The sequence below is a fragment of the Rhipicephalus microplus genome, chromosome 2 (assembly GCF_043290135.1).
Source record: "Rhipicephalus microplus isolate Deutch F79 chromosome 2, USDA_Rmic, whole genome shotgun sequence".
Lineage (NCBI taxonomy): Eukaryota > Metazoa > Arthropoda > Arachnida > Ixodida > Ixodidae > Rhipicephalus > Rhipicephalus microplus.
In genome coordinates, this window is record NC_134701.1 from 178,159,705 (window position 1) to 178,231,793 (window position 72,089).

General features: G+C 46.6%; 3 protein-coding genes across 3 annotated transcripts; 1 reads left to right on the forward strand and 2 right to left on the reverse strand.

Moving 5' to 3' along the window:
• Window positions 1–865: 865 nt before the first annotated feature.
• On the reverse strand, window positions 866–11,876 carry Tango11 (transport and golgi organization 11). The gene is made up of 4 exons (XM_037421749.2): window positions 11,756–11,876; window positions 7,312–7,536; window positions 2,563–2,812; window positions 866–1,592 (listed from the first exon to the last, which is right to left on the reverse strand). Exons 2-4 carry the CDS (start codon window positions 7,532–7,534, stop codon window positions 1,388–1,390), a joined length of 678 nt encoding a protein of 225 aa, XP_037277646.1. The 5' UTR covers window positions 7,535–7,536; window positions 11,756–11,876; the 3' UTR covers window positions 866–1,387.
• Window positions 11,877–14,409: 2,533 nt separating this feature from the next.
• On the reverse strand, window positions 14,410–16,348 carry LOC119170554 (uncharacterized). The gene is made up of 4 exons (XM_037421745.2): window positions 16,125–16,348; window positions 15,930–16,000; window positions 15,316–15,388; window positions 14,410–14,870 (listed from the first exon to the last, which is right to left on the reverse strand). The coding sequence occupies exons 1-4, from the start codon at window positions 16,263–16,265 to the stop codon at window positions 14,757–14,759; spliced, it is 399 nt and encodes a 132-aa protein (XP_037277642.2). The 5' UTR covers window positions 16,266–16,348; the 3' UTR covers window positions 14,410–14,756.
• Window positions 16,349–16,666: 318 nt separating this feature from the next.
• On the forward strand, window positions 16,667–22,693 carry LOC119170553 (calcineurin-binding protein cabin-1-like). Its single transcript, XM_037421744.2, has one exon. It carries the CDS (start codon window positions 16,816–16,818, stop codon window positions 22,273–22,275), a length of 5,460 nt encoding a protein of 1,819 aa, XP_037277641.2. The 5' UTR covers window positions 16,667–16,815; the 3' UTR covers window positions 22,276–22,693.
• The last annotated feature ends 49,396 nt before the right edge of the window (window positions 22,694–72,089 follow it).

A 72,089-nucleotide genomic window follows, 5' to 3' on the forward strand; every position in this document is an offset into this window, starting at 1 on the left:
GGTTCCACTGTATACAAGTCAGAAAAACTGGCTTGTGTACAGAAGAATGCATGGCTTTCAAAGAATCAAAATGATTAGCTCTGTAGATAGACAGCTGAACAAGTCTGCCGAGACAATGAATGTCAAAATGGGTTGGTCTCTCCTAGCTAATAGTAAACAGCATACTATGCTTGATGGAATGACTAACCATGCTACGAGGCATTTATTGCGCAAAAGAGAGTAAAGAAAAATGTATGAAAATAATCGTGTTCCACTAATGGTAACACTATTGTGGGTCACAGTGCTTGCAGAGTTATTTGACGAAAAGTCGTTAAACATGTTTTATATACAAGGACACAAGAATAGTGCAGTAGTGTGGCAAGAAAAAAGATATACAACTATTTGAACGTTTCGCTGGTATAGTGCTGGTCATGTACCATCATTACGCTTAGATGTGGGGAAGGATTCTACCGAAAACATGTACAATATTTGCCATACATATACTCATTTTTATTGACCGGCTCACCCTACCCAATTTCTTGAACTTATAAAGATGAAAATCAACAAAAAATACTCAGCACATGCGACAAAACTTATGACTAAATCAAAGATACTGCAGATTGCATTCTGAATGGTGTTGACTGGTAAATAGTGCGAACCAGAAAGCGCGGAAGGTATTAGCTATTAACAATTAAAAGCTTTTAACAGAATATAGATAACAGAGCAAACATAACTGTTGTAAAAGTTATTTCTTTCCCCACTTCGAATCATGTGTCATTTCAGTGCATTAGGCATGGGATCCAGAAAGTCTGAAGTGGGACAGCAGTGAAATAAACAGCAAGTAACAAAAATTGACTAAGTAACGTGCTACTTTTAGTCTCCAATGCCGCACTGCCATCTTTACTGCTTGAAACATGGTGTGCAACGAGAACAAAAATAATAGCATGTACCGGCAAAAAGAGCCTTCGTAGGACGGTGCTAACCAACAGAGCTAACACTAAAAGCAATATATTCGACAGATAGCTTTTAAAGTCCGTTTTTCCTTTGTAATGTCGCCGCAGAATTGTGAAATAAAAATTTCATTGCTCAATAAACGTTTCATCGAGAAAACACAGCAGGCTATCTACAGCAGCTGAAATCTTCACTCTCCAACCTCCTCCGGCAGAACAAGTCAGCAGAAGGTTGTGGCTGTCGGCTTTCAGTATCAAAGTTTCACGTGGAGGTTGGCGGAAGGCCACGACTCATTACTTGCACTGTGGAGCGAGAGTGTGCTTGAAACGGCTGTTCTCGCCCTCGAATTTCGGCACCTGCCTCATCTCGACTGAATTTCTTGCGTCTCACACTGCACAGACAGCGCTGTGTGCACTGCTCCGCGGCTGTCATTTCGTGCCCCCGCCGTGCGCGCCGATCACCAATGCCGGCCCAGCCACATCAGTCCCTTGAGAAGGAAGTAGAGCACGCCAACCGAGTAGAGGACAATCTCACGCTGCTGTCGCTGCTGATTTTCCTGCTCGATGATGATGAGGCGCCGACTCACATTGCGAATTTGCTTCCTCAATGTCAGTACCTCGTCTTCGATGCAGAGCGGACCAGGCGGAGTTGTTGGCACTGACCTGTGGACAAATATGATTTATTCAAGCCTTGCTTTTTCAGCAACATCTTTTTATGTAAACAAAAGCAGCTGCGTAATGAATAAACTGTCTTTTATAGAGCATGGCAAGCCAATCTTTTACAAACTGCACTGTGCAGCGAACAAAAGTTGTCATCATTGCAACAGCTGAACAGAGACCTTGGCAAGTTTGAGAAAGGCACCCTTGATTTCATTATTCACAAAGACCACAAAATAACGCTGGTCAGCAAAGCAACGCTGCTCGCGTGCTCGGGGTTGGACTTGTTTGGGTACGTCATGCGCTCGTCACCTCACGGTCGGATGCTGGAGAGGGTGGGGAAGAGATTTGGCTTGCGAAGGCTACGCAGAGGAGCGGCAAGGGTTTCGAGCTCGCCTCCTGTCATTCTCGTTTCGCGCCGCTTCAAAAAACCTGTTTTCTCCGCTCGTGATGAAGTGATTCGAAAAATTCTTGTGGCAAAATGTTCCTCATCGGACACCCAATAACTTCCACTGTCTATAGTTCAGTATGGGGAATGGTGAGTGGCTCTTTAAGTAGCTTTAAGGAGTGGGCGAGGTGATTGAAGCATGCATTGCATCCTTTGTTGGGCATAGCACCTTCCTGTGCACTGAAAATAATAACTGTTGGGGTTTAAGTCCCAAAACTCCGATATGATGATGAGGGATGCCTAAGTGCAGGAACCCGGAAATTTTAAACATCTGATATTCTTGAACAAGCCCTTAAATCGAAATACATGGACCTCTGGCATTTCGCCTCCATCCAAATGTGGCTGCCGTGTCTGGGATTTGATCCCGCAACCTATGGTTCAGCAGTGAAGCACCGTAACCACTACACCAGCGTGGCGGGTGGGTGCTCAACACGACTCTACTGCACGGTCTTGAAAACTCCACAATACGCAGTGATCGAATGAGGTATCAAAGGGGAATTTATAGCTAGTTGCATTGCGCTTGCCTACCCGCTGTTGTTGAAGAGACTGATGTCGCCGTTGTGCAGCTTGCTCAAGGTTGTTTTGCGACGCACCCTGAGCGAGGACTTGGCACTGTCCCCGGCCTCGTCTTCTGCATCAACGGCTGGGTAGGCGTGCGTGTCGAGCGTCAAGGTGCGTGGTGGAGTAGACAGGAGGATGGGCTCTGGCTGTGGATCCATCGATTTCTCGAGCCGCATCTCTGGCATTGGGTCCCTGCCCTCAATGTGCTGGTTGCCGCCTGTTGGGAGGAGTAATATAAAAAAGAATAAGTGGTTGATTACATTCTGTATCGTGCTTTCAATTATTATAACCTGTAAACTGTTTCTCCACAATCATAATACCCTGGAATAATCAGAATTTATTATTACTAAATGCTGGATAAAATTACAGGCATTCAGTTGTGGGGAAACACATGCCCCCATGGTTCCTTTCTTTTTTATAGCAGCGCGGCAGCCTAGTTGTGAGGACATGTCTGTCCTCTGAGATACTAGACGATGTAGCCTGCTTCGCAGGAACTGGTCACCCCGCGGCTGGCGCACGCTATTCCTTTTTCCCGGCTTGCTACATGAGTTACCCTCCCTGAGAGATGGAACCAACCCTAGTTGGGGAGGGGGAATCTGGGAGGTTGGTCAAACGAGGGCTCTCTTGCTCTGGCCACATAGACGGAGGACAACCCCCGGATAGCCCCTGTGAGTCAAGGACATCGACGATCAAAGGCGTAAGCATCTACCCTTTGTTATTGTCCTAGAGTGGACAGTCCCCCCACGCAACATTGTGTTATCACTAATGCAGCAATAAAGTGTTGTTTTGTTGACCTAGCTTGTTGCGTTATTCGCCCGAACCCGTGTAGCTGCGATGACTCGAGCTACAAAAAGGGGACGTTAATCGTGCACGGTATGACTGTGTGTGGCTAGAACATTAACTTAGGTTTTCGGGTAAGCCGTACACAGGGCAGGCCCCCATCACAGTATAAAGAACAAGGTCCCATATTCGAAGACTGTATTGGGACCTCCTGTACAAAGGCAATTATGTTAGCAAACACTTCATAGGAGCAGTAGCGAAAGGTATCCGTCAAAAATTCATAGCAACAGTAGAAAAATGAACTAGTGATTGCATGAAATACTAGTATAATTTTAACATATCAAATCACAGCAACAAAGTATAGAAAAAAGCACGCGATACATCAGTTTATTGGTCTTCATCGAAAATGCCCCCCCCCCCCCCAAAAAAAGCACACATGAAATGTAACAAACAGTAACTCTCAGAGTTAGTTTGCGTAAAGCAAGTACATCTTTCGCTGTTTTTAAAATTGCTGGAATGATATTGCAGTTTTGATGACTGCCATGTAGGTAGTAGGTTTTACACGCAAAAGCCACAATACAATTTTATAGTCCGGGCTGGTTGTCCTGCAGCAATGTGTCATGCTTGATTTTATACCAGTCTTATTTTCTGCTGCTCATGAACAGGTGGTTCTGTTGGCAACGTGGACGGACCACTGCTCTGACCACTGGCCAAATGCGAAAAATAAAAAAAGGCTGTAGTAGCAGAATGGACAGTGCTACTAGATACTGGCCTGGATAAATTTTGACTAGGCTGTTAAGCCTCCACACGTGGTCGACATTATTTTGGAAGTTCCTCACTACTGCATAGCTAGCAATAACACTTGAAGTAATCTGTTGTGAAGGTATTACAGGAACTGCATTACTTCAAAAGCTAGTTACATGCTACTGCATTTGTTGGAAAATGTTTACTAAAGACACTAAAGTCAAATAACTTTTATCAGAGTGAAAGCTCAATGTATGACAACATTTAAATCGGCAATATTATCAACAACAGTGCTCTACTTACCGAGAAATCGAGGTAAATGCACAAGAGCACATGCGCCGCAGTAGGACATTCTCAAAATGATTCCAATGACATCAGACAGACTGTTTACAATTGATCACTAGTAATCGATCTAGCAGCACTAAAGAAAGAACCTTCCGTGAATTAAAGAGACGCAATAAAATGCTGCTTGTTCATTTCTGTTTGATTCATGTAAAAAAGAACCGCCCGACGTTACTATGGAGAATGGCGCGAGCAATACAAAAACTAAATTTTCACGTAGTTACACCAGACAGGTGGTGCCATCTAGCGGGGCACAGTTCAACTAATAACGTCTGCAATCTCGGAGCCAATGGCGGGAAATTGGTCAATGGCCGTTGTTGCTACTGTGGCTCCCGCTGCTTTCGGTCTACTGCTACTAGCACAGTAAAGCCGAGCAACGTTGTAACGGCAACAGTGACGTGAGTCAGTCCGCTTCTTGAGGCGGGTAATTTGAAGTGGGCTAACCCGATCCAGACCACTAGAGCGTGATTTTATTTCAAAATAGGCCCTTCTCTGGCACAAAAGTAACACTACGAGGTTTCTCGACCGCTATTTCAACAATCAACGTCGACTCAATAGTTTCCTTTAGTGTCCATTCAACTCCTGTTTCATCAAAACAAAGAACTACAGTGCGAACAAGCGAGCTTCAGACACAAGTGCGGTCAATCACAATACATGTCATTCACAGTATACTGAATCTTACTGAAAACTAACAGACAATAATGCCAGAGAAAGTATAGGGGATGCTATTAGAAGTAATTTTAATGTAAATATAAAGAAAGAAAAGTGGACAAAAAGATAACTTGCCATTGGCAGAATCCGAACCTCTCACCTTCGAAAAACGCTTTCAATGCCCTACCACTGAGCTACAATGGCGGCCATCCCCCGTTCACTTTATAGGGTATGTGTAAGCATTTAAATGTGGAAGCGTCAGCCAGTGCCACTTATTGCCAATATGGTAAGTGTGGAACACTCTTTCCTTCCTGTTTGGCATCACATAGTACGCGATCTTGTTACGTGATGGCAGCTGACCAATACTCCCTCGCATGCCATCTCAAGGCATCAAGTCAGTAGCAAGTTATCTTTTTGTCCACTTTTATTTCTTCACATTTGCACGACAATTACTTTTTATAACATCCCCTATACATTTCCTGGCATTATTTTCTGCTAGATCTCATTAATATTGTTCCTAACAAAAAAACGAGCCTTTAAATTTACACTTTGCTTCATTCACAGCAAGGGTCTGGTACTGGCACACTTGGTGCCTCAAGGTGGCATGTGAGGGTGTATATGGTCAGCCGCCATCTTATAATAAGATCGCGTACTGTGCGACGCCAAACAGGCAAGAAAGTGTTCCACATTCACCATAATGGCAGCAGGTGACACTAAATGGCGCTTCTATGTTTAAATGCACATACATACCCTATAAAGTGGACGAGGGGATGACCGTCACCGTAGCTAGAGTGTACTAGAACAAGGGGAGTGCCCGGAACGGCCGCAGCCCCAATGCATTAAAAGTGAAGCCCAAACAGGGTCAATCCGCTTGTGCGTTGTGATCGGTAGTCTGCAATGTGTCGTCATTTTAAGGGCCGCGCACAGCCCCACCAAAGTGGTCGAGGGGTAGAATGCTCGCTTCACACTCAAAAGACCTAGGTTCGAATCGCAGCTGTGAACGATGGATTTTCTTTCTTCTTAATTTTACTTGCACGGGTGCATTTGTTTTTTTTTTTTTTAATTTGGCTTCAGTTGCTACATATTGCTACAAAAAATCAAGCGAAATATGACGGTGTGCTTTCATCGCAGGCGAGTGAAAGCACACTGTCTCTCTTATTCGCCGAAATCTCGGAAGCCATGCTTTAAAGTTTTCGTTAAATCTTGTGCGGTGGCGCTGCAAAAAAATGCGCTCGTTGTCATGTTTTTTTTCCTTACTTCATATTTCGCGTGATTTTTTGCAGCAATATGTGACAACTGAAGCCAGATTAAAAAAAAAAGCCACCCAATAAGCTGTGCAAGTAAAATTAAGAAAAAAGAAAATCCATCGTTTACAGCTGCGTTTCGAACCAGGGTCTTTTGAGTGGGAAGCGAGCATTCTACCCCTCGACCACTTCGGTGGAACTGCACACGGCTCTTAAAACGACGAAACATTGCAGACTACCGATCGCAGCGCCACAAGCGGAGTGACCCTGTTTGGGCTTCAATTTTCGGAGCTCGGTCTACGCACTCCCTTTATTCTAGTGCACTCTACCATGGCCTAGCTGTAGAGCATCGTACGGGTTATTTGAAGGTCACAGGTTTGGATTCTGCTGGTGGCAAGTTATCTTGTCATCCACTTTTTCTTTCTTCGCATTTACATTACAATTACTACTAATAATATCCCCTATACTTTCTCTCGTATTGTGTTAGTTCTCATTATTATTGCATATAACAAAGAAAACAGGTCTTTAAATTTACACTTTCTTTTACAGTATACCTGTCATTCAACCTTTGGATACAGAAGTGGACCAAGTCACTCCTTATAGGAGGGGGGGGGGGGGGGGGTCGGTCATTTGAAGTAAAAATCCGAAAGTGAGGGGGTTATCTTTTGGTAGTTACTATATTCACAGGAACCAATTATAAATACCGCTATTTGTCCCACTGATTTCTTCTCAACGATGACAGGGGTGGTCAATAGGCACTAAAGGGAGGGGTGCGGGGGTGCTGACGAAGGCTTTAAAGGGGGCGATTGCTCTTACCCTCTTCTTTGGATCAGCCACTGTTTGGATAACAGATCTAATGCTCTACCAATTTAGCTGAAGTGGCAGTCATCCTACTGTCCACTTTAAAAATTTATCATGCTTCTTTACATTGCCCATGCAAATTAATGCTACCCACCTCGCACAAGGATCCGGTCTGGCACGTGCATGGCCAGTGTTTGCTCGTTGATTTTGTCCCTGCCGAGCAGTGTATCAATGTCCTTCTCACTGTCGTCACGTTCAAAGACGCTAATACGATGTGGGACGCGCATCTTGTTACTGATTTCTGCAGTGAAGTCTGGATCGTAGAAGGCATCATATTCTCCCGAGAACCGATGGACTGGACTCGGGTTGTTTGACATGGCTGCAAAAGACAATGTTTTCATTTAACACGTACAAAACACATTGTAAATGATTGTGCTTGGTTGGCGCCAAGAGAAATAATCTAAAGTACCTAGAGGACAAACATGTTTTTCTTTGGTGCCTAAGCACGTAACCATCTGTACCACTTGCTTAGGGTAACAGCAAAACACGAATGGTAACAGTAACCAATTCCAACTTACTAAACACCATGCTGTACTACATAGTTGTAGCTTCAAGGACAACAAAATTTTGCTGCTGAGCTTGTAGTTACATAGAGTAGTTATGAACTGTATATATGGGACACTGTGCAAGTACCAGTGCACAAATATGCTAGAGCACAACTGAGGAACACACTCGGAGGGTACAGCTGAACATCTACATAATGAATTATTGGATGCAATGAAAACCTAAAAATTATTCAGTTACTTCAAAAAGTAGTGTATTGCTATAACAAAATACGAAGTGAAATCCAACCTAATACTGCTTACAGCAAAGGCAATAGTTTTGTCGCAGTAAAATATATTTTTTTTCTGGCAGCACAGTTGTATAACACCGAGTGAGAGGTAGTTTAGGCAGCCTCTTTTAAATGTACCCATCAATTTTTACGACAAACTTGGCTTGGCTGGTCCACACCAGCAAATAATATGTGCAAACTCTATGTGATTACGACAGCTGCACAACTGCTTCTTAGCAATGATGCAGATGGCCAATTTGCAACTGAACAATGTTCCATGTGCTACACCACGGTACAAAGGGTCACTGACAGACCACTGCTATCAAGTGATTTATCCCTGCCCCGGTGAAATTGTTGTAGTATTTCTTTTGCACTTATTCTAACAGGCTTGCTTATAATGAAGGCACTGAGGATAGTGCCAGACGTAGCTCTGTTGTAATAACATTAGACGACATACTGAACAAAAATTGAAAAAACTGATGAAAACATTGAAATTCTATTCGAATTATGTAACTTTTTTTTTGGGTGGATTTCCAGCACGATGTGGGGACGGGGGGGGGTCTGCATGCCAGTGCAAGCCGTGACATCGTTCACCACGACGTATTTGTTCCTGTCCCTCTCTTTCCTTTCTTCACCTCTTCTTTACATTTCACTCTTCCCCGTCCACGAAGGTGCAGAGATTTGACCCACAATTTAGGGAATTTACTCCAGCCGGGAGCATTGTTCGACGCTGGTGCCTTCTGCAGCGATTTCCAAAGCTGCAGAGGTAGTTGAGCGGGTTGAGGGACGTGGCTGATGGCTGGCGTTGTAGGAAAGCCTGTTTCAGATGCACGAAATTTTGACCAAACTCTATGTCGTCTAGTTCATGGCATGACCGCTAGACGCAGAAGTTTTTGAAAAACACATCGAATTCATTACTTTCATCTAGTTTTTGCCTGAAATGAAGGCTGTGTATCGATTTCAGCACCCGATCTAACTACTCCACATCCTACACACCACGTGTCAATTGTGCTATGAGTAATGGACAATAAACAATGACAAGCTGTTGACACTATTCTCACTGTTTCAATGCACAGTGAAATACTTGACATAAACAGTGTGGATTGACAACACTTGTTCAGTCACTGGCGATGCTAGAGAACCAAAAGGTGATAGTTTGGTGAGGAGATTACAAGAAGCACAGAAAACACGCTACAGCAATCGTTGAAGAAAAGGACGGACGACCTTTATCTTGCAGCAGCCGTAATTGTATCCACTGTAACCCATTTGATCCAGCTGTAATGTTGAACCAGTAAACAGAAACATTTTTTGGACAAAATATGACTACGAAACAAACGAGCACCCTAACGCACTCAATCAGATAAGCACATTGACAGTTTGCTGGCTAATGTAGGTATAGCATACTGTTAACAGATGTGGAAAACTAGAATTATCATCCCAAAGTTCTTTTAAGCCTCTGGATTTGAAACAGGGGGGGCTTTAGTGTTTTATTGTACCTTTTTCATGCTTACTTAGCTCTATGGAAGACCATTTGCCTAGATAAATGAGAAGAAAAACATGATTCAATGCCGGTTTATTGGACTGTAAAATAAAGTAACAAAAAATTGGATCATGAATTTGTCCAAGCAGTGTTTTCCTTGTTATGCAAACCTTCCAGAGATAATTTTACACAAATGTGACAGACAGCAGTCTAAACAAAGGAAACTTTTATTCTGCCTTCCGTATTGCTTAGCTAGGCAAGACAAAGAGGTATCGTGTATCAGACCATGATGCCAACCCGTGATGCTAAGACATTTATATGAGAAAAAAAGTTCGAACACTGTCCGGTTTGGTTTACTGCCACACAAAAAACACCAAATGCAGGCTCTACGCGGAACTCATAGCCAGAAGGGTCGGTGGAGTCAAGGATATGGTAAAGAGACACCGTGATAAGAGAACATGATAAACCAAAATCCTACATCATTTTGGGTACCATTAAGAAAAGAAGGCAAGAACATCCATCTACGGTGAAGTCAGTTGCACAAGCAAGCCTACAGTAGTCCATGTAATACAACCAACATAGTTAAGTTGCAACAATATGCACAAAAAATGATGCAAAGGCAATCACGTGTCTGTTGCATTGTACTAGACAGAGCTCAGGGGAACTACAATGAAGACACAACCATGACTCCCAACCATGCAAGCCCGGGCATTTGCAGGCATTGTTGTATGACCCCCTACCCCGTCAGCCTTATCACAAACGCGCAGCTGTTATCCCAGCTGTTCTCCTTTGTGAGTAGTCCACTGTTGCCGCTGAGCGCAGTGTTCCCCGCAGATGAATATTGTCTGGAGAGAAAATTTTTCGCTTACTATTATTCGTGAGAAATCTGTAAGGCTTTTTGTTGTGGCTACAAGGGGGCATGAAAAAAATTAATTTTTTTTACCTTTTGGGGTTTCGATTTCTGCATGAAGAAGGTGTCACGCCTGCTTAATATCGATTAACATTCAAAGTGCGCTGAACACCTCAAGTTTTGATCTGAAGAGAGTACAACTTCTTAAATACTCTTCCTCTGATCACCCTGCTATGAGGACGGGAGAAAGCTGAGGATAAATTTATCCATTAGCAATATTTAGGCACTTATCTAGGACAAATGAATGATTTCAGCAGGTTAATGACCCACGACAGAGCTTCTTACTAAATCTGCACGAGGCGTCTACCAGAGTACACAGTTTCCCGCAAGCAATTCTTCCAAACAAAAGCTTAAGAGATTAAAAACTGAAATGAACAATTCACTGCTTGCGCCATATTTTGCCGCTGACTTTTGTGCAATCGCGTTTTAATTGTATTTAGAAATAAGAACACACTGACATAATTACGGCTGTAGGACTATTGTAAGCTACGAAATGACGCAGGATGTGACATAAACAGAACATGCAGCTTTACATTCACACACAGAAAACGAACATTCTGTCCGGATGAGTGGTGTCGTATGCATGTGAGATCACTCGACCCTCTGGCTTGAACGTATGCATGCAAAGTACCTTGCTCTCTCGTTTATTACGCACAAGGTTGACGCTGGCGTTGGATCGCGTTTTCGTAACGGAACAACACGCGCCACAAGTGTTTCTGTTTCTTTTTAATGTTAAGCCAAGCGTTCGCCAGCACAAGGCGTGTGGCTTAGGCCTGAAAAGCTAGTGAAGCGACCTAGGCGAAGCGTTCGCACGCTGTTCGCAATTAAAGTATCAAAGGTCACGCCGTTCCTTGCTCTCAGCTGACGCGTAGCGACCGATAAGGATGCACGCTGTGGCTGAACAAACTGGAATACGCAAGCAAGTTCCGAATTAATCTGTCTTTAACCATGCAACAGCAGACGCGAAACGTCGACAGCGTCGAATGCCACAGGCTGATCCCTTTGTTACGACGAAACACCGGTAACTCGTTTGGCAAGTAGGCGGGTATCGAAATGAACTTGCAACACAGTTTGAACGTAACACGATTTCGAACGCGCTCGCATGCAGTGCCCACGTGAACGGACACGATCTGTGAAAAGGAACAGATAGACGACCTTTCGCGAAGGGCAAGTAACACACGCGTGATCAATGAAAATCTGGGGAACGGGGCTTTCAATTTCGAAAGGGCGAGAGACGCCCGCAAAACGGTCGGTCTTCACTGCGTCGCGGCTTCACGTAGTCGGCCTTAAGAAGAGCTCATCAACGTCATCAACGAAATTTTCACGGTATCAATAATCCTTCAGGCCACAATTTTAACGTAAAATGAGAGCTTCACCTTGTGTCCGGTCTGCTGGATTACATCCGAACGACAATCCCAACGGAAATTAAACAAGAAACAAAAAGTAACTTGAGTTGGCCTCAATGTGGCTCTTCTTAAAGATGGCATCCAATCCAAGCCATTCAAGAAAATTGACAAAATTACAATGAAAATTATACTAGTCCTTCCTCAATAGGTACATACATGCAGGATGATTCGCGTATTCATACGAACATCTATGTTCAGATTTGTACGATAGAGTTATATCCCTTACTTTTGCTGCAGTCAATGCCTAGCGCACCAGCATTCGAAGCAAATCGCAAGTCTTTATCTTCTAGGTCCAAAATACGTAATGTGAAGCACCGCTATTTTTTTATTTGATTATGAATATTATAAGTAGCAGAGAGCTTTACTACTATACGAGGTTGGCCTAGAGGTGTACCACAGAACACCTATGGTTGTACTCATGAAACTTTTTTTCTTGTTCTGATGATATGTATCAGTTCCGGTTTCGCTTTCGGAGCTAAATACTTGACTAAAAGATCGCCAACTATAAAGCCTCTAGTAAATCAGCGAGCTCAGCCTCGCATAATAATAAAAAATAATAACAGAAATTGACAATAGCACAAAGGAAGCAGACACTCGATTTTATTTGCGGAGACCATCACAGTTATCACTGGTCCAATGAAACTAACGTAGCGGTAGTTTTAATTAACGTACATTGTGCGACTATGCTTACGTAATACTACAGGCACTACACAGTACATTGTACCCTGTCACCACATCAAACAGTTGCAGTCCAAAAGATATAAATTATTATATCCTAATATATGAACCCTAAGTGCCCAAGCATCTATGACCGACATCTTCATGGAAGTTACACATTTTGATATTTAGGGACAACAGCACAGCTGGATTTGATGTGCTGGTTTCTTAGCAGGCTTGAAATTAAGATCTACCTAAGAAAATGTTAGAGAATGCGAATAATTTTTTCCAATGCATTTAACAATGTTAAATGTTTAACATTAACATTGTTGTAACCTTAAATGTGCTAAACAGATAATACCCAACATCTTAAAATCAGTGCTAGTAAAACTACTTCCTAGAACAAGACATGAGGCTATCACCTATAACATGAAATTAGGCTTTTGTTCAGTTTGCCGGGGTAGAGACAACAAAATGAAAGCAACACAGTGATTTTCCGTAATTACTGGAGCCGCTAAGGTTACACATTGCAGAGCGCGATGGACTGCAATCCACATGGCGGTTTTTCGTTTGGCGGGGGCACAACAATGATGTTGTGCCCCCGCCAATACAATACAATAGCTTTCACATATTAGAAGGCTACAACATATAGAAAGCTACAACATATGGAAAGCTACAATAGCTTTCACATATTACAACACGTAATGTGAATGGTAGTAGTATTGCCATTCCTGTGAGGGTTGATATTATCAGGCAGTCTAGAAACGCCGAGCATCCAGAAACCAATCACATAACACAGCACTAGTCGTACCTCAGTCGCTTGTAGTGTGCTAAAGAAACGAATTCTCGCACCAATAATGAGTAAGGGGTATGCAAATAGCAATAATAAAAAAATTGGTTAAAATGATAGAAAAAAAAAAGAAAACAGACTTGGAGTTGAATTTTCATACTTCTGAAGCAGCATCACATACGAAGCTTACACAGCATTTGTAACAAGAATGACGCGGGCTTACACAAACTGGCAAAGGTATGTAATGTGCTCATAAAAATTGGACTCCGGAAAAACAGAGGAGCTCGAACATGATAAACGATTAATGCTTTTAATAATACGTGGAAATGATGACATTGACAAAACATGATATTAGGTATACATACAGTATTGTGCTCACCGTAGGAGAGAAAAACGATATTTACGCACATAGTTTTTAAGAGACCGGAAATGGCGATGCTGGTCACATAATAATTCCCACCAGAACTGTACTTGGGCTGTACCACAAAAAGCAACCCATTAATATTGAATGAATGGAAGTCATGAGCCTCTCACATTCATTAAAGTCGGGCCATTGGGCTACAACAACAGCCAAGAAATAACCACCAATAATTCTCACATCTATCGTTCTATAATCAAACAACTTCGAATACTGAATTCCTGAACGAAAAACAAATAGCAAGGACGACTAAATTTGTATTTAGTATGTTAGATATTTGAATGTATTCATGCAAATAATAATAAGAAAAAGAAGGTAACTGCACAGACACATCAACAATTGACATGCTAATGCCTGGTCTACTTGTGTAGAGGGCTGTAATGCCTACGCAAGAATTAATTCAAGGACACTGCAATCACATACCATGAGTTCAGTGATGTAACTTGCGTACCAGCATGCAACAAGTTGTAGTGGCCATCACATAAGCCTTTTATAAAACACATAAAACAAAGTTTTATGTACAATATAACCTAACCCATGCCTTTCTGGTGCTCTCTGTAAATCTGATACTATAATATACTACACCGCTACATGGAGAATGAACGCGCATGATGTACATAAAACAAATCACAATTTGTTTTTGAGTTGTGCCTCTTCTGCACAAGCATAGAATAACAAACGCATTACAGAAAACAAGAAAAGTTCTTCAATTCGGCAGATGCAAATCGATGCACACGTGTGAGATGAAATCAAATGAAGTTGGATGAAATCACAGAGCTGATATAATTCCATAGATCTCTGGCCCATCACGAACACAATAATCTTGAGCACTGCCTGACAGTAATGTCGTCTTGTCAACAGTGAACGAAAAACACGATTAAGAATAAGAAATAACAAAGCAGGTGACTGATGGATCGAGAAAAAGTTTCGCCAGCTAGTCAATGAACAGAATGTCATGAGACCATTGTCCTTTGCCATTTTTTCCGAAAAAGTCAAAGTGCAGGGTGGGCAACAACAATGGGGTGCACAGTAGACACAGTTCAGGTGCGCAGAATGTTTGTAGTAATGAGGCTGTGGGAGGGATGAGAACTGTTTGGATGTGGATGTCAACTGGTCTTGACGCACTTTTCCTTTCGTTTCCGGCACAGGTATTCATTGACCGCATGATGTGCCTGTGGATCCATGGGCTCTTGCTTGATTCTCCGGAACTGCCTGTCGTCCTGCAATGCACGGCAGTTGGTCTTGAGTGCTTCCACTCACACCAAGCTTGTTTTCATCAAACTGTCGTTTTATAGGAGGTATTCATATGACGCAAGGGGCACCAATGCGGAAGTCGCCACATTCGTGGTCGTGCGCACGGGTATGATCACTGGACTATGCCTAAACTTCTCGGCAGCACATGCTGTTCAGATGTTCTTCCAATGAAAATGGTGTAGTGAGAAGACTGTGTGGTGCAGTGCCACTAAACATCAGACTGCCGAATCGCTGAACAACCACTGCTGGTGCCGCCTGGCAGAAGGAACTCAGTGAATACCTCCTACAGTTCAACATTAGTTGTGACGAGCACAAGCAAGTTATGAAGGAACTTTCTAGTGCCAAGCCAATGAGCTATACCTTGTACGAGGGTGAACATATAAGGACAACAAAATGCATCATTGAACTCACCATAGCGTACTGAGTCATGGACATGGCTGCTTGTTTTTCCTGTTTGTAGTTGTTGAGCCGTTGTGTGAGAAATCTGCAGCAGCAGCACAATACAAGATTCAAGAAAAGTCAACGAAATCACCAGTACCAATACGACATAACGGCATAAACATAAGTGCAAAAGAGGTACTGATACACGTTTGTCATACAGTTATCTAGTAAATAAGAAAACTTAAATCTATTGCCACACCAAGCTACCCATAACTGAGTCACAGTGATGTGATCTTGCAAGGAAACGAACTGCATGGGGGAGAGCTTGTTTATACGTTTTCGACATATAAGACAACGAAAGTGAAGCGATAGCTAACACAACACAACTTCGCTACGTCGTATATAAACAACGTCACCGAATAACCATTGCATTAATATTCCGTAACCGGGGTAATGACACCGGCAAACGCAGCATCCACACGACAGTTCTCTCGCGAAGGACATGGAAATGTGGAAACCCCAAACAACGCAAAGCTAATCTTCGTGCATGAAACCTTACATCGATTGAGCATTCATGTTTCGTCGCGGGGCGAAGCAAAACACCTGCGTTTCAATCGATCGACCAAAAATCGAATCTCACGCACCTTTTCTCCTTGGTCAATCTTGTCGTTAGCTTCTTGACTCGCTGTATCCGGTACATCAGGTGGTAGTTTTGCTGAGTTCAAACAAAGCAACGAAGTGCCCGTAATTAGTTGAACGAGGAAACATTTCTAGCAAAAACGAAACACGCAATCCAGCTGGGATGTCGCGCTTCGCTAGGCAGCGACAGTCGCACTTACCTTTTGGATAGCGTTGTAACGTTTGAGCAAGGAATAATACTTTTCGCAGTACGGTTCGGCGTTCGCGCTTGCCTTCGGAGTCGCCGTGCTAGCTTCGCTCGCATTACCGTTCGACGTCAACGTCGATTCACCGTTATCCATCGCTCTGTGAATGTCACATACCAATTATCTACCTGCGCGCTGTCGCCAGTTGACGGCAAGCCGCCATGACGTCAGGCTAGTTCGTACCGCGCAAAGTTTGTCGTCTGCTGCTCATTTCGTTTGAATAACTAGGTGTAAGTTATTACAAGTATGCATTAAGTTGTATCAAACATACCGAGTAATTTATGCATGCCTAAATATATTACGCAAGTCAACCTTGAATAAATGGCAAAATAAATGTTGTTATGTCTTTGCTGCTCTCTCGTGGCGGCTTGTTTTGTTTGTCTAGACGGGCAAGCTTGAGCGATTTCCAAGCAGGCGGAGCGCGAAGCTTTTGTTTTGCTTCGAACGAGGTTTTCCACGGGCCTTGATTGTAGAAAGTTCGTGTTAGCTGTCTGCAGCGGTTTCGCGTTGGTGTTTCACTCGTGAACGTTTTCCTGCTTGAGTGCTGGAAGAAGCGAAGCCACTGTGCATTGACTGGGTGGCTCGTGGTTGCTCCGTGGCATGCCCCGGCTACCGACGGCGTCGCCAGCTCTGACCCGTGGCGGCGATGATCAAGTTCTGCGCGCTCAACTCGAACGACACATCGTCGCCTCAGGATGACGACGACTCTCCGGTGGTTACCAGGGAGGCCCAAGAGGAAGAAGCCTTCGGCTTGTACCGCAAGGCACTCGGTCAACTGCAGCAGGAAAGCCACGACGAGGCCCTCGCGTCGTTCCGCGAGCTCCTAGCGCTGCCATTCATCAGCCGGTGCAGCGCGCCGCCTCAAGATGACAACAGCGTCGCGAGAAGCGCTGGCGGAACGCTTCCTCCAGCGCTCATGCTCAAGTACGTGGCGCTTAAGAACCTCGGCGCCATCCAAGTGCGGCTGGGAGACTCCCGCGGAGCCGTCGCCGCCTACCTGGACGCCGCGGAGATCGACTCGACTGATGTCACGCTCTGGTACAAGATAGGTCGACTCGCTCTCGGCCTTTACCTTTACCCGCTGGCGAGAATCGCCTTCGAGGAAGGGCTGCGCTGCAGCGCGCAACACTGGCCCTGCCTTAGCAACCTGATGACCGTGCTGTACGTACTAAACGACGACTTGGGCTGCCTAGAATATGCTGCACGGGCGCTGCGCCTAGACCCCGGTTACGTGAAGGCTTTGGCATTCAGAGAAGCTGTGTTTCGCGAGAATCCAGCCCTGAAGAGCTATCAGGACGGCCTATTCAAAGGCTGCGACCCGTCGGTGTTCACGCGAGCCGTCAGTAAGGAAGACGCCGAAGTGGTGCTCTCGGAAGCTCGGAAGCTGAGGGAGAAGCGACGCGAGCTTTACACGCCCGGAAAGTTGCCCAGGATACCGCTGCGCAATAAACTCGGCGAAATGTCCTGGGTAGCCCTGGGCCAGGCGATGCTGGAACTGTACGAGTTCGTAGCCACCGCCAAGCGTGACAGCGACATGTCGCTGGCGTGTAAAGTGGACTTGCTGAGGAGTGAGATCGACAACAAGCCTGTCGCCGAAGTCACCGACTTGAAGAAGGAGTCCCCTTCGGACAGCCTTCAGCAGGGAAGCGGCAATTCCTCGGGTGACCTCATCATCTGCATGAACACTCCCAGCGACCCAACGTCACAGGCCGAGCTACCCGAGGATCAACCCCAGACAGAACCTGTGGAACAGCAGTTAGCGCAGCCAGCGGACCTGGGGTCGCTGGCCGAGCAGCTTACCATTGTGACTCGGGAGTTATCCACACCCGATGAGAACGGCGGTTCGAGGTTGACGCTTGGCAGAGGCAGGAGAGGCGGGAAGCGCAAGCGTCTCTCTCTAGAACACTTGGATCCATCTTTGAAAAGACGCTCGGCGAGGGTTCGAAATACGCTGCGTAAGACTCAGGAGAGCGTCAACTACCAGGAGCTTTTGACCCAGTTCCTACCATCTAGTCTGGCATACGAGGGCAAGGACGATAGGGAAGACAGCATCCCGAACTTCTCTGACCTGAACAGTGACCACACCTATGGCTTGACTCCGACTGGAACTCTTCAGGAAGATGTTGATAAGGTAGTCAGTGACATTGAAGGCATTGAAAAGACTGAATCAGAAGCTGTGCAGAGGTTTATTAATGACCATGGGGATAGGCATACCCTTATGGACCTGATGGAAGACTACCTGTGGGAGCTGAGCAGTCGAGAAGATCTTCTTTGGCCTCCTCGTTTGTGTGATATCTTTGTTGATGTGTACAAGAGCTTAAGACCACATATAGAAAGACCATCTATCTTTACAGGGCATGAAGAAGCTGTAAACATTTTGCGACATTCTATGTCGACATTGCTGTATTGTGAGTTTATGATGGACAAGGTTGTTGTGGCTAAGGCGCAGGCTCAGCCATCTGCTTCAGTGTCACCGAGGAGTCCGGGCAATCAACTGGGACCAGAGTTTCCTAGTGCTCAATTTGGGTGTGACTTGGAATTTGTTGCTCAGATGTCGGTAAGAGAAGGCGTATTTGAAGAGAAATGGATCCCGTTTGTTCTGCGGTCATTCTGGGCAGAGGCACGCTTTTTGATGCTTAGTGGTGAAACTGAATCTGCTGTGCAAGTGCTAGAAAATGTTCTTTGTAGGATTGATTATGAGAGTGCACCTGACAAACAACCTCTAACAATACGCATAACAAATTGTAAAATGAATGATGTTATTTCTCGAGAGGTTGTTCAGGAACAGCTCGAATCGTTGCAGAGATGCCAGTCTCTTGAAGAGGTGCATCGTCTATTTGAGCTTGGTAGGTATAAGGTTGTAGCTGACCTGTTAATTCAGACATTTAAGAAGCCAGGCTCGAGAAGTCGCAAGCTACATGCTAAAGCAAACATTCCTGAACGCCATGCCCAGCTCATACTCTTGCAAGAGTCCCTATGGAAATTGAAGGACTACTCTGGCTGTCTGATTTGGGGTGAGGCTTCACTAAATGAAGCTTTGAACGAGTATCTTTCAGCGACGAGTCCAGCTCTCAAATGTGACTGGTCTAACACAATTGTCCTAGTTCTGTCAGATATTCATCGTTGCATCAAGCACGACATGGGGCTGCTAGGTAGTCTTGAGAGCCCAAAGCTTACTAGAATGGCCCACAACATCATCAAGCTGATAAATGTGCAGATGGATGTCAGCGAGTCCAGCAATGAGATGGCAGTGCCCACCGTTCTGTCATGGAATATACTATATTATATACTCAAGCATGAAGAAGACAAGATACAGCTTTTGGCAGCACGATCTGAAAGTCAGTCGGGCGTGGCTAGCTTTGGAGAGCATGGAAAGACAGCTGGAATGACTGGCGCCATGCCTTCATCTTTGATGCTTTTCTTCACAGCCCATGAACACCTGGGCAGACGGTCGTGGTGTACATTATCTGATGGTGTGCTGTTGTACTTGTTTGTAGATGTTGTAATGCAGGAGCTTTCTAAGAAGTCTGCCATTGCGACTGCTTTCTATGAAGATCTTAACAATGGCATCGAGCAGTGCTTTTATTGTCTTTATGGACACCCACATCGTCGTGGCAAGGTGAAACACCTTCAGGAGCACAATGCAAAGCAAGTTAGTCTCACATGGGACAACTGCAAAAAGGTCTTTGACTTCTTTAAGCCTCCTTATTTGCCTGGCTTTGACAGCTTTAAAGCCAGCACTGTTTCATCAGAGCTTGAGGTGCTGCTGAAAAGCATCGTAGCACTGGTTCCTTCTGACCAGGATCCCAGCAACATTGAAAGCACAATAGCTGCGTACATTGATGGTAGTATTGATACTTTTCCAACACTTCCAGACACAAGTAATTTTAGCCCTTTGGTGCTCGAGCTGTATTACCTGCTTGGTGACTACTACTTCAAGAACAAGGAATTTGCAAAAGCCATACGCTACTACACACTGGATGTCTGCCTGAATCCCGACCGACTTGACTCTTGGGCGGGCCTTGCACTTTCTCGAAACACCCAAATAGAGCATCGTATTAACTCCTGCGAGCCAAGGAATGAGTCGACTATTCAGAAGAGGGCTGCATCAACACTTAGATGTTTTAAACGTGCTCTTGAGATTGATGCCAGTAACTCAGCATTGTGGATTGAGTATGGATCATGTGTCTACATGCTGCAGTCAAACATTTCCAGACAGCTGAAGCAAAGCAGCCAATTTGTGCTGAGTGGTGAGGCTGCTGAAGCTCTTGCTAAACGCAAAAAGGAACTTTTGGAAACTGCCAAAAATTGCTATGAGTCGGCCAGCCGTTGTGAGGAGGACTGCAGGCGGGCTGACGAGATGTGGCTCAACCACTACCTTCTCGGAAAGATCACACACAAGCTTGGCTACTCACCAGCCATATACCTGGATCACTTGTACCAGTCGTTGCAGCATCTGTATGAAATGTATGCTGTATATCCACGGCGAATTTTGTACCACTCACCACCAAAACTTTCGATAGAATCACTAGAGCTCTACTACAAGATTCATGCTCTTTCCATCAAATATTTACTGAAGTATGAGGATACACCAGCACCGAAGGATGAGCTACGTGCCATTTGGAAGTACATTCAAAAGGCAGGAAGCAGCCCATTTGCAAAGTTCCAGGAGAAAGCTGAGCTCATGGATTATCACTCATCGGAAAATGATGAAGAGAGTGATGAAACTGTTGAAGAAGAAAAGGCCACTGAGACAAGCAGACAAGCTAAGAAAAGAAGCCTGGAGACTGATCACGACTACTACAATGCAAAGAAGCCACACCTTGAGCAGAAATGTGCAGAGGGGAAGGCTTCAACTACTGACTCTCCTTCCTCAGCAGATGAGCAGGAATTGTCAGTTGTAAAGGAAATTCTTGACTGTCTTCTGTCAGTTGTCAGTGAAAAGTTAGCAGCCGAAGAAAGGCAGGCTTCGTTGAACCGCACAGATATGTCCACAGCAGTGATGGTCACTGATGATCGAGGTGTCACACCTTCCAGTGACCCTTGTCCTGTAGAAAACCCACTGGAAGTGAAGCAAGAGAAGTGTACCGATGCTCAGCGTGAAACACCTGCAAAGGAGCTGGCCACAGTAGTGCTACATGATCAGCAAAGTGTGACAAATGCCAACAGTGACAACAAAAAGGCCACACCTGGTCTATCCTCTGACACATCAGAAAAAGTACAGGGGTCCGAACAGGAGTCCCAAGTTTCAAGCAGTGATCCATTCTTGAAGCTTGAAGAGGCTGAAATGAAGCAGGTCCTGCTAAAGACGTGCGTGCATGCCATGAAGGAATGCTTGAGTCGCTTCCCGCAGCACTTCAAGAGCGTCTACTACCTGGCGCGCTTCTACTGCCACTCCAAGCGCTCATGCAATCTGCAGCTGGCGCGCGACTACTTGCTGGACTCTGGACTGAGTCGGCCGACTGCAGCAGGGTTGGATTCAGCACCACCCATATCTGGCCTGTTTGCCGAAAGGAAGACCACAAATTTCTTTACAGGCATCTGGCACACGCCGGGTGATGAGATAGATCGTGCCGGCAGCTTTGCCACGCACATGTACCGTTCCATCGTACTGCTGCTGGAGATCTTAGAGCGATGCAATGATGTGGACATGCTGGCGCAGTTGGCAGTCCAGCTGAATCGTGAGCCAGAACCAGAAAAGAAGTATCTGCGTGATGTGGACCGCACATACTTGGCCCGGAAAGCGTTTGAGACTGCTATGATTTTGGCTAGCCGGCGGCTTGACATTTTGATGAATGAAGAGCCACCTCCTGAGGACGATGTGTTGGTGTTGGCCTTGTTGGATGTTTACAGGGTGTTCCAGGTGTTTCAGAAGCAGGGCGTGTTTGTGGACGAGGCTGGTGCAGCACTCGCCGAGTCGTATCGTCTCTACAAGCTGGGCGAGGTTGACTCATCACCACCAATTGCTCAGCAGGCTGTCATGTTCTGCGCTCGGCGGCAGCACAGGGAATCTCTGCGTGCCCTAGAGGCGGCAGCATATAGCTTTGAGCAGCGCCCACTCTATGATGTGGACGGAACTGCGAGAAGCAATTCAGACTCTCTCTGAAGCTTGCAAGGTTTTCACAGTATGCAGTGGTGATGCCGGGTGCTGCCAGTTTTTCGCATACTGTGTTTCGTATCATGAAAATTGTAAAAGGCTGGGAAAATTCCTAGAGGCCCTAGATTTCCATGTGTCGAGTGTCTCGTTTCTCAGCATTGTTACGTAGCTTCATAAAGCTTTGTGACGTGATACTTTTAGAATGTGTGAAGTAGTGCTTGTAATTTGTCCTAATGGTGTCACTTGGTGTAGTGCAGTTGAGCTCAGGTGCACTGTTAAGGCAAAGGTGAGCTTTAATGCTCGTACACACCAACACTTTTTTTCCTTGAGGCACAATGTGAAATTCAGCAGTTGCACCTATGTAGAGTTTTCACGGGGTGTTGACATATGTAAATTTGCACAAGTTTTAAAGGTTCTTTTTCATATACCTTGCACGTATTTGTGAAGTGTTTAGGTTGGAACAAAGTGGTATTCAAATAGTGAATAAGTAGTGAAGTTATTTGTAAAGAATAAATTAGCAATTGTGGGACGGCGTACACTGCGCATTCCACTCTTTTGATTTAGACTAAGCATATATATGAATATCACTCATAGATTGCATGATGCCAGGAGCGGACAGGGAATAGTTTCTTGAACGATAAATTAATTTTCTGTGGGACCTACATATCCATTGTGATTCGTCTTTGTGATTCGGAAGCTGCACTGATACTTTTTATTAGTCACCTGTGCAGTGTGCACCTCACCATTGGTTGTAGTTAGCACAGTGCTTGTGCATGCGGTGCAAGATGTAAGTTGTGTATAAGTAATATAATGCTAGCAGGGCATCACCATTTAGTTATGCAACGCTTAGCTGTATAGCGTATCAGCTAAATGGCTATGCTCTGCTTTCTGCAAGTAGTGCATGATGTGTCATGATCATTGAAACTGTTCGAGTATAATTGCTTTGTGAAGGCAGGTTATTTTTATTCTCATGTATATATTTGCATCTATTTTATGTCTTTGTTGTAGTAAAGTAATGTTTCGCTTGGCTACCTCTATTGCTTTCTTCTTTGTGTAATTCTGCCACATTACCAGCGTTTTTTTAAATTGTATTTGGAATAAAGAAGTGATAGTGTCTGATGGACATTGTAACTAGGTTTGTCAAGTGCTAATACTCGGTGAATATAGGTAAATATGAAAGTTAGAGGAAAATTATCCTCGAATACCGACTCATGCATTGATTATCTTTTGATGCATGAATGTTGTGGGACCCGTTCCACACAGAGTTCATGCATCACTTTATTAAGAATACGAAAATATTCACTGCATGAGTCGATATTCAAAGGCAACTTTCCTTTAATTTACATATTCACCTCGATTCACAGAGTATTAGTATTATTACATTGCCTCCTTCGTTCTTTTTGCTCGCGATATCTGACTTTCGGCGCTTTCTCCGTAGTGGGTGTAAGCCATTGTTCGCGAACGCTCCGCCATCATCGAACGACTACGAATCTCTGCGCCCGGTTCCTCGACTGAGAAGATGCGCGCTGTCCTCGCAGCGGTGCTCTGCCTCTTTCAAGCGACTTGCGCGGACAGAAACTTCCACGACCTCCTGTAAGTTCGTTGCTACGGCAACAGTCGAAATTTCTTACGTGACATTGCATTCGCGAACATCTCGTACCGTAGCTTAAATGGTTTGTTCAAAATAAAACAAAATAATAAAACGTGACCGCGCTTCGCCCTCCACGGTGTTTCGAGGCTAGAGTTGTTCACTTCGACATCGATGAACGAATTATGGATTTGAGCCCCAGTACAACAGCGGTACGCACTAATATACCACCGGTTCACATCTCTATCGAGCCTAAGCTTTTCTTTCTCCCACTCCTGTGGTGCCCGTCGATGAACGGGTATGGCGATTGGTAAACGATAACCGAACTATGTATACTTAATCATCTCGGAGGCCAAGGCTTGCCGCACACGTATATGTGGGGACAAAAATACTTGAGGACGCTTGAGCTTCGCTGTTTAGAGTAGAACGCGACAGTGGGACCGACCACTGTCCGCATGGTCTTTTCACCCGCTTACAGGCTCCAATTCTCAGTGGTAGCCTCAACCATGCCGGGATAAAAAGAACGTCCATAGGCGCGTAGCGTTGGCCGTTTGAAGCTCGATCTGCCGGGATGCTCTTGAGAAGTGTCCGCATACACCGGGATTCATCGTACTGTCGCGAGAGGAAACGGCTGACTACTTACGGCCACGGCAGTCACCAACTTTTTTCGTCGCGATCTCTACCGCCACTACATTGCGGCATTACGCTTTCTTCAGAAAAAGAATGGACAACGTCTCGATGTTGCAGCTTGAAACAAGAGTGAAAGTTGAACCATACATTGTTAGCAACAAGTGTAACAGCACAAGGATAAAAATAATAAGAAAAAGATAATAGAAAAAAATAATACGGTGCGCATGAGGGCAGGCTCTGTACCACATAGTTTGTAAGTTGCGGTCACCGCGAATAATACGGCTTTATCCTGACGACGTGAACCAAGTCAGATGAAAAGGGTCTGGCATGGTGTCTCGGCTGGGACGACTTCGTATAGTTTACTTCACCCAAGCGAGGAGGCAAAGTACTGTATATGGTCCAAAATACAGGCACAACAGTTTTTTTTGAGCGGCCTAGTGATTGTATTGGTCTCCAAACTCAACCTAGGTCACTAGTCTTGTATGCTTCATTCCTGTAATAGATGTCTCGGAGAGCATCCGAACTTTTCAGAGGCAGAATGCGTAAACGCGCAAGCTTCTGTTTCTCAGCCCGCTAAACTGTGTGTCTGGAGCAGTCATGTCAGACGAAGTTGGTAGGAGCAGTACGTCGAGCATTGTGGTGAAGTCACAGTCGTACACCAGGCTAAAATGTGCAAGCCAGATGGTGTCCTGGAAAGCAATATTTGTAGGGAAATGCGAAATATGGGAGGATTTCGTCCCAATTTTTGTTATCGACATGAATTGAAAGCAAATGTGCATGAGTTTAGTTGAGGCACTCGGTATGGCTGGTACGGACTTCCTGCAGGGGATGTGGTATCAGTCAGCTGCGGAATATCGCGAAGCAACTGCGCCGGGAATGTCGTACTACAATCAGTGATGATGACATCGGGGCACCATGAGGGAAAACGATGTTTTTGAGCCACATTGAAAGCAGTAGCTCTTGGAACAGCTCTCACTATCTTTCAAATGGTAATAGCGACATCAATTGAGCGGTTATATACTAATGGAAGACCGTGGGAAGCAGCCCGAGCACATTCATCTCCACCTGCTCAAAAGGTGCGTGAACCGGTTGCACAGGCTGTAGGGGACCGGGGCAGTACGGCTGGTAGTGACGGGTGCTAGGATGAATACTGAACACTTCCGTCAGTATGTCACGAGAGGCAGCGACAGTAAGTCAACTAGACCAAAGCGCTGTTTACTTTCAGTCGCAGCAGCTTCCTTCTCGACCTTACATTCATCACAGTGTGACAATGTTTAGAGTCGTGAAACATCTGCGACGCTGCACACTTTGTTGGGGCTGTTGGCTGGTTGGGATAGATATTGCCGGAGTGCTTTATAATGGGTAGGCCTTTACGCGACCCACCCATTGCGAAATGCGTGACCCTTAGTTCGGTTCTACCTAAATGTCACATTATATTACACATATTCGCAGCAGTATTTCCACTTAATGAGGCCTAAATTGGTTTTTTCCGGAAGCAAACTTCATCCATGGCCTAGCTCTGTGGTGAAACAACTACCTGCCACGCAGCAGGCCTGGGCTCGAATTATACACTAGAGCCGAAGATCTTCGTTCTTTATTTTTTTATGTACCTGGATTTTTCATTCATGGCCAATGCCAATTTGGACTCACAATAAACATTGCTGGAACTGACGCCGAGACAGTGGTATTTGGGTGAAACGAGGTCTCGGTGAAATGCTCTTGATTTAAAAAAGGTTAGCTGTCCCATAATCTCGAGTAGATGAAAAAAATGAAATGCCTAGCGACCTAGCTGACTTGCTGGAAATGATAGTATCCACAATCTGAATATGTGCATACTACACTGAGTGTTTGCAAGTTCACAATTTGTCATACCATACTGTGCGCTGCTTTATATGAGCGCCAACTATGGAATAAATCTTGGGCTTTACATCGCGTATGCTGCCACGACGACGCAGGCCGAACACTGATCCATCTCTACACGGAGGGAGGGATACATCGCGAGGCATATATGAGGCGGCTGACAGAAGTGGTAAGGAACGCGCGCGCCGGCAACTGCAGATTAACTTATGCTTTTTAAGGAGCGAAGGCCCGCACTGCGCCGTCGAAGCTCCCTGCGCCGGGCAAGCGCGCCAAGCAAAACTCGCAGTGGAAGTGCAGGGGCGGCGACACATGGTTCGCGCTGCACCGTGCGCGAAGCACACTCACTCGCTCAGCATAGTTCCCGTCACCGAGCGCAGTATTCGCCGCTTTCACGACCTATAGATGGCGCGACTCTACATCCAACATGGCTGCCGTTGAGATGATCGCTTAGAGACAGTACCAGAAAGTACACTTCTGGCGGAGACCGCAATTTTGCGCGCTTTGGTGGCCCTTTCATTTATGTTTTTTGAGAAAGTAGGGGAGTGGTAACATAATAATTAAGGGAATAAATGCTGGGTAGCACATTGGGCAGATAAACATGCGCAAAATTGTAAATAAGGCACACACGTACGATCTTCACCAGGCATTGTGCGTAATTGCGCGCAACGACTGGTGTCATGTTGGAAAAGTGTTGTAATGGGAGTCTCAGTACACATTTCTCAGTAATGTCAGAAACATTTTGGAAACGCGCTTTGTCTTACAATTTTGCTTGCATTGTATTCTGAGCAAAGCTTGTGCAGCTCACCTAAATATGCGAAGCGTAGTAAGATGGCAAAAAAAAGTTGTTTTTCAATTCCGAAGCACAAGCACCATGTCTTATTACTGGCAATATGATTTCGCGGTGCTTTCTTGACTACAATAAAAACAACAGAATATGAAAAGAATGAATTCAGCAAGCAGCACAAACGGAACAAGTGGTTAATATACAATTTTCACGTTTATGAGAGGGGAAGTGATTCTGAAATGAAAGAAAAGAAGGTAAAAGAGGCCTGTAACTGTCTGCATAGGGTGCGACACCTAAACAGGTATTCACGAGGGATGGAGGCAAGGAGAAATTAAAAGGGATAGGGGGAATAAGATAGAGAAAGGGGCGGGGCAGAGTGACCCACATACAGAACTAAGGAGAAGATAGAAAAGATAGACACGGTCGCAAGAGTCCGAGGACGGGACACCACTCAGCGAGAGCTCTTGTCGGCGTCAGGAGATGGCGTAGGGCGAGTCAGTCGGCAAGAGCTACGCCATCGTCGGATATCGCGGGGGCACAACCAGTCGGCACGAAATCCAGCGAACATGTCCGCATTTATATGAGGGGTTGTTCCCGTTGCCATTCTCTTTCGGTGCTTCAGAAGTACGAAATATAGCATGGTACGAGGCAGAAACGAGAAAAAAAAAGAAAAAAAACAGCGCCATCAGCAAGTAAGACCAAGCACAATTTGCTGCAGATATGAATGTCATGGAGGCACTTCACAGACACCTCAGATGTGCAATGATGCGATGAACGTTTTGTAACTGGTCCTTTCATTATATTTTAGAGACGAAACGCATTCTCAATTTAGTTTTGCTACTGTTTGCACAGCGACCGTGTCGAGCACACGATCTAAGTTCTAAAACATGGAAACCTGGAAGCTGCTGTACTCGCACACAAAATGGGTGCTGCATACATTTACGGACTTTATTTGGCTGTTAATTTTAACCCTATTAACCACTCATGCCTTTTGGGGCGCTAATTAGAACGGGGGGTTCTACTTTTCCCTATTGTGTATGAGGGCTGTTGGCATCGAGGCTTGCAATAAGTCGGCTTTTGTCGACTGAAATCAGTCGGGTTTTTTCTTTTTTTTCTACTTTCTCTTCAACTTGAGAAACTCAAAAGGTTCTGGTATTATCGAGGCCATTCACAACATTGAAAAATGACCACAAACGCGGGAAATAAGCAGCAATAACTGCAGCTGTTTGAAGCTGGTCTAAAACATAGATCATCTCAACAGAGCTTCCAGCTGCCGCTACACAGAGGCGCCTCGGTATCTGTAAGTTGCGAATACACTCCCTACACCCGCTCCCTATCTTACCGCGTTTCCACGAAAACCAGCAGAGAGTTCAGGCGCATAGTCATTTCGGGGGGGGGGGGGGGGGGGGGGGAGTGACTTTAAATGAAAAGAAGAGAAAAGTGGGCCCCGTAACTGTCTCTCACGGGGAGGACACCTCAACAGTAGCTCACGAGGGGTGGAGATAAGGTGGGATTAAAGGGATAGGATTAAAATGTATAGAGATAGAGGTAGCGGAAGGAGAGAGCAAGGTGCAGAAACAGCAACATACGGAAATAAGGAGAAGATAGGAATGATGGACATGGTCGCCGGAGTCCGAGGATGGGGCACCACTAGGCGAGAGCTCTTGTCGACGTCAGGAGGTGGTGAAGGTTGAGTCGGTCAGCGAGAGCTGCCCCGTCGTCGGAGATTTTGGTGGCACAATCGGTTGGCACGAAATCCAGCGAGCGAGTCCGCATAGTCATTTGAGTCCCATTCATATCTATGGAGCTTCACTCATCGGTTTTATTAGTACACGGAATAAATGCTAGTTTGTCTTTTCTTGCGTTCAAAGAGCTAATTTTCATCAAACCGCGCCGTATTTACCACCTGAAAAAGGGTTTATTGGCGACTGTTGCGACGGTGGTCCTACGATGAAACACGATCGGGTAAGAGCAACGGTCAAGCAGATGCCGGCGATGATCAGCATGAGCCGAGCGAGAGAAGCCCAGCACCCAGTACCCAAGCGGTGGCGATGTTGCTTGCCAACGATGCGTTTTCTTCTTCACAATTTGCCCCCGCCGAAAAAGAGCCATCCTGGCGACCTAAGAGTCTGGAGGCAGAAGGCCATGATATGGCTTAAGGCGGGCGACATGAATGATGTCACGTCCACGCCGGCGCATGTCGTCAGATGGGGAATGTGGTTTGATGAGAACATTCACCGGCGAGGTTTGCTCCAAAACGCGGTATGGGCCCTGGTACTTTGGAACGAGTTTTGAGGAAATGCCGGGGGTTTGGTAAGGAACAGCCAGCCATACAAGTCATCCCGGGAAATAGCTGGGGCTTTGTGAAGAGTTGGCGTTGTTTCTTTCTGGTGCTGTTGTTCTTGTGACGTAAAGGTGCGTGCGAGTTCACGGCACTCTTCCGCATTTCAGGCAGCTTCGGACACAGATGGGCATTCGGATGCGTCAGGACGGTATGGGAGGACAGTGTCGATGGTGTGGGATGGTTCGCGTCCATAAAGAAAAAAGAAAGGTGAAAATCCAGTGGTAGACTTTGCCGCGGTTTTATATGCGAACGTGATGAATAGAAGAATGCGATTCCAGTTAGTATGATCGGATGTCACATACATGGCGAGCATATCGCCAAGGGGGCGGTTAAATATTTCCGTGAGCCCGTTAGTCTGCGGGTGGTATGCCGTGGTCTTGCGATGAACAACATGGCATTCAGAAAGCAGAGACGTGACGACTTCTGATATGAAAGCTCAACCTCGGTCGCTTAGTAGTTCTCGAGGTGCACCATGTCGTAGTATGAAGCGATGAAGGATAAAGGATGCTACGTCCCGCGCAGTGGCACTTGGAAGGGCGGCGGTCTCAGCGTAGCGTGGTAAATGGTCCACAGCGACTATGATCCACCGATTTTCATCTGATGTTGTCGGTAGAGGGCCATAGAGATCGATTCCGATCTGATCGAATGGTTTGGCAGGGCACGGAAGCGGTTGATGCGCACCGGACGCGTGGAAAGGCAGTGATTTGCGGCGTTGACAGTCAGGGCAGCCCCTAACGAATTTTCGAACGAAATTATACATTCCGCGCCAGTAGAAGCGATGGCGAATGCGTTCGTAAGTTTTGAAAACTCCGGCATGACCACATTGGGGATCGTCGTGAAAGGAGGCGCAGATTTCTGATCGCAAGCTTCGCGGGACAACCAAGAGCCACTTACGACCTTCGGGGACGTAGTTGCGTCGGTGTAGCAGCCGATCACGAATGGCGAAATGAGCAGCTTGACGTCGGAGAGATCGTGGTACCGCAGTGGTTGACGATCCAGAGAGACAGTAAAAAAGAGAAGCGATCCACGGGTCCTTGTGTTGTTCACTGGTAAAGGAGTCGACGTCGAGAGATGCGACGGAGTTGGTACCAGTGGTTCCGCAGGCCGAGTCGGGAGGTAAAGGCGAACGCGACAGGGCGTCGGCGTCAGAATGTTTGCGTCCGCTGCGATAGATGACACGAATGTCGTGCTCTTGGATTTGCAGAGCCCACCGAGCTAGGCGGCCAGAAGGATCTTTCAATGTGGCGAGCCAACAAAGTAAATGGTGGTCCGTTACCAGGTTGAATGGGCGACCGTACAAATAAGGGCGGAACTTGCGAAGCGCCCACACTAGCGCCAAGCACTCTTTTTCAGTGACGCTGTAATTGGCCTCAGCTTTAGTAAGTTTGCGACTCGCATAAGCGACGACGTATTCAGAGTATCCCGGCTTGCGTTGGGCGAGGACGGCGCCTAGACCAACCCCACTAGCGTCTGTGTGAATTTCCGTTGCAGCCGTTGGGTCGAAATGCCGAAGAATTGGAGGAGATGTTAGCAGACTATGGAGCGTGGCAAACGCGTCGTTGCAGTCAGAAGACCAGGATGAAAGGTCTGCATCACCGCGTAGGAGGTTGGTCAGTGGTGACATGATCGACGCAAAATTTCGCACGAAGCGCCGGAAGTACGAGCATAGTCCGACAAAACTGCGTAATCCTTTCAGTGTAGTAGGTTTCGGGAACTCAGCGACTGCTCGCAGTTTTGCAGGGTCGGGTCAAACACCATGCTTGGACACGATGTGCCCTAAGATGGACAGCTCTCGCGCGGCAAAGCGGCACTTTTTAAGGTTCAGTTGGAGCCCAGCGTTGGTTAAACACGTCAGAACCAGTTGCAGCCGAAGCAGATGTGTAGGAAAATCGGGAGAGAAAACGACAATGTCGTCGAGGTAGCATAGACGCACAGACCACTTTAGTCCACGCAGTGTGTTGTCCATGAGTCGTTTAAACGTGGCAGGAGCATTACAAAGCCCAAATGGCATTACGTTCAATTCGTACTGGCCATGTGGTGTAATGAACGCAGTTTTCTGGCGATCAGCTTCTGCCATAGGAACCTGCCAGTATCCAGATCGTAAGTCTAAGGAGGAGAAGAATTCGGCTCCTTGGAGGCTGTCAAGGGCGTCGTCGATGCGCGGTAATGGATAGACGTCTTTCCGCGTCACCTTGTTTAATCGCCGGTAGTCGACGCAAAATCGAATCGATTCATCCTTCTTTCGAACTAGAACGACAGGAGATGCCCAAGGACTGTGCGATGGTTGAATAACGCGACGGCGTAGCATCTCCTCGACCTGGTCGTTGATGACGTGACGTTCTGCAGCAGAGACACGGTACGGTCTTTGACGCAATGGCTGGTGCGAACCGGTGTCAATGTAGTGGTGCACTGCGGAAGTCCGACCCAACTGCGGCTGAGAAACGTCGAATGAATTCGCGAAGTGATGGAGGAGATTAAGAAGCTCGGTGCGTTCATGGGCACTTAAGGTGTCGGCGATGGGACTCGAGAAGGTGTCACTCGATGAGGATTCCAGTGGGGAAAGGGCATGAAGTTCGGTCGAGGCACTACTGCACGATTTGTCTGGCATGTTAAGAAATAAAGAAGAATCAAGGTACTCCACTCGACCGAGACATTCACCGGCAAGTAACGTAAGCGGTGCAGAAAGGGGGTTGTGAATGAAAATATTGCTTCGACCCGCAGAGATGTCGAGTGTAGCGAAAGGCAAGGAAACGGCTCTGCGGCTCGTGAAAATGTCAGAAGGTGTAAACATTACTGTAGCGTCGTTATGGTCATCGCAGCAAACAAGGACAACGGCAAAAGAGGCTGGCGGAATTTCAGTGTCTTCACATACGACGAGTTTTGGGGACCGCTCAAGAGTTTCGCGCAAAGGTTCGTCAGACAGGTGCGAAAATTGAACTTCAGCGCGTGCGCAGTCGATGACGGCATGATGATGTGACAGGAAGTCCCACCCGAGGATAACGTCATGCGAGCACACCGAAAGGACGATGAACTCGACAACGTACATAGAGCCTTGGATGAAAATGCGGGCTGTAGAGGTGCCGAGAGGTCGAACTGGTTTTGCGCTAGCCGTACGAAGCGATAGTCCAGAGAGTGGCGTGGTCACTTTGCGTAGGGAAAGGCACAGCTGGGCGGCTATAACAGAAACGGCAGCACCTGTGTCGATGAGGGCAAAGGTAGAAACACCATCGACAGATATTGCGACGACGTTAGCCGGTGAAGTGCGAGGACTTGGGCATTTCGATGACGGCGCAGTTCTTGCCTCTGGAACTGCGGCGTTCAGTTTTCCCGGTTAGAGGAAGCGGGTCGTGGACGCATTGGGGACAGAGATCGCCCGCGAAGAGACGGCGATCGGGGAGAGTGAGTCGGAGCTGGGGGCTGGGGTGACTGAGACTCGGGAAGATTAGTGTAGCCATACTGCGGTGAAAGATAGGGAGCAGGTAGGTGCGTGGGCTGTGGGTCATACGGTAACGGCCAAGTATCGTTGTGTGTCGATTGGAAGTGACGACGACAATATCGTGCCACGTGTCCTGGAGTACCGCAGGCGTAGCAGATCAGTCGAATGTCAGCAGTGCGCCAGGAATTGCTGACTCGCGGTGTGGCCCAAGGTGTCGAAAGAGGGGTAGAGTGGGGAGCAACTGCAGGCATGGGTGGCAAAAGCTGCTGGCGGGGTCTGCTGCGTACCACCTGGGCATAAGTAAGAGGCGCGGCCACGGGCTGCATAGCTGGCGCATGGGGAACAGGCATGGCCCCAGGCTGCAGGTGATCAGGGACGGGAACAGCCTGAGCTACCTGTTCGGCAATAACGTCGCGGAGTGGTGAGGGCAGGCGAGAGGACGGCGACTGCTGCGTGAAGGGAATCAACGACAGCTGCCGAGTTACTTCTTCACGCACTAAGTCTTTGATCTCTTGCAGGGTTGTTGTGTAATCAGTAACAGAAGTAAGACTAGAGAGTGAGTCGTCAGCGTGTGAGGAAAATGGCAGAGTCAGGGCGCGCTGCTTCCTCAACTCATCGAAACTTTGACATAAAGTCACAAGTTCCGCAACAGTGGCAGGATTGGGCGCCAGGAGCATCTGAAATGCACCGTCATTTATCCCTTTGAGGATGTGTTGAATCTTCTCCGACTAGGACATGGCGTTGTTCACGCGGTTGCAAAGACCAATAATGTCCTCGATGTAACTGGTGAACGATTCAGATGGCTTCTCTGCGCGAGTCCGCAAGCGTTGTTCGGCTCTGCACTTGCGGACTGCGGGTCGACCTAAAACGTCAGCAAACGACGTTTTGAAGATGGACCACGTCGTAATGTCGTTTTTGTGGTTGTTATACCACATTTCGGCCACGTCAGTGAGGAAAAAGATGACGTTAGTCAGTTTGTCCACGTCATCCCACTTGTGGTTTGCGATCACCAGTTCGTAGTTAGCGAACCTGTCTTCCACGTCGGTCTCATTAGCTCCGCTAAAGACTTCGGGCTCTCGCAAACGAAGAACGCTGGGGTTGCTGGGGGATGGAGTGGAAGAGCCAGGTTGCGCGTTGTTGGTAGCTATGATGGGAGATAGCGTTCGGTTGCGCAGCTCCAGTTTTAGGCGACGGCGAATGGCAGCAACCAGGTTCAGGCGACGGGGAATGTCAGCACCCTCCACCAATTGAAAAAGGGTTTATTGGCGACTGTTGCGATGGTTGTCCTACGATGAAACACGATCGGGTAAGAGCAACGGTCAAGCAGACGCCGGCGATGATCAGCACGAGCCGAGCGAGAGAAGCCCAGCACCCAGTACCCAAGCGGTGGCGATGTTGCTTGCCAACGATGCGTTTTCTTCTTCACACATCTAAAATCTCTTTAGCCGACCATATCCTATAGATTTGGCCAAGACAGCGCCTCCTCTTTTTTCAGTGCCCGAGTGAAGGAGTGGATTTCTATGGGAAGCGGCCGTCGGAGTGACGTTTCGCAGCCAGGCGCCGCAACTGGAGTAGAGATGGCGCCGTGTCGTCCCTCGCGCCAGCGAATGCCATGGATGCATTCGAAGTTGTATTATCTCTTGGTTTTCGGCTGTAATCGGATTGTTTAATGTGTAAGGGAAACTTTGAAACGAGAATCACGAAGCACTTGTTGTTTTGGGCACTTAGCTCATTTCAAAGGCTTGAGTCGTTCGTGACTACTTGATCGATGCCTTCGCGCGTCGTCTGCTAGCTAGGCCGATACGAGATAGCTCATGCGAGTAATCTGCAGAATATTGTTTGATTACCGGGGCGCTCGATAGACTCAGAGTTGCTTTTTTGACTATGTGAAAGTAGATATTTGAGGCAAGTCTTTGTCAGGAGCTAATATTAAAACCTTGGGTGCCTAATGTTCCCCGATGCTTGCTACTCTCTAGTGGCGTAGCCCATTTTGCGCAAACCTGGAGTTCATGCACTAAATAGCACAAAATGTCACTAGACTGCTTCAAGGGATATAGGTCATCATCCGTTCCCTTCGCAAAGCCTGACATGTGTTGCCACCGAGAAATAGCATGTGTCAGTAAATATAAAAAAATATTGCAGGTGATTTCACCATTGGAGAGCTTAAACAACGAAATAATCGTGAAATAAACAAGAACATATCTATACGCGGCGCAATTTCTGCGATTGTTGCATGTGTTTTGAACAGGCGCTGTTAAAGTCTGAAGTATAATGCCGACTCTCAACTTCAGCCAAGGTGACAGACATGAAAAATGCGGCCTGTGGTCAGTTGCTTGAACTTGTCTGTGTTTTCGTGAACGGATTGTTGTGGCTTTAATATCCAGCTGCTCAGTTCTGTTTCTCTCTGCTTCCCTCTAGCATTTCAATTCGGTAGTGAGCAGAGTAGACGCCAAGTGGTTGTGTGGTGCCCATGGGCCACCATTCAGCTTCGGGACGTCATGTTGGCGTTGCACTCGGCAGCCATCGCGAGGCAGCGTTGCTACTGATAAATTCATTTGTTGACTGTTCGGATGCAGCGCTCTCTCGTTTAGTGATTCCAATTGCCATGTTGCCAGCCGCCACTGCTCATAATCTATAAAAGACTCAGGTTGTAAAGGACGGCTACATATTAGAGCGTAGTACGAAGATTTATTAGGAGACCAATTGCTCTACCTGATGAATTCAAGCACGCTCCCCCGAATGCCAGCGGAAGCTGCAATTTCACGGAGATACAGACGTACAAAGCATTAACGCAATAGCTTTAAATTTCTCATCAAAAGCGAAAATTGATCGCTGGCGGCGTCCGGCGTCTTCTCGCGTCGAAGGCGTGAACACGAGTGATGCAAGAAATCTTTACGTGAAAACGTCATCATATGACGTCACATATCATAAATGTTTGTCACGTATGGGAAGGTCACATAATTTGATGGCATCATATAATATCTTCGCTTGGTTGAAATGGGCCGATCATGAGGGCAGCGCATAATCGGCTGAGGGGCAGAAAGCTAGTTTTGTCTCCAATCCTTGAGGCAGAAGGAAATCCATGCTGGGCGCAGAAATATCACGGAGGATAGTAGGAAACATTTAGTTCATTGAATCGGAAGAAAAACGAGGATAGGTTTTGCTTTTCAGTCGTCTCAAATTTTTATGTAAATCTTTGTGGAGTCCGTCGAAAAAACACTTTAAGTTATTATCTCCATATTCCGGTGCCGTGTTTTCCCATTACATTTTTATTTACACAGAGCTGGTTTGACAATCTCCCCTCTTTTTTCGTTCTGCGAAGAATCGGAAACTATTGAACATTGTTTTGTTTCATGCCATAACGACGCAGTAATTAGGAAAAGACTTCTAGCTATTCCGTTTGCGAAGCTATAGGTTTATATTTACCTACAGAAACTGTTCTAAATTTTGGTGCCTCTGTTTTGGGAAATTGCCACTGAGACGTATTTGATGCGGTGTGCAATTTCATCCAGACAATAAACGTACTTCGACATAAGACCCACTTTAACAAATACTCAAAAAAAGAAGAGTCGGGAGGTAATTTTTGAAATGTCAATAAATGAGAGACACACAGCAAAATTACTCATGTTTGGCACAATCAGCTGTCTGGTTGGCTCCCAAAATCAAGGAATAGTTATTGTATGAGTAATTATTTTATTATTTTTTCTCACTCTCTGACTCTTTGCTTTTTCGATAATGTCTTCCTTCTACATCTTTTTCGTACATTTTTTTTGTAAGCAATAGTGCAGTTACCGTCTGTAGGATACTAAACATTTTCTTGACCAATCCCTCAGAGTGGGTATGTGCCATGGGTTGCAGGCTACAAACAAACAAACAAGCAAACAAACAAACAAACAAACAAACAAACAAACAAACAAACAAACAAACAAACAAACAAACAAACAAACAAACAAACAAACAAACAAACAAACAAACAAACAAACAAGCAAACAAACAAACAAACAAACAAACAAACAAACAATCAATCAATCAAACAAACAAACAAACAAACTGTGAAGAAGAAAACGCATTGTTGGCAAGCAACATCGCCACCGCTTGGGTACTGGGTCTTGGGCTTCTCTCCCTCACCTCGTGCTGATCGTCGCCGGAATCTGCTTGACCCTTGCACTGTCCCGATCGTGTTTTCATCGTAGGGCCACCATCGCAATACACCCCAATAAACCTCTTTTCCATTGGTGGAGGGTGCTGACATTCCCCGTCGCTTGAACCTGGGTGCTGCCATTCGCCGTCGCTTAAACCTGGAGCTGCGCAACCGAACGCTACCTCCCATCATGGCCACCAACAAAGCGCAACCTGGCTCTTCCACTCCATCTTCCAGTAACCCCGGCGTTCTTCGCTCGCGAGAGCCGAAGGTCTTTAGCGGAGCTGATGAGACCGACGTGGAAGACTGGTTCACCAACTACGAACTGGTGAGCACAAACAACACGTGGGATGACGCGGACAAGTTGAGTAACGTCATCTTTTACCTCGCTGACGCGGCCGAAAAGGGGTATAACAACCACAAAAATGACATTACGACGTGGTCCACCTTTAAAACGTTTTTTGCTGACGTTTTTGGCCGACTCGCTGTCCGCAAGTCCAGAGCCGAACAACGCTTGCGACTCGCGCACAAAAGCCAACGGAATCGTTCACCAGCTACATCGAAGACATTATTGGTCTTTGAAACCGTGTGAACACCAACACGCCCGAGTCGGAGAAGATTCAGCACGTCCTCAAAGGGATAAATGACGGCACATTTCAGATGCTCCTGGCCCGTAATCCTGCCACTGTTGCGGAACTTGTCACTTTGTGTCAAAGTTTCGACGAGTTGAGGAAGCAGCGCACCCTGACTCGGCCACTTTCCTCACACGCCGACTCGCTCTCCAGTCTCACTTCCGTTCCCGACCATTCACCAACCCTGCAAGAGATTAAAGGCTTCGTGCGTGAAGAAGTAGCTCGGCAACTGTCATTGATTCCCTTCACGCAGCTGCCGCCGTCCTCTCGCCTGCCCTCACCACTCCGTGACGTTATTTCCGAAGAGGTAGCTCAGGCTGTTCCCGTCGCTGCCCACCAGCAGCCTGTGGCCATGCCTGTCCCATGCGCCGGCTATGCAGCCCGTGGCTGCGCCTCTTACTTATGCCCAGGTGGTACGCAGCAGACCCCGCCAGCAGCATTTGCCACCCATGTCTTCAGTTGCTCCCCACTCCGCCCCTTTTTCGACCCCATGGGCCGCACCACGAGTCAGCAATTCCTGGCGCACTCCTGACAATCGACCAATCTGTTACGGCTGCAGTACTCCAGGACACGCGGCACGATATTGTCGCCGTCACTTTCAACCACTCCACGACGCTACTCGGCCGTTACCATATGACCAACAGCACATGCACCTACCTGCTCCCTATACCTCACCGCAGTATGAATATACTAGCCTTCCCGAGTCTCGGTCACCCCAGCCCCCACCTCAGGCTCACTCCCCCACTCCCCATCTCCTCGCAGGCAATTACTCTCCCCAATGCGTCCACGACCCGCTTCTTCCAACCGGGAAAACTCAACGCCGCAGTTCCAGAGGCAAGAACTGCGTCGTCGTCGAAATGCTCAAGTCCTCGCACTTCACCTGCTAACGTCGTCGCCATACCTTTCGATCGTGTTTATACCTTTTCCTTCGTCGACACAGGTGCTGCCGTTTCTATTATAGCCGCCCAGCTCTGCCACTGCCTACGCAAAGTGAGCACGCCGCTCTCTGAACTATCGCTTCATACAGCTAGCGCACAACCAGTTCGACCTCTCGGCACCTGTACAGCCCGCACATTCATCCAAGGCTCTACGTACGTTGTCGAGTTCATCGTCCTTTTGATGTGCTCGCATTACGTTATCCTCAGGTGGGACTTTCTGTCAAATCATCATGCCATCATCGACTACGCACGCGCTGAAGTTCAATTTTCGCACCTGTGTGACGATCCTTCGCACGAAACCTTTGAGCGGTCACCAAAACTCGTCGTGCGTGAGGACACTGAAATTCCGCCAGCCTCTCTTGCCGTTGTCCCTGTTTGCTGCGATGACCATAACGATGCTACTGTAACGTTTACACCTTCCGACATTTTCATGAGCCGCAGAGCCGTTTTTTTGCCTTTCGCTACACTTGACGTCATTGCTGGCCGAAGCAGTATTTTCGTCCACAACCCCCTTTCTGCACCGCTTACGCTACTTGCCATCGAATGTCTCGGTCGATTGGATTACCTTGATTCTTTTTTATTCCTTAACATGCCAGACGAATTGTGCAGTAGCGCCTCTACCGAACTTCATGCCCTTTCCCCACTGGAATGCTCGTCGAGTGACACCTTCTCGAGTTCCATCGTCGACACCTTAACTGCTGAAGAACGCGCCGAGCTTCTTAATCTCCTCCAGCACTTCGCGAATTCGTTCAACGTTTCTCAGCCGCAATTGGGTCGTACTTCGGCAGTGCACCAGTACAATGACACCGTTTCGCACCAGCCATTGCGTCAAAGACCGTACCGTGTCTCTGCTGTAGAACGTCACGTCATCAACGACCAGGTCGAAGAGATGCTACGTCGTTGCGTTATTCAATCATCGCACAGTCCTTGGGCATCTCCTGTCGTTCTCGTTCGAAAGAAGGATGGATCAATTCGATTTTGGGTCAACTACCGGCGATTAAACAAGGTGACGCAGAAAGACGTCTATCCATTACCGCGCATTGACGACGCCCTTGACAGCCTCCAAGAAGCCGAATTCTTCTCCTCCTTAGACTTACGATATGGATACTGGCAGGTCCCTATGGCAGAAGCTGATCGCCAGAAAACTGCGTTCATTACACCAGATGGCCTGTATGAATTTAATGTAATGCCTTTTGGGCTTTGTAATGCCCCGGCCACGTTTGAACGACTTATGCACAACACACTGCGTGGACTGAAGTGGTCTGTGTGTCTATGCTACCTCGACGACATTGTCGTTTTCTCTCCCGATTTTCCTACACATCTGCTTCGGCTCCAACTGGTTTTGACGTGTTTAGCCAACGCTGGGCTCCAATCAAACCTCAAAAAGTGCCGCTTCGCTGCGCGAGAGCTGTCCATCTTAGGGCACATCGTGTCCAAGCATGGTGTTCTACCCGACCCGGCAAAACTGCGAGCAGTCACCGAGTTCCCGAAACCTACTACACTGAAAGAATTACGCAGTTTCATCGGACTATACTCATACTTCCGGCGCTTCGTTCGAAATTTCGCGTCGATCATGTCACCACTGACCAACCTCCTACACGGTGACGCAGACCTTTCATCCTGGTCTCCTGACTGCAACGACGCGTTCGCCACGCTCCGTAGTATATGCTAACATCTCCTCCCATTCTTCGGCATTTCGACCCAACAGCTGCAACGGAAGTCCACGCAGATGCTATAGCGGGGATAGTCTTGGTGCTGTCCTCGCCCAACGCAAGCCGGGCTTCTCCGAATACGTCGTCGCTTATGCGAGTCGCACGCTCACTGAGGCCAATTACAGCGTCACTGAAAAAGAGTGCTTAGCGCTAGTGTGGGCGCTTGGCAAGTTCAGCCCTTATTTGTACGGTCGCCCATTCGACCTGGTAACGGACCACCATGCACTTTGTTGGCTCGCCACATTGAAAGATCCTCGCCACATTGAAAGATCCTTCTGGCGGCCTAGCTTGGTGGGCGCTGCAAATCCAGGAGTACGACATTCGCGTGATCTATCGCAGCGGACGCAAACATTCTGACGCCGACGCCCTGTCCCATTCACCTTTACCTCCCGACTCGGCCTGCGGAACCACTGGTACCAACTCCGTCTCATCTCTCGACCTCGACTCCTTTGCCAGTGAACAACACAAGGACCCTTGGATCGCTTCCCTTTTTGACTGTCTCTCTGGATCGTCAACCACTGCGGTATCACGAACTCCGACGTCAAGCTGCTCATTTCGCCATTCGTGATCGGCTGATACTTCGACGCAACTACGCCCCTGAAGGTCGTAAGTGGCTCTTGGTTGTTCCCCGCAGCTTGCGATCACAAATATGCACTCTTTCACGACGGTCCCCAGTGTGGCCATGCCAGAGTTTTCAAAACTTACGAACGCATTCGCCATAGCGTATACTGGCGCGGATTGTATAGTTTTGTTCGAAAATTCGTTATGGGCTGCCCCGACTGTCAACGCCGCATATCGCCCCGCCGCGGTGGTCTAGTGGCTAAGGTACTCGGCTGCTGACCAGCAGGGCGCAGGTTTGAATCCCGGCTGTGGTGGCTGCATTTCCGATGGAGGCGGAAATGTTGTAAGCCCGTGTGCTCAGATTTGGGTGCACGCTAAAGAACCCCAGGTGGTCTAAATTTCCGGAGCCCTCCACTACGGCGTCTTTCATAATCATATAGTGGTTTTGGGACGTTACACCCCACATAATAATCAATCAACGCCGCAAATCACCGCCTTTCCACTCGTTCGGTGCGCTTCAACCGCTTCCGTGCCCTGCCAAGCCTTTCGATTGGTTCGGAATTGATCTCTATGGCCCTCTACCGACAGCATCAGATCAAAATCGGTGGATCATAGTCGCTGTCAACCATTTAACACGCTACGCTGAGACCGCCGCCCTTCCAAGAGCCGCTGCGCGGGACGTAGCGTACTTCGTCCTCAATCGATTGATACTACGACATGGTGTTCCTCGAGAACTACTAAGTTCACGAGAACACGAAGCCACAGATATTCCCCAGGATCATTTGTATGGCTGGCTGTTCCTTAACAAACCCTCAGCCTTTCCTCAAAACTCTTCCCGAAGTACGAGGGCCCTTACCGTATTTTGGAGCAAACCTCGCCGGTGAATTTCCTCATTGAGCCCCCTTTCCCCTTCTGACGACATGCGCCGGCGTGGACGTGAAATCGTCCACGTCGCCCACCATAAGCTATATCATATTCTTCTGCCTCCATACTCTTAGGACGCCAGGATGGCTCTTTTTCTGCGGGGGAAAATTGTGAAGAAGAAAACGCATCGTTGGCAAGCAACATCGCCACCGCTTGGGTACTGGGTTCTGAGCTTCTTTCGCTCGCCTCGTGCTGATCGTCGCTGCCATCTGCTTGACCGTTGCACTGTCCGGATTGTATTTTCGTCGTAGGGCCACCGTCGCAATACACACCAATAAACCCCTTTTCAAAACAAACAAACAAACAATCAAACAAACAAACAAGTCGTCGCAGGTGAATCCATAAGAGGACTGCAATGTTTTAGGGGCGAAGCTCCTTATAGCGGCACCCGTTCATCCTTCGTAGTCGTAGTCGTAGTGTGTAACCAGTCTTAGATTTTGACCTCAAAGGTGGCGCTGGTGGGAGATTTTTTCTGTGCATTGTTGAACAATAAAAAAAATCGCAGCGTGCACGTTCACTAAAAGCCGAATTCTTCTTTCTCTCATTACCCCTTAGCAGCCATTGGCATGAACATTGAGCACTATCTGACAAGAAAGGGTTGCTAAGTTATACTCGCTTGGTGTAACCTCCTTGGTTTTTTGAAAGGTTTAGCGAGCGTTGGGCCGCAGTGCCATGAATACAGTGAACTAGTATATACCATGAACTCGAGGTGGTTAAAGGTGAGCAGTAGACACGAAGCGCAAGCCGTCAGAAAGTGTGCGTGTGCCTCCTCTCGTTTAGTCCTTGGAATGTCCGCTGGATGACGGTGCTTCTATATGAGGAAAATATGATGAAAAGGTGCGAGATGGTAGTACTTGGAGTGTTGAATAGGTGGACGAACAGACACACAGACGGATGGACGCATGGACGGACGCAGTGACGGATGCATGGGCGCACGCACGGACGGTCACACAGACGGACGCATGGATGAACGGAAGCAAAAACGAAAAAATGGATGAATGCTTCGCCCCACTCTCCATCATTCACTCCGTGGATATGCTGCCATTTTTTTGATGAGAAACAAAAAAAAAAGACAATCTGTTTCTTTTTGTTCGTCAGATATGCAGAGTGGTACACAGCGGTATTAATATACTGAGGCATGCAAATAATCGGGCTTCAATAACGTGAAAAATAAAATAAAACGCAAATGCTATAAAACTCGAACACTTCGAACCGGTAGCCCGGCCAGACAGAGCCCGGTGAAAACAGCGCGCCGCTATGTTCTTGTTACTTTTCATCCTCCCTGCATGCGTGAAGCCATCAAGAAGCACGACGGCAAATCAACTCGCATGAAAACACGAGCATGCAAGCTTCCCAATACGTGCGGCCGTTCAGCGCGAGCATCCCGTTGGATGGATGGATGGATGGATGGATGGATACGGCTGTACCCTTTAGATCGAGCGGTGGCTAGCGCCACAAAGCCGTAATACTTAATGAACTCAAAACTATATTTATTTATTTTTTTTCCTTAAAAAGTGAGTTTAAGGATTCGTACTTTGCAGTGAAAAGCTTAATTTTCACTCGTGCCTTGACTTTAGCCACCAATCAGATAACCTTCTTCTAGTTAAGTCTACTTGCTTAAAGTCTATTTTGCCCTCCCGGTCCCTAAACCTCAGTGCTTTGAAAAACTCTGCACCATCATCCTGAACTATAGGGTGAAGCCCTTTACAGAACATTATCAAGTGTTCGGCAGTTTCTTCTTCCTCTCCACACGCACTGCATACTGTGTCTACCCCTTCGTATTTGGCCCGATATGTCTTGGTTCGCAGTACCGCCGTCCTTGCCTCAAACAGTAGAGAACTACCCCGAGTATTATCATAGATCCTTTCCTTGGCAATTTCCTGCTTAAAAGTTCGATAGATCTCTAGTGCGGACTTCTTCATCATGCCCATTTTCCACATGTCAGTCTGCGTTTCCTTCACTTTTTTCTTAACCGATAGTTCTTTTTGGTTTGGCCACCTGCTGTTTTCTAAGTATTTACCAGTCAACTTCTTGGTTCGCTTCCTCCGTTTTGTATGGACATTTTTCATGTACAAGTAGCTGAAAACCTTCCTAGCCCAACGCTCTTCCCCCATTTCTCTCAATCGCTTCTCAAATTTTATCTTGCTGCTAGCTTCCCTGCCCTCAAATGATGTCCATCCCATATCACCTTGTACTCCCTGATTTGGTGTATTCCCGTGAGCTCTTAAAGCAAGCCTACCTATTCCACGTTGCTTAATTTCTAATCTTGCTTGAACTTCTGATCTCATGCACAAGACCGCATTGCTGAACGTCAGCCCAGGAACCATGACCCCTTTCCATATTCTTCTCACAACATCATACGTATTGTAATTCCACAGTGCCCTATTTTTCATCACTGCTGCATTCCTGTTACCTTTAGTCGTCACGCATATTTCGTGTTCCCTCAGGTACTCGGTCCCATTGCTTACCCATACGCCCAGATATTTGTATTTATCTGTTATCTTTAGCGTGACGTCCTGTATCCTAAGCTCACTACCTTCGTTGTCATTGAATATCATGACTGCTGATTTTTCCTTACTGAATCTAAAATCTAACCTATCTCTCTCATTACCGCAGATGTCCATCAATCTCTGCAAATCTTCCTTGTTGTTGGCCATTAGCACTATATCATCTGCGTACATTAATGCTGGTAGTGCCTGATCAATAAGTTTTCCTTGTTTGACTAAGGAGAGGTTGAAGCCCAGCCCACTTCCCTCTAATTTTGCCTCTAATCCTTGTAGGTACATCATGAATAATAAGGGTGACAGGGGGCACCCCTGCCTAAGCCCCCGTTTTACCTCTGCAGGCTTGGATACCTGTTTTTCCCACTTTATAACTACCTTGTTACCTTTATAGATACCCTTTAAAAGATTAGTGACTACATGTTCCACGCCTAGTCTGTCCAGTATTCCCCACAATTCCTCTTGAACCACGCTATCGTACGCTCCCTTGATATCCAAGAATGCTAGCCACACGGGCCTGTGTTCCTTTTCTGCTATTTCGATGCACTGCGTCAGTGAGAACAGATTGTCTTCCAACCTCCTGTGTTTCCGAAACCCATTCTGCAGTTCCCCCAGCACCCCCTCATCTTCTATCCATGCCTGCAGGCTTTCTTTTATAATCTGCATCGCCAGCCTGTAGACCACTGATGTCACTATTATAGGACGGTAGTTGTTTATGTCAGCTTTGTCCCCCTTTCCTTTATAGATCATGCTCATACTGCTAAATTTCCATCCATCGGGAACTTCACCATCGATTATTATTTTGCTCACTGCCTCTCTCAAAGCCTGCTTAGACTTCGGACCTAATGTCTTTATCAGCCTAATTGGAATGCCATCTGGGCCTGTTGATGTACTACTAGGAACTTTTTTCTCAGCCCTTTCCCACTCTCGTTGTGAAAATGAAGCCATTGCACCACTTGATTCGTCCTTGTCTATTGTGGTGCATAAAGTACTTTTTTGTTGAAATTTTTCTGTCACCCTTGCTTTTATATATTCAATAGCTTCGCCCCCTTCTAGCCTGGCACCTTGGGCTGTAGTTATAAAACTCTGCTCTAGGCTCGTCTCATTTCTTAGTCTACTCGCGCAGTCCGTTGTCTACTCGCGCAGCGCCACCATGCGGCAACGGCAAGCGGAGGAGAAGCGCGCGCTCGACGGCCTCGAGGTGAGCTCAGCCACTCCGCCGCTACGACATTTCCTTCCTCCTTTCTGTCGAAAGAGACGCCAAATACGCGCCGCGAACACGGTGGCCACGAAACTCACCAACAGCTGGCGTTTCAAAGAGCACAGTCAGAGTCGCTATTGAAAATGTCAAATAAAGCTTTAGTGCATTATGTACTAGAAATTCAGTGGTATACTGGTAATAAAGAATACCAGCTACTCGATAAATCATATATTTGTAACTTGTTCGGGCAAGAACCAGCTTATGTGTTGTGGTCTTGTACGCAGGTTGTGAGGAAAGAGACCTCGTAGGGTGAAATACCTTAGCACTCCTTGTGTCTTGAAGCTCGTCTCGGGATGGCTTTACGCTCTCCCATAGTAGAGTACCAAGTACTCTAAGTCGTTAGCCCTTTTTTCTAAACAGACATCTTTTAATACCCTACCGGCACAGGCGCTGAGTTCAAGGGCTGCAGAAGTTGCACTTTCCTCACCTCAACCTCTTTCTTTCCGGTATACTCGACGACAACTTTTCTTGGCACTGGAGAGAAAGCTAGAGAGGCGGAGGTGATATGGTGCTACATAGGCTTCTGCCCATGTAGCACCGTAGAGTAACATAGTAAACGGAAAAAGCGGGAACTCTCATTGAACCATGCGGCCCCCATGACTGCTAGCACTCCTAGCGACCAGCTTTAAACTGTCACGAGGTTCCTCTTCCAGCCTTGCCATCGTGCCACAGTGGTTTCAGTTTCGGTTTGAGAATTCTTGTGTGAGGGTCGGAAGTTTCTTCTACTGTTATTTGGGAGTGCTTTTGTTAGCTGCTTTTTAGGGTCAATTAGGTTGCGGGCATGGCTATTGCAAATACGTTCATCTGTTGGCAGTTCTTGCGAAAAAAAAAATTGCACGCCCACTTTAGCAATAAATAGCATTTATTCAGACAGCAGTACCTAAAAATCATTTTAAATCAGCTAAACAGGCGTTTTTAAGTAGCAAATTACCTTTCTATTGAAAATTTGAGCAATCAATGCATAACATTTATTATTTATAGAAACTGCAGTGTAGTGTGTTTTTTCATTACTATGTAGCCTAATCACCATCGGAAAAAGCTACCGTAAAAAGGGTACATAATATTCGCAAGCATATTCATTGTCAAAACGATCATTTCAACACATCAGTAAAATTTTATATTTTGTAAAAAATTATCATTTATTTATTTCTTTCAATAATTTATTTCCAGGTGCTGTTGGCTGATTGGGCCGTTACAAGGGTGGGACATAAATCCAATCATTCCTTAGATGAAACAGCAAGGAACACCTTATAAAAAAACACGAAGAAACCACAATGTGTCATCACATATAAACAGTGAACAAATTCTGACATAACTATCATGCCAAGCATAAAGAAGCAATGCACAGGCGTAAAAAATACAAAAAAATTTCATCACATTATTTTGATCCACCCCCCTGTAATAACCATGCACCCTTCACCACAGAACATTAAACATCACAATACATGTCACACGAAATTTATGTGATTCGGTACATTCAATGAAATAAAAAAACCTAGCATTCACAAAGATTTACTTACAAAATTTTTATAGTTCTGAATTTGAATTCTTTTTAACGTTTCACAATTCCGTACAGTCTTTTATGGTACTAGGAAAATGAGAGTATGCGTATGTTTTCATACGAAATTTGGGGATTTGAAAGTTGCTGTGGTAGTAAATTCGTAGGTTCTGGACAGGTCGCGGAACGAGGTACTGCGCTACATCAAAGTTAAACGAATTTTGAAAAAGCAAAAACAAGAATTTCACTCTGGCTACACGTTGGTGTTCCAAAAGGGTGGGTAAGTTTAGTTGCAACATCTTTGTCACAGAAATAGTTCAAGAGTATTTTAAAATAATAAATCGAGCCGCTCTTCTTTGTGCTAGCTCAACTTGATTGATTGATATTTGGGGCTTCACGTCCCAAAACCGCCATATGATTACGAGAGACACCGTAGTGGAGGGCTCCTGAAATTTTTACCACCTGGGGTTCTTTAACGTGCACCCAAATCTGAGCACATGGGCCTACAAAATTTTTGCCTCCATCGAAAATGCAGCCACCACAGCCGGGATTCGATCCCGCGACCTGCCGGTCAGCAACTCACTCAACTTGATTGATTAGTTCATTCTGATAAGGGCCCTATATGATACTTGCATATTTATTGGAGGTCTTACTATAGCTAAATAGGCTTTTAACTTTACTCGGTTTTGATGCAAGAATCAGCGTGAATAATCAGACAAGCTATAAAGAAACCTACATGAAAACCAAAACTCCGCGAGTATTGCTCTTAAAAACAATCTAGCTGTCACTGTCCACGACAGCAAGGTTATAGCAATGTTTGATGAAGTAGGCGTTGTCGTCAACACAATGAACTCCTACTTCTTGGCCATAGGTGCACTTTAGCTCCTTGGCTCTTTGTTTCGGGTGATTGAGGTGAAATTCAGGGTGGGAGTTTCTCGGTAGATCTTACATGCCTCTTCGGAGGAAGTTGATGTCATTTCTTCTCATTACGGTGAGGCGTAGTGGAGCTGTCTACTGATGCCACGGCCATTTTCAGCAGTGGTGAGCCTGCGATTTTGGGATTATAAATGTGCCTCATTTAACTTATTTATGTATGCCTCATTCGTTCGGTTTGAACACGGAACCATATTGCTTAGGAAGATTACCTTCAGTATTCTAGGTATTGATATCACGATTTTTCAAAATATTCTACAACACTTATTACACTACAACACAATATTCTACAGCGCACGGCTGAACCAAGATAGCTAAACAATTAACACGCTACCACGCATAGCTATTGCCCATCAGCGGAAGCCAAAGAGAGAGTGCCTTTCGTACGCCCAGCGGATGCAGAAGGAGAACAAAGCAGAGAGCGCATTATATAGACTTACTGACGACAAGTTCGGTTAGTATTCCATAAGCGGAGAAGAGGAGACGAGAATATCTACCCATGTCTTTTGCCCTTCTCTTCTGCCCCCTCTTCACTTGCGCGCAGAGGAAGAAATAATAGTATGAGGAGGTTACTATGTCACTCTATTGGCTATTACAAATCACGCCACGAAATCGCACGCACCGGCGGCCAATGAAAACATAAGCCGTGACCGTTGGGAGCTCGTTGGGAACTCGTCTGAGCCGGCGAACCCGGCTTGAGGCGTGAGATTTCTTCTGTGTCTGCAGTGGTAGCAAAGCGACGAAAAGAAAACGGCTAACACGATGGCCACTTCAAGCCGTGTGTCGCCAACTTCACTATGGTGCTTCCGCGAGAAAACCATGTGGCATGCACTATTTCGCGGCGGCCCTCGTCCGTTTATAGTGTGTGCATGGTGTATTTCCAACTGCATTCGCGCTGTCGTACAGCTGCTGTAGCGTCGTTCTTGTTGAAAGTTCCGTGCCTGCCTTCGGGGGTTTGTTTTGGCCGCTGGTGGAGTGGTGATGCCGCCTGCAGTGATTATTATGGGCCTACTTGGAATTTATATTGGCTCTATGAATCAAGAAAGAGGGGCGCCGTACTCGGGATATTAGGCGCCTTGTGTGATATTGATGTGCGTACTGTGCCGTTCTTTATTCAAGCGTGGGCCAGTTTGTGAGTATTCCAGCTTGCTTGCTCCCACGGGGGCTGATTCAGATAGGCGATCTGGGGCAAACATTTATTATGCGAAATTCTACCAAAGTTTCCATCACGGTGCGGGTTTTTTTTTTACTTTCACTTATGCGGGTGTTATGGCGAAAAATATTCCAGATCGTATTTCACCGCTCCCGTGCTACAAGCGTATTTTCTCCATTCTTAAGGAAGGGGTTGGATTGTGGTATTCTTATGGAAAGTGGCCTTCGCTTTCAAAGAGGGACGAAGAAAAAGTCCGGTTATTTTAGCTATCGAAGTTTTCTGTAAGTTTACTATGTCCCGTTCTCCCAGCATTATGTAATGCATGTCTTAGGCGAATAAGACTTGGCACTGCGGCGTTCTAATAGCAGCTGTCCTTGTGGGGGTGGAGTCACCGTGGTGTAAAGACAAACTTGTGCCTCGCTCGCCATAGTTACGTGTGTCTATGCAAGATTGAGAAATATGTGAAGGTCGTATTTCAGCTTTTTGTTTACGTTGGAAAAAACAGAGATAATAGCGGTGTACCATGGTATGTTAGCTCTACTCCTCTTAGTACAATATCTTAAATCTGCTCGTTGATTCTGTTCTCGACTTTAGCAGTATTGCAATGAATCAGCTCTAACAAACTTCTATTGCGAAATAATAATTTTTAATGCGTTCCAGTTCCGAATGCGGGATTCATGTTAAGCATAAATGAAAGTACACTTTACCAACTACCCTAACGACTACGCTACGATTTGGAGATTGAAAGTTATTTAGATTCACGGTGGATTTAGATTCCCGGTTAGTATATACGTGGTGGTTCTGACCAGTTTTTATGCGAAACAGTATAGTTGTCGGCATGCTGTATGTGTTATTGCACAATAAAACCTGATTCTTTGGTTTGAACGGTGTCGATTTTTTGGATTGCTCGACGTGTAGCAGCAACGCTGTCATACGCGGCTGGAACGTTTACTCGAGGATACTAAATCGCTTGAAAAAACGCTTTTCATCACGTATTTGTGGCCTTGGGCCAACTGTAGTAGGTTGCTAGAATATAAATTATTTCGATTTGCTTACCTTTTCTTGTCGAATGCGTAAAACGTTTGTACCGCTAAAGCCGGTGGGTGAGAACGGCGCCGTGGTGATGCAGGGGCAACAGGACGTCCAGGTATGATTAGGCCTATAGCAGCAATGCATGTGAATTCGCCTTAGCCAAGGCAACCACCTTTTTTATTTTACGAAGAACTATTCTACCCACTAATTATTTCAAGATATTACTTTGATAGCGTAAGTTTTTTATTAGCAACGTCGTGATTGATCGGTACACGTTTAGTTTTTTGTGTGCGCCACCTAACAGACGGAAGGAGCCCTACGGCCTCGGGCCACGACAGGCAGCCATTGACCACTCTTTATGTTTACTGTGTTACTCTATGGTAGCACTGCGCGAAGTAGACCTTTTTGGCGGGTGACTCATAACACAATGGTATAGTGAACTAGAATAGAATCTAGTGGCGCGGCTGGCAGGCCGCGGCTGCTGTCTGGGCGGTCCAAAACGACACGGACGGCCGCTAGGATTTCTCGCGGCGCCACTGCGCCTTTTCATGTCATGTGTGCGAGGCGAGCGCGCGCCGGCGGTGTCTTCTCTGGATAGCGTGGGCAGCACGGGAATCAATCAGTGCGTGTGCGTGAGTACGTGTGTGATTTTGGCGCGCTGAGCCTCCGCCACCTGAAGAAACTACGTCAAGGCCTGGAAGCTCTACCGCATGTCGACGGGCTGACCACGCTAGTTGGCGTTGTGCGCTGGGGTAGCACACAACGCCACGGACGCCGGCGTTCGGCGGCGCGTTCTCATCGGTGTTGCAGTACCGGCTGCATTACTGCGCTTCGACGAGAAACAACGAATTTCGCATCGTTCTCTGTGTGCCGTCGGGCTCTTAGGAGTTGTGATGTGTGCTGCTTGCGGTTTCGCTCGTGTTCGTTGGTAAGTGACCTGATTGCGAGCAGGTGCGGGGCCAAGGAAGTGTTGTAACCACATTTCTGTGGAAACCGTGAATCCGGGCCGCGAGTGTATGTATTTGCATTTCCGACGGGCCAAGGCGCATGGAAGGCATAGATACGGGCCATCCCGAGGGATAATGTCAGCCCAACAAAACAAGGAAAAGTAAATATGCTGCTTTTCTTTCGTTTCACGTGTTGTGTATTCGCAAATGTTCGAAATAACTTTTAGCCCGAGTGATAAAGACGAGAGGGCAAGCGACGGCCAGAGGGAGCTCCTATTGTGTACACGAGACGCGCTTTTTTATTTTCCAAGTTTGTGTGCGCGCTTATGAACCAATGTTATTGCGGGACTCGTACCGTGCTCTTGTAGGTCGCGTAAGGGAAGCTGATGAGCATCCCTTGCGGGCCGGATTATTGCATTTTCAGCTCTAACAAGCTACTCTACTGCACGTGCACCACTGCACTCTGCTACACAAGGACCGTGGTAGAGTCTGTCCTGTGATATATTCCGTACCAACAAACATGTAGCTTGTGGCATGTCGAAGCGGAGAATGGATTGTCACTGTTTCGCCCCAGGTTGCCGATGCGGTAACCGGGGCACTCTGAAGGCGTCGTAAATTGGATCTTCCATACCAACGCTGTGTTCAGGTTGTCCACGAACTAACTTTCTAATGTTACGTCTGCTTGAACCACGGAGCAAACGCGCGTTCCATGAAGTAACCACAGCTGCAGCTTCACCGGAGCCCGCGACGACCCGACAACGCAGCCGAAGCTGGCATGGATGGACGGATGGATGAATATGGCTGTGTCCTTTAGATCGGGCGGTGGCTAGCGCCACCACGCCATAATACTTAATGAACCAAAAATTAGATTTTTTCCCTTTAAATAGTGAGGTTGAGGATTCGTACTTTTCAGTGAATGGTTTCATTTTCACTCGTGCCTTGACTTTAGCCACCAATCAGATAACCTCCTTGCAGTTAATTCTGCCCGCTTAAAGTCTATTTTGCCCTCCCTGTCCCTAAACCCCAGTGCTTTGAAAAACTCTGCACCATCATCTTGATGGCGCAGAGTTCGAAACGTAGCAGCCGTGCTACTTGGCAGAAGCCGCATGCAAGCTGACGCCAGAGCCCACCAGGTCGCGTCATTAGATCATATTTTAGTTCACTATACACAATGGAAAGCGATGGACGGAGCGCACCATCAACGTTTCATGTAGACGCAGACGCCGCTTAGCGTTTGAGGTGCACGTATAAAGGCGGGACTTTCTCGCGCATTCAAAAACGTGACGTCACAACGAATAAATTAAAGCAAAATACGACTATCCTAATGGTGTGAGCTGCGTCCTGTCTCAAATAACTCCACGTAGAAAATAAAGGGGGAACTTCTATATTTCAAGGTGAAAATATGGGCGCTGTTGGGGAACTACATTCACTGGTGGCAAGATGCCCACAATTTGGCTCTGTAGCCTTTGCTTCAATGCCAAGAAAATTTGTCGCCGAGTATAGTATTACTGTGGTGCGGTGGTCGTACAGAACACGTAACTAGTTCACGGCGGAATGTTCATTAACACGGTCTCATGAAGTTTCAGGCCTACGGGACGGTTTTATGCCCTCCCATAGTAGAGTACCAAGTACTCTAAATCGTTCATCTTAAAAAAAATCACAGCATATACGTGAAGTGAACGATTATGAGTGGGGCAAAGCGTCCGTCAGTTCATCCATGCGTCCGTCTGTCCGTGCGTCCATCAATCCATTCGTTCTTTCTTCCGCCCGTGGGTCTATGCTTTTGTCTGTGCGTCCGTCTGTCCATCAATTCATGCGTCTGTATTATTATTATTATTATTATTATTATTATTATTATTATTATTATTATTATTATTATTATTATTATTATTATTATTATTATTATTATACACATCGGGGACGCATGATTCATGGCTTAAATAGCTTGGCCCCTACAAAAGTGATGTGGAACGGGTTAGCTTACGGCTCACTGGCAGTAGAATACATCGCGTAGAGTAAGTACTCTAAGTCGTTCACAATTTATTCTGAACAAACAGTTTTGACAGACTGGGACGACTTTTTGCTCTCCTGTAGTAGAGAATATATACCCAGTACTCTAGATCATTGAACACTTTTCTAAACACATGTTGGGAGGGCACTCTGCTACATCATTAAAGAGTCAATGGAGTACGTATGGAACACAAAACCTTAAATAAATTTTACATATATACGCGATATTTTGTTGAGGAAAATTGCGGTGCTGCCTCTACAAAACCAACTCATGCAGGTGAGAAATTAGACAGCCTAAAGCGGCGGCACCTGTGTTCATCGCATATTTTTGGAGTACTCATGTTTCAACACTATCCGATAGCGCGATACCTGTGCAAACTCAGTAGGTTTTCAACCCGACCTAATCTTATGCCAGTGTCAACGAAAACTTCACTGACGTCATTTTTCTTATGGGGAACAGAAGGAATCAGACTGAACGAACAGACGAAATGAAGAACAGACGACAAAGAAAGAAAAAAAAAAACCACAGAAAATAATTCGTTGACGGGAGCAACCTGCAGGGGCGTACCCAGAGATTTGTTTTCGGGGAGGGGAGGAGGCTTCAATCATATATACTTTAAGAGGCATGTTCATGCATGCGTTTAAATATGTGCGTGTACAGCCATGACCACGCCTACATGTGCAGAGTGCGCGGGCAGCCGGTTTTGCTCAGCGGGTCGACACCTTGAGGCAGTTTTGGGGCTGTGTGTCGGGACCGTGCGTGGCCTAGTTGTCAGGCTGACCATGTCAGATGCCGGGTCTGCCCCAAGGTGTCGCTCCGCAGAGCGACATAGGCGTGACCACAACTGTACACATACGCAAGCGATGACGCAAGCAAAATTGAATAAATGGGAGGAGGGTTTAAGCTCTCCTACACCCACTGATAACCTGCGAGTTTAAGCCACGACAACGCTGTCCACGATGATAGGTCTCGGGTGCTCTACGCATTTGCCATACTGACGCACACTTATGGGGCTTCACAAACGCGTCGTGCGTGTCTCACAGTACCGAGCACAGTTGTCATCTGCAAACAGTGACTTACCCCCGTAATCTAAAACCTCCCTTCACTTTACACTTCGCCTTCATTTGAGAAAGCCGATGGAAGTGCCATCTCTCGGCACGGCAAGTCACTGCATATCAACAATAGTCTGCTGCAATTCTCGCGTAGCGCAGCTTCATTTTCAGCCATTTGGTGACCCAGTGTTCAACTCTGTCAAGTGAAGGGTGAAAGTCGAGTAGAGGAGCGTTTTTGAATAGGAGGGTTAGTGCTGCATCGTGAACGAGCGCCGACAGGGAGCGCTTCAGCTCAGCGAAGGCTTTCGGTGTATTGTTAGAAACTGCAATAGTGTCGGTGCAACGCACCGTACACGGCGATTTTTTTTCGGGAACTACGCAGCACAATGCTTCGCCTTTCGCATTGTGTTAGCGCTTAAGCGACTTGTCACCAGAGTAGGGTAGTTTCAAAATGCACCAAGGTTGTTTCTCCACTATGGTTTATGGCGTGGTAATACCGTTGTTTAAAGCAACGTGTCTAAGCGGCACTAAGGTCCCTAGATGAAACAAGTTTCCAAGGCAGTGACACCCTCCCTTTTCCTCCTCGCTTATTTGCCTGAAGCGCCCCCTAGAAGGTTTAAATTTTCATCCAAAAGCAAATGTTTTGGTTCCGTTGCTACGGTGAATAGATGTAAATGAAACAAAATGGAACGAAATAAGACGTAGAATAAACAGTTACCTTTATGAACATAAACGGCACAACACAAGAGCAAGCGGGATGTGCGTTACTCAACGGGCAACGTTGTGCAGTTCTATACTTTACACCACTAGCCATGGCGTCTCGCGTAGTACATTTTAGTTCCACGGCCGCGGTATTTCGTCCAGTTCTAACTAGTCCACTTCTCCGATTGTGTTTTGTTCGTGCTGTGACAGAGTGAACGTGCTTCTTGGTGGATCCTGTAAGTGGCCACAGGGCGTGACGTTGTGACGATTGATTACAACCGGCTTGTGCACACGCAAGAAAAAAAAACTACGACCAGACTGGTACGAACACTCGTCCAGCAGCACTGCGATGACGTTTTTTTTTAAATGTGCCCATTTGGACAATCGTGATGCCAAGTGATTCTGATCCGGTGCTGGGAACTTCCTGAAAAGTGAGAGTTCTACTGGTGAGGTGTCTCGAAGCAGCGCGTTTCGGCTCAAGCGGGAACTGGTCAAGAGTGAAATGTTTCTGAAGGTGTGTTGATTACAACCTACAGCTGCTCTGTATACGTGCATACCCACATGTATTTGTACCAACTGGCATGCACTAGACACGCATTAGACGCGCGCCTGGCGTTTCAATAAAAACCGACAAGTGAACTCGCTTCGCAGATCTGCGTCGACATACGTTGACGGAGTTGCACGAAAGCATTCGCGTGAAATGGTTCATAGTTGCACTTCATGGTGCGCTTCATCTCGGAAAGCACGAGGTAAGTTGAAGAGAGCGAAACCATTTTCTGTTGTTTACGGCAACGCAGCATTGCTGAAAAACGCAGATGTTGCATTGAACGAGCGTGGCGAGACAATCTTGGTCGACTTAGCGCACACCGAAATGCTCCTCCTCATCAGTTTATGTTCTGGCTACGATTTTGTCTTTGGTCACGACGAGAATCCGGCTGGAGCCATATGCGCATGCGTACTCGTTTTGAACCTTTTGCATAATAATAAATAACACCACCAGCCATTTGCAAGATCACGTGCAAGTAATTCACCAATTACAGACGCGGATCACAGAGAAAAAGAGGAGTAATCGGAGAGTGAGGAGGACGGCTCGAGAACAATGAGTGACGCTACCTTGTTTCATCTAGGGACCTTAAGTGGCACAGACACACAGCGACGTCGACGGGAGACAATCGCACACTGCGTGCTTCGATGGAGTTGGCGTAGTGACACGAAAGCCACAATTCGAACGTTTTCCCGCGTTCACGGCTCAAGCTACGAACTCTGTCTAGCGTTCCTGAAGCGTTGCGTGGTATAGGGCATAGGCGTAGGTTACCCTATTCCAGTAGAGCGCGCAACTTGGCGTTTCCATCCTCAAATGACGACGCTTCGAATGGCTGCCTGTCGAGTACTAGTGTTATGTGTTTGTCGATGCCATTCTTGTGCGGGATTCACCATTTGCTATGTCCATGCATATGATAACCACTTCAGCTGTACCACATGGGTTAAGTCACGGTCATCGACGTTATTTGTCGGGTTGGAAATGTACCAGTATAGGCGTCAACGTGCGCGCGTCTAACTCAAACGGTGCTATAGACGTCGAACACCAATAGGCATAATGCTAGTTCTCGTAAATGCAACGTACAATAAACAATCAAGTGCGCCAGATTTTTCGCATCACTCTTCTAAACGTCGGTGACGCCGAGGATTTGCTATTATAAGGTTTTCGTCGTTATAAAGCTTTCCCTTGCGGTTCTCGCAACGATGTATGCGCTGGCGAAATGATGGTGCTAGCTTTTCGCTTCAATGTCCCTTGAATGTAGCTAACAGTAAGATCTAGAATATCTCATGCTACAAAAGTGCCTATGTACCCCCTTTATGGCTTCTACAGGATGGAGTTTATGAATCATTTCTCGGGCTGTGTTCTGTTAAAATCATCGCTAATTTTGCCTATAGTGTTCGATAATGTTGGTGGGAATACTCATACATTAGCTGAACAATTGCGTCTTGACTATGGGATGCCCTTTATTATGATGGTCGTTTGCGTCAAGGAGATCTGCGTTTTTATCTGCGTGTGATGAGATTTATCTCGAGACATCGAAAGCCACAATCGCTGTTCTCTCTTTCGCAGCGTGCCCATTCCCGGTGACGCAACAATGCCACCTACGTCCACTGGTGTCGCAAGGACTACGAGGAACGCCAGTTCGATGACGTCGGCCAATGTTAATGACCAAGGCACGCCTCTCTGAAACTCATGTCAAAACTTTCCTTTTTTTAATTATCTACAAGAACATGGTAAGGTATACCGAGTTAGAGCTGTCTATCTCGACATAGTGAATTGGATACGGAATCAAACAATTGACAAAAAAAAAAAACAGTACTTGCCCTACCGGGGGAAATAAGGCCGAACGAAGGAGCCTGCGAGCCTGACGCGCTGCTTTTACCCCTTTGTTTATTCGTTTTGGACACATTGCGCAATGCTACCTGTTGTTTCCTTCATCCGTGCCGGGAATTTAACCTTCATCCAACTGCTTAGCAGTGCATCACTTCCGTTGCTACAAGCAACATTAGCCCTCATGCGTTCATATCCAGGCAATATTTCAGTGTGCCAGAATCACGGTGCTTCTCAATAATTCGATCGCAACACAGCGCACATGAAACATGCATAGGACGTTCCAGCTATTCTGAAGAAACTGATATCTATCTATCTATCTATCTATCTATCTATCTATCTATCTATCTATCTATCTATCTATCTATCTATCTATCTATCTATCTATCTATCTATCTATCTATCTATCTATCTATCTATCTATCTATCTATCTATCTATCTATCTATCTATCTATCTATCTATCTATCTATCTATCTATCTATCTATCTATCTATCTATCTATCTATCTATCTATCTATCTATCTATCTATCTATCTATCTATCTATCTATCTATCTATCTATCTATCTATCTATCTATCTATCTATCTATCTATCTATCTATCTATCTATCTATCTATCTATCTATCTATCTATCTATCTATCTATCTATCTATCTATCTATCTATCTATCTATCTATCTATCTATCTATCTATCTATCTATCTATCTATCTATCTTTCTATCTATCTATCTATCTATCTATCTATCTATCTATCTATCTATCTATCTATCTATCTATCTATCTATCTATCTATCTATCTATCTATCTATCTGCCTACGACTTTAAGATCTCCTGGCCGTCTCAATAATGGCATCTGTACCAACATTGGTATGGCATAACATGACTGTATGACGAGCATAAGTGACTAGTCATAACACGAAACTCATGACATGTATGTCATGACTGTAATGATTTACATGTCATGGACATACATGTCATGGACATACATGTCATGGTCTTGCGGCTCTTTCGGTGGTTTCGTTCACACGATATATTGCAAAATGGGTATAACGGGCAAAACGGGCAAAACGGGTATAGTATGACATGACTGTATGGGGGGCGTAAAGGCCCCTAAAGTGGAAATCATGACACGCATGTCATGTGAGTCTGACTATACGCCATGCTCAGGGCGCTCTTGTGGTCGTTGCGCTAGCTTCACATGTACCAAATTTGGTGTGACGTGACGTGAATGGATGACGAAGGTATAAGACCGGTACAAATATGATAATCATGACATACCATGACATCGTGTGATGAAAAAAAACAAGACTACAATCCACGCTCATGATGCGCTTGCGGCAATTTTGCTAGCTTTACATACACCTAATTTGGTATTACGTGACGTGAAGGAATGAAGAAAGCAAATAACCTACCAAACGTGTTAATCTTCATATGCGTGCCATGGAAAACATGACTACATGCTAAGCTCATAACGCGCTCGTGGCTGTTTCGCTTGGTTCACATATACCAAATTTCGTATTACGTGACATGAATGGGCGACGAACATAAATGGCAAGCGCAAACATGATAATCACTACATGAAAGTCATGTACGGCATAATTTACATCCACCTCATAACGTTGTGCTGGTTTTAAAGTCGTATATCAACCTTCCCTATTTACGCTTTGCACAACATCGATTCCCGCTTTACGTGGGATCTGTCAATTTTTATGCTTTCAGTGAAGGCAGCTATTGGAGGCAGCTCGAAAAGTTATCTTAGTTTGTAATTTTTATACCATGACCACAGATCCAGACGACCGCAGGGGCCTGGGTTTTCCGTGCGCGCGAGACGCTGACTGCTTGCCTGGGCGTGGACTGTCATGCACAGAGTGGGTGTGCGCGTGCGCGCCTAGCTCCCCGGTCAAAGTGCAAGTACAAGGAATCGACATCTGTATTGCAGGTGGGGCCTGTCTAGAATGTTAGCGTGCGTGTCTAAGTGGCCTCGAGTGCACTTATCTCTTTCTCTACTGATATTCACAGCGTTTGAGACTGATTCATAGGATGAATCGTATAACGCGCTCAAGCGTGACGAATTTTTGCGTACAATGGCACAGCCAGTTCATTGGATGCTTCGTACTGATGCACGACGAGATTTGTTTACACTGTGCCACGTGACGCTTGTAAGCGGACTTCAGTCCGCCAGAAAACTCCTATCTGAGTCGTTAAATCACAACCCTCAGCTCCCTCTCTAGGCAACATAGTAAGTTAAGGCAAGAGCCTTCGGTGTTTCACCAAACGCGAAGATAGATCATCGCTGCCAAGACAAGTGCAAAAGGGCGTCTTGAAGGGCAATTTGGTACATGGTACTCAAAGTGAAACAGCGCAAGAACGGCACGAAGAAAGAATGACCGTGGCAAATTCATCGTGGCAGATTCATTTCGAATTGTGGGAGGTTTCTGTTGCATTTGATCTTTGTGCGCACGTGATGGTTGTGGTCTTGTTTCTTTTTTCGTCTATATACTTTCTGATGTGATAAACTTACACAGAGCTGTTCGTCAGCGCTTGTGTCGTGTGGTCATTCTTTCAACGTGCCATTTTTGCGCTCTGAGCACTTCAACACAAATGCTGAATGTTATCATTCGTTGACGACATCATGACGTCACAGATAACGCGTGACCTGAAGGACTACTCGGAGTCGGAGTATTACGGCTATATATGGAATCAGACGATTAAAGTTGCTCCGACGCGAGAGAACAACCTGCGATCGAGTCGGCCATTTCGGTTCTCGTTGACTAACTTCAAGCTTTGCTGGCAAAAGTCTGGTCTTAATTTTGTTCCATGGTTGTAACTCTCGGAATTAGGGGTCATTTATACGTGGCGTCATTTCTAGGTTGCAGCAGTGGCGTGCTCCCATAACTTAGTATGAAATACGCGGAAGCAAATTTTATCTAATGAACAAAGCTGGTTATCAAAAAAGACTTTTTGAAAACCGGGAGTCCTTTTTGATAATTAGCTTGGTTCGTCAGATAAGCTTTGTACCCGCGTATTTTCAAATAAGTCAAGGGAGGACGCCTTGTGGAACAATTTGCGAAATTGCAGCGTCGCACTGCAAAACGTGTAGTTTAATGCACTTTCTTGGGACAACACCTAATGCAAACTGAACGGGTGGCTTTGTAAAATATTGGAACACTCTTGCAAACAACCGTTCGAAAGCACCACATACTCAAAATTTGCGGGGCTCTCCACTACGGCGTTTCTCACAATCATATCGTGGCTTGAATGTTAAACACCACATATTGTCACGACGTCGAAACAGAGGCCTTGCGGCAGAAACTGAGACACCAGAAGCAGGTAGGTTCTTTTAATAGAACGCGCAAGAGAGTTCTTCTTTTTCATCCATTTCATTGTACTTCATGCCACATGCACAACTTTCATTGTCTTTTTTTTTGACAAGCACGTGCCATTTGCCTCCCTCCGAAAGAGGCATCGTCCCGATGCGCAACCTAGGCGCTCTACCAGGCGTATGAAGTGGTCGCGTCAACTGGATAAATACGGTTTCATACGCACGACTTGTGTGACTTCGGGTAAATGATTTTTACGCTTAGAACTACAGTCAGTGTCAGGAACAACTTCATAGTTCACGTCGTTCAAGCGTCGCGTGACGCTGTATGGGCCAAAGTATCGTCTTAGCAGTTTTTCCGACAGTCCACGTCGACGTATCGGAATCCAGACTCAGACCTTGTCGCCTGGTGTGTAGCTAATAAACTTGTGTCGGGGGTCGTACCGTTGTGCATCTTGATGCTGTTGATGACAGATGCGCACACGCGCGAGCTGTCTGGCTTCCTCGGTGCGCTGAGTGAACTCTTCGGCGTCCACATGGATGTCGTCACACTCATGCGGCAACATGGCGTCCAACGTTGTCGTGGCTTCGCGACAATAAATCAGACTGAACGGCATCATTCCAGTGGTTTCTTGTCGAGCGGTATTATAGGCAAAGGTCACGTACGGCAATATCTGATCCCAGTTTTTATGCTCTGTGTCAACGTACATGCTGATCATGTCTGTGAGGGTCCTATTGAGGCGCTCTGTCAGTCCGTTTGTCTGCGGATGGTAAGCAGTTGTTTTCCGGTGAGCTGTACCGCTGAGTCTGAGAACCGACTCCAAAAGTTCTGCGGTGAAGGCAGGTCCTCTGTCTGTGATCACTGCTGTCGGAGCGCCATGCCGAAGGACGATGTTTTCGATGAAGAACTGAGTGGCCTCTGCTGCTGTGCCGCGCTGCATAGCTTTAGTCTCCGCATAACGGAAGAGGTAATCGGTGGCCACGATTATCCATCTGTTACCTGTTGTGGAAGTTGGAAAGGGGCCCAGGAATTCCATTCCAATCAGAGTTAACGGCTTCGCTGGTGCTAGGACTGGATGTAAAAGACCGGCTGGCTTACTAGGAGGTGCTTTGCGTCTTTGGCAGTCGGTGCAAGTTCGCACGTGATGGTTAACATCAGCGGGTAACTTTGGCCAGTAGTACTTGCATCGCAGTCGGCACAATGTTCGGGTGTAGCCTAGATGACCCGAAGTTGCTTCATCATGGCACGCTTCCATAATTTCTTTTCGAAGAGAGGCAGGCACGACGAGCAAGTGCGGGTTGCCGGTTGGTGAGAAGTTTCTCTTATAGAGAACATCGTTTCGCAAGCAAAAAGATGGCAGTCCTCTGGCAAATAACCGCGGCACGTCCTTACGTCGTCCTTCTAAATATTCAATGAGCGGTAACAGCTCGGGGTCACGGCGCTGCTCCTGTGCAATAGTGGCCGTGTTGACGACTCCCAAGAATGCCGCGTCGATGTTTTCGTAATCACGACCGACAGTCTCCACTGGCGGCCGTGAGAGACAGTCGGCGTCGGTGTGCCGCTTCCCAGATTTATAGACGATGGTCATGTCGAACTCTTGAAGTCTTAGGCTCCAGCGTGCCAAACGGCCAGATGGATCTTTAAGGTTGGTGAGCCAGCACAAAGAGTGATGGTCGCTAACAACCTTGAAGGAGCGGCCGTACAAATATGGACGAAATTTGATGACCGCCCACACCACGGCGAGACACTCCTTCTCGGTAGTCGAGTAGTTCTCCTCCGTGCGAGAGAGAGTTCTGCTGGCGTAGGCTATTACTCTTTCACAGCCGTCTTGCCACTGCACCAGAACGGAGCCCAGACCTACATTGCTGGCGTCAGCGTGAAGTGCTGTAGGGGCTTCCTGGTCGAAGTGCGCGAGGACTGGAGGTGTTTGCAGGCGTTGTCGTAGTTCATTGAACGCCATTTGCTGTTGTTCACCCCAAAAGAAGGGGACGTCCTCACGTGTGAGTCGTGTCAATGGCGCCGCAATAGACGAAAAGTCCTCAATAAATCGCCGGTAATAGGCACACAACCCTAAAAAGCGTCTCACGGCCTTTTTGTCGCATGGTGCAGGAAATTGCGCTACGGCGTCTATTTTGGCCGGGTCAGGTCGAACACCCTCGTGACTGACGACGTGGCCTAGGAAGCTGAGTTCGTTAAAACCAAAATGACATTTTTCCGGTTTTAAAGTAAGGCCGGCCGAACGTATGGCTTGGAGGACAGTGAATAAACGACTGAGATGTTCCTCGAATGTTGCTGAGAATACAATAACATCGTCGAGATAGACCAGGCATGTTTGCCACTTCAGGCCTGATAGTACGGTGTCCATGAGACGTTGAAAAGTGGCTGGCGCCGAGCACAACCCAAAAGGAAGCACCTTAAATTCGTAGAGGCCGTCGGGCGTCACGAAGGCCGTTTTTTCACGATCTCTCTCGTCGACTTCTATCTGCCAGTAGCCGCTTCGGAGGTCCATTGAAGAGAAATAGCGCGCATGACGCAGCTGATCGAGTGAATCGTCTATGCGGGGCAGTGGATAGACGTCTTTCTTCGTGACTTGGTTCAACTTGCGATAATCAATACAGAAGCGCAAGCTGCCGTCTTTTTTCTTGACCAAAACCACGGGGGACGCCCAAGGACTTTTCGAAGGTTGTATGACGTCATCCGCGAGCATCTTGTGTACTTGCTTCTGAATCTCCTCGCACTCTTTTGCAGACACACGTTAGGGGTTTTGCCGAATCGGTCGCGTGTTGTCTTCAGTAATGATGTGGTGCTTGGTCAATGGTGTTTGCTGTACCTTTGACGTACGCGAAAAGCAGTCTTTGAATTGGTGTATAAGTTCAAGCAGGCGCTTCCTATCAGAGGGCGGTAGCGTAGAGCAGATGTTTACCGACAAAGTTGTCGAAGCGGGGACAGCCACATCATCTGGTTGCAAGGTGAAACAATCCCCGGCTTGGTCTACATCGTCGTAGTAGGCAATTGCGGTACCTTTCTGGATTTGACGGTGCTCGTTGCTGAAGTTTGTGAGCAGCAATTCCGCCTGTCCACCAGTAAGCGCCAGGACGCCCCTCGCGATGGAATTGCCTTGCGTGAACAAAAGAGTGACTATGTGCTCCGCTATCACAACTTTATAGCAAGGACACCCACTGGACACCGACACAAGGCAGCAGGATCTCGGTGGCAGTGTCACATCGTCGGCTATTCGCAAACGGCCGCGTGGTTCTTCACTACTGTTGTCGGTATAAGGATGAGCGCAAAACGTCACCATACGTTGAGGGATGTTGATAACAGCGCCATGATCTTGAAGAAAATCCATGCCCAAAATTAACTCTTTACAGCAGTCTGGCAACAGGACGAAAGTGACCACGAAGCTAGAATCTCCGATGCGAAGTCTAGTGGTGCATTTACCCGTGGGTGTCATCAGCTGACCACCAGCACTCCTTATGTGCGGCCCTGTCCATGGTGTCTTGACCTTTCTGAGGCGGTCGGCGAGCTCTTTTCGCATGATTGAGAAGTCGGCGCCAGTGTCGACGAGTGCTGTAACGTGATGTCCGTCAATGAGAACGCTCAGATCGGCACGTACAGCTTCTTCAGCATTATTATTCGTCGTCGTATTCATCGTCGTTGTCGTCATACCTTCTTGCGATGATTGGGGGAACTTTTCAGTGTGTCGACGATTGGCAACCTTGCCCCCCGAGGTCGCATTAGTTAGTTACCCCGGCGCGGGCTAGGCGAATGGCCTGTGGTGACGTCCGCGTAGCTCTGAGGGAAGTCACGGTGACGCGCAGCTGATGGAGATCGCCAGCGACGTGGTGGGGTTGCTTGAGCAGGCGATAGTTGATCGGCATCGTGGGCACGACGGTCTTCGGAGCGGAAAGAAGCGGGACGAGAAAAGTTCCCGAACCCAGAATCGCCGGGACGGCAATAGCGGGCAATGTGACCGGGTTCTCCGCAGCGGTAGCAAATAGGTCGACGGTCGGCCATGCGCCACAAGTCAGTTCGGTGAACTGGTGGTCGTCTCGTAGAATCTCGTTGCCACCAAGGTACGGCAGTGGGTTGTGGCTGGAAGGGCGTCGCCACGAATGTCGGTGGAGGACGACAGACCGCATCAGCGTAGCTCGCTGGATGTGGCTCAGGATTTGGCGCGGGTGGTGTAATGGCTTGCCTCAACTCTTGGCGGACGATTTCGGCAACAGATGTGACGGGCGGTTGGGCAGGGGGAACGAAGAGGGCCGAAGTTCCTCACGCAGTATTTCTCTAATCATTTGCCGCAGGGAACTTTCGCATACGGCAGTGTTCTGAGCTGCAGCAATTACTGCTGTGTGGTTCTGCAGGCGGTCAAAGTGTCGGCGTCGTTGTTGCAGTGCGCGCTCGATGACTGTCGCCTCTCTTATGAATTCATCTACAGTTGTAGGTGGATTTCTTACGAGGCCCGCAAACACTTGTTTCTTAACTTCCTGCGTTAGGTGTCTCACCTTCTTCGCTTCGGGCATGTCAGGGTCAGCTCGTCGAAACAGATGGATCATACCCTCTGCGTACATGGCGGCTGTTTCATTGGGTTTTTGCACGCGTGCCTCAATCACTTGCTGTGCGCGATTCCGTCGGTCCGAGTTCAAAAATGTAGCGAGGAGCTTTCGACGGAAGTATTCCCAAGATTGGAATGTAGCCTCGCGGTTCTCATACCACGTGCGTGCGCTATCTTCCAGTGCGAAATATGCACGGCCAAGTTTGTGCTGTTCGCTCCAGTTGTTAGATACAGCGACCCGTTCGAACTGTTCGAGCCAGTCTTCGACATCCTCGTACTCTTCCCCACGGAAAACTTCAGGAACGCGAGGATGTTCAAGAGTTACCTGCGAGGGAAGAGTGGTCTGTGATGGCGGGATAACCGTGGATGTCGTAGGAGCTGCCATGCTGGAAAGAGGCGGAACAGGTGCGGACTCTGGACTTAGGCCTAGTAAGCGCCGACTGAATCGGTGCACTGGAGTCGTGACGAGGGGCTGAGTCTGTGGACTAGGTGAACGGGTCCGAGTAAGACTGTCCTGCATCAGGGTGTAGGCTCCAGCACCTCCACCAGTGTCACGACGTCGAAACAGAGGTCTTGCGGCAGAAACTGAGACACCAGAAGCAGGTAGGTTCTTTTAATAGAACGCGCAAGAGAGTTCTTCTTTTTCATCCATTTCATTGTACTTCATGGCACATGCACAACTGTCATTGTCTTTCTTTTTGACAAGCACGTGACAATATTATTACTGCGATCACAATTATATGAACAATCTCGGCTATCTCCCGTCGTATATAAATATATATATATATATATATATATATATATATATATATATATATATATATATATATATATATATATATATATATATATATATATATATATATATATATACCATAAGGCGAGAACGAACTCAAACTTTTAGAATATGAGCGACGCCGTAGGGAAAGGCTCCGGAATTTTCGACCACCTGGTGTTCTTTAACGTGTACCCAAATCTGAGCACGTGGGCCTACAGCATTTTCGCCCCCATCAAAAATGCAGCTGCCACAGTCGGCATTCAATACCGTGACCTGCGGGTCAGCAGCTGACTACGTTAGTCACTAGTCCGCCGTGGTGGGGCAGCCCTGCGTCAGGGTTAAAATTGTTTGGGAATGTCGTTAGGGTGAGTGTTCCGACATGTGATCTTGTCCTCGTCAAGACATCAAGGCCAGCGACAAAACCACGTGTCAAAGCCTCGGCTCCAGTGACATACCCCGTTGCATGTTTCCTCATCCGCATTCCCCTGAACGTCTGTCTTGTGTGGATCTCCTGTCGTATGAATATATATGCCGATTTTTTCTTTTCTTCACTCTGTGAGCGCAGCCAAGGCCTTGTACGAGTCGTGCCAGTACAACGAGGAGTGCAGCCACCGGAGCGCCAACATGCGCTGCATCGACTTTCTCTGCTACTGTCCACTGCCTTTTGAGCTGCGAGGAAAAACGGAATGTCTGGACCGTGAGTGTACTACTTCACCTATACATTTGCTTAAACCTTATGCGCGTATTTGCGCTGGAAACGAATGTTGTAGATAGAGTACAAACGAGTTTCCGGTCGGTCTTTGTGTTTCCGAGGGAAGTAATGTCCTTTGCATTTCGCAGAGTTATTTGTCCGCCAAGGTTAAGCAAACGCATAGCGTGAAGCAGTGTCGCCTTTTGAACCCATTTAGTTTCGACATGGGCGTTTCATGGATTCAGCGAGGTTGTGGTTGTCTTTATAGCTTAAAAGTATCACATGTATGTCGTAGGTGAAACGTAATTCACGCTTTTCGTGTCGGAGATCATACATAGGAGATCATATGCAAGATTCGAGATGGTGGTACCTATATGGTTATCGCGCCTGCAAGATTATCTAAGCTTCAATCTTAGAAGTTAGTAGAGGTTTCATGTGGGTCGCAAGCGCCAATCATCTTGTAGGCTGAGCCACGAAACACGTGGATGAGACGACCTCGAGAACACTCAGATTGCGGTCACTCAATTACATCGTGTATAGACCTATTTTCCAATTACATCGTGTATAGACCTATCTTCGCCCTATTTCTCCCTTCACTCTTTCATAGTTTACAGAACTGGCTGTCTGCTGCACGGCAGTGTTGTATTAAAAAAGTGTGTAGTTTTGGAAAATAAAACGTTCCTTCACGCTTCGTGGTCGTGACAGGGAAGAAAATGGCGCTCGGAATAATGAAGAACGATCCTCTTCATTGGGCTATAGCTTGTGAATAGGAAACAAAAGTCTCAGGGTGGACGCAGTATCTGCCTTGCACATATTGGAGAACAGAGCGTCGACCATCGGTAATATGATATGTGGTATGGCGCATTGGCATCGCACCTTACCGCATTGCTAGTCATGCTTTAAACCTGTGTTGAGCGCTTTATTTTGAGCTTGGCTACGCCATATGAGGTCTATGGTTGGATGACAAGCCGAGGTCCTGAAATGCTTTTAAAAGGGAGCGTGACAACATGCAACTTACACTAGTTATGAATGAACCAATAATTCTAGTAGCTATCACGCTTACAGGAACATAGAGTAAGCTAAGAAGTTTCGTCTCGCGCTCGTGTACCTCAGGGTATAATCAAAGGTGGTGGATGTAGCAGGGCGTCTCCCCCGACTCTTGCCTTCGATAACCCCAATGAATTAGCAGTAGTACCACACATGCATCTGGGGCTAAAGCTTTGATACAACAAGTTTTGGTTCTTAAACGCATAATCTGTGCACTGCCCATTAATACCGTTTGTTTAATGACTACCACAATGCTTCTTGTGAGGTGGCTTTAATAGAAATAAAGGCATCAGTGCGCACGTTCTTAAATGGAAGTTTTCCTACTAGCTTACTGTCAAGTGGCCAGATATCTACACGGGTGCAATATTTTTGCACTGTGTTTCATATAGACCCACTTCGTACGCTAGATATGTTTTTGAGTGCAAACTGAACGTGAAAACATTTTTTCCTAATGAATTTTCATTCCAAATGAGCAGCAGATGTTTTATTGGTAATGTCACTCCTTTTTGATACACATAAGAACAGTTTGAAATAGTGCGCTTCACACTTCGCCATAAGGTGAGCGCTTCATTGCTGCATCTTTTTACATCTCTGCAGCAAAACCAAACTTGGCCAAACTGATTACTGCTGTAACGCCGACCACGCTTTTATTCATTGTCGTCGTTGGCATCGGCGGTGCACTTCTATTCCGAAGGTGAGGAAGGCCTCAGTGGGTTTTTTTTCTCAGCGTGAGACCTCTTCTTCTCGGTCACCTTGTTCAAACAAAGGGAGTGTAGAACCTTGCTACTCATCGAAACAACAACAACAACAAAAACAACAACAACAACAACAAAAACAAAAACAACAACAACAACAACAAAAACAACAACAGCAACAACAACAAACTGTGCATGCATTTCGGGCCTAACAGGCGATTCTTTTTATTCAAGTACTGAAGCTTGCTGGTAGAAGAATAATTCGGTATTTAGTTGAACGCTGATTCACTTGAATTAGTGATACTCGCGAAGAACAACACATCCATTCAATTTCTTTTTTGGGTTGTAATACTTAGTGCCTTGGACTTATGCCACGCGGATTTCACGCGTTTTTGACAATGGCATCATAATGCATGTCTTTAGCAGATATGAGCCCCCCAAGCTCCACTTCGAGCGCGGATCCTTCACGTACAATACGCTGTCAAACCGCCACCAAAGATGTGCATGCTTTCTAGAACATGACAAAACCACAGGACACGTAATGTACACTAAGAGGCAAAGGAGACAGAGAAAGGAGGAGGAGTCGGTGAGACACGGCGCCATGGCACACAACCTATGCGAACGGTGCCAAAGGCCAGTCGCGTGATACGTATGTATAAATGGCGGTGTCTTCAACGCAGAAGCCAATTGAAACGGGATTCAAGAAAGTCAAGGCACTCTTGAAGAAAATGAAGCTCACATTTTTGCATTTACATTCCAAAATAGGTCATCTGGACAACCGGACAGAGGCAGTGTTCCATGACGCTCTTTTGACTCCTTTATTCTTGAAGTTTTGTCGCTGAAATGAAGAACGCAACAGTCAGATGCATGAGTAGCATACTTACACAAAACAAGAAAGTATGGAATTGTTAAGTCGACTGAAAAAAAAAAAAACTTATATTGCATTTTTTTGGTGCAGGCTCTCTTCCAGCGACAAGAAAACCACCACTAGTGTCGCTTCTCGACGACCAGATCAGAAGCACATAGTCTCTTCGTATTCCGCGCGAGGCAGAGTGCAGACCACTTCCATTTCGTTGCGTAGTGGACCTCTGAAATCATTGCGGTCAAAGAAGCCGAACTCAACCGTGTCGAACAACAGGACGAGTGTGCCGTCCCCGTCGTTCCCTATAACGCGCCTGTTTCGCGTGCCACCAGACCAGTCGCGACCGGACGCCTTTTCTCCGGGACCCACGAGCACGACTACGGCGTTGAGGACGTCGAGCTTGACGCCTCCGGTACCCTTTGCAAAGTCGTCCCAGATGCTGGACAATGCGGCCACACGCTCTATGGCGCAGCCGCTGCTGTCGAAGATGTCGAGAGCGTGGCTCAAGAACAAGATTTTCTCGTCAAGCGCCGACAGTTCTGTTGAGGACAACATTGTCATGCGTGTTTTCGGGGACTACACGCCCGCCTCGCCGTCGAAGTCGTCGAGGTTGCCTCAGAAGACGTCCCTGCCGTTTACGGTGACCGACACGGAGCAGCCCAAGGTGCTTCCGTTCCGAAATAGAAACATATGTCCAGAGGGCGAATGTTCTTCGCTGCCTATCGAATGGGGAACGTCGTCCGAACGGGATCGACGAGGTAGTTTAGCAGGGACTACTGGGGGCAAGTCCTATGGCACAAAAGAGGGTGCAGAAGATGATGATCTGTCGGGAAAAATCCTGTTCTCCTCCTTCCGCCAGAGCAAGAACGTCACATTCTTGGACGACGCATCGTCAATGTCTGGGGCCATCTACTCTCAACTGGACGAAGGGAAGACGGCCGGACAGTTGACGGCCAAGCGTTGCCCGATCGTCGCGGAGCAAGACCACAGTATGAAGATAAGCTCGTTGAAAGCGGAGACGTGTGGTTTGTGGCAGAACGAGTTGGTTCCCGACAGCGCAGCGAATAGGCTTTCCAGCGGACACCAGCGGTCTCGGAAGTCTGAGCCTGCTTGCAGTAAACAAGCTCAGACAATCACGGCACTCGATAATGACAAGAATGACAACAGGTATATTTCTTTATACACAGTAAATCTGTACAAATTACGAAGTCACGCACAAGGAAACTTAGCGTTGTTTGTTCGAAGGCCTTTGGCTTTTGTAGATTTTGAAGCACTTTCTAGAGTCGACCACTGTGAACTTAATTATTGACTGAGCTTTTAGTGAGAAGAGCGATTAGAACGCTGTCACAAATTTTGGCCACGCAGCCACATTTGCGAGATAATCTCACCCTACCGGTTCAGAACAAAAAGTGCGTAGAGGAATAGGTGTTGTAATTTTATTTGTTTATTTTATTTCATCATACTGTGGGCTGAGTCACGGTGATGTTGGCTGAGTTTGCCTACCTTAAGCAGGAGAGGCATACATGTATATCAAAGCTAACATGAACAAGCGAATCAAAAATTTAAACACTCATAAAAAAGGCCTACTAACATTTGCATACACGAGCAGCATCACAATGAAGCAATCATAGGTAAGATTTAAAGTAGAACAGATATAAAAATGAATAAAAAATTTGTGTTAGTCACCAAAAACATACTGGTATCACATATTAATAAACACTTTTCTAGACAATGACGAACAGGGGGTGCTTGAACGAGGAACTTGGTAGATCATTTCAATCTGATATTGATCACGAAAATGAAAAAAAGAACTATTACATAAAACAGCTGTTAGAGGAAATATGGGCTTCCCAGCATGAGCTGATGTGGGATGCTTTCAAAGCTGATTTCCGTAGCCAATGCAGTACTTGCTTGAAAACAATGACGGAAAAATTGGTTTTGCTAAAGTAGCGGTGCTATGCCCAGCGTGCGTGCGCGTCAACGCTGCATTGGAGTATATTGGGCCCTTCATGATGTGCTCGTGGCCGTTTTGCTAGCTCCACATATACCAAATTTGGTGTTAGGTGACGTAAAAGGATGACGAGTTATATGACAGGTGCAATGCAGGATAATCCTGACACGCGTGTCATGTAAGAACATGACAACATACCACGCTCATAGCATGCTCACAGCCGTTTCTCTAGCTCCACATGTACTAAATCTGGTATCACCTGACGTGAATAGATGACGAAGGGAAACGACACATCCAAACATGATAATTATGACACGGAAGTCATGTACGACATCGTTTACCTCCACATCATGACGTCCTGCTGATTTTAAAGTGACATATCAACATTTCTCATTCGTGCTTCGCATATAATCGATTCCCACTTTACGTGGGATCTGCCATTTTTTTTCTTCACTTGCATTTCCCATCTTCCCCCGAACTTGTTCCTTATTTTGATTCACATAGCAATGTGTGTAATTGAGCTAATTGGCAGTTCACAATTTCATCTTAGCTCAAAGTTTTTCACTACAAGAGATGTGCGTGGCACATTTGAATCGTTTTTTCATTAATTAGGATCTTGTGCTAAAAAACTATTAGTTTTCGAGTTCTCCGAACTGATGGCATTGCATTTTGCAGTTCTAGGGGCACCGTACGGTAAAATTTTGGGATATACTTCAGTATCTGCTTGGACCCAGGACTAGCCATTGGCTACGGGTCCAAGCAGTCTTATGATCATTTGTATTGTATGATTCAACAAATATAAAATATCTTAGTTTCTAGTCTTCCAAGCTTACACATGCTCTAATCTGATAGGGCCAAAGTGTGCTAAGGGAATAAGGGCATGTCTGGCTCACAAATTCGCTGCCTC

What these genes read in the sequence shown, in the direction of transcription:
- Tango11 (XM_037421749.2), bottom strand. Translation starts at nt 7,534, where the DNA reads ATGTCAAACAACCCGAGTCCAGTCCATCGGTTCTCGGGAGAATATGAT. An exon ending in AGACCGGATCCTTGTGCGAG is followed by an intron (nt 2,813 to 7,311) that starts GTGGGTAGCATT and finishes TCCTCCCAACAG; the next exon opens with GCGGCAACCAGCACATTGAG. An exon ending in AGTCTCTTCAACAACAGCGG is followed by an intron (nt 1,593 to 2,562) that starts GTAGGCAAGCGC and finishes ATTTGTCCACAG; the next exon opens with GTCAGTGCCAACAACTCCGC.
- LOC119170554 (XM_037421745.2), bottom strand. Translation starts at nt 16,265, where the DNA reads ATGGATAACGGTGAATCGACGTTGACGTCGAACGGTAATGCGAGCGAA. An exon ending in GTTACAACGCTATCCAAAAG is followed by an intron (nt 16,001 to 16,124) that starts GTAAGTGCGACT and finishes GTTTGAACTCAG; the next exon opens with CAAAACTACCACCTGATGTA. An exon ending in CCATGACTCAGTACGCTATG is followed by an intron (nt 14,871 to 15,315) that starts GTGAGTTCAATG and finishes CGTGCATTGCAG; the next exon opens with GACGACAGGCAGTTCCGGAG.
- LOC119170553 (XM_037421744.2), top strand. Translation starts at nt 16,816, where the DNA reads ATGATCAAGTTCTGCGCGCTCAACTCGAACGACACATCGTCGCCTCAG.